The sequence below is a fragment of the Psammomys obesus genome, unplaced genomic scaffold (genome assembly GCF_907164565.1).
Source record: "Psammomys obesus unplaced genomic scaffold, mPsaObe1.curated_primary_1811, whole genome shotgun sequence".
Lineage (NCBI taxonomy): Eukaryota > Metazoa > Chordata > Mammalia > Rodentia > Muridae > Psammomys > Psammomys obesus.
Genome location: NW_026596109.1, coordinates 7,633,528 through 7,692,171, shown reverse-complemented (window position 1 = coordinate 7,692,171; position 58,644 = coordinate 7,633,528). Strand labels below are relative to the sequence as shown.

Here is a 58,644-nt window from a genome sequence, read left to right as displayed (position 1 = left end):
AGCCCCCAGGGCTATGTTTCTCCTGTGAGACTCAGGGGATGATCTGTTCTGGGCATTCTCAAGCTTCTGGAGGTGACTGCATTCCTTGGCTGGTGGTCCTTTCCTCCAGAAAACCTAACAACAACATAGTAACAAACATAAAATTTAAAAGAAAAAAGAAGTAGAAGAATAAAAAAAGTCAGGTTAACTTCTGGTGGTATCTGGTACACAAGCCATTGCTAGGTGCTGGAGGTACTGAGCCATGGATCTATGAGTACAAGGACTTAGAGTCTGACAGAGGTGACTCATGGACAATGGCAAGGGGTCCCCCGATGAGAAAGAATCCCCGGTGGGGGGGCAGGCATATTATAGTCTAGAAGTCAGGGAAGCCAGACAGACAGGCAAGCCTTGGAAAAGAGTGAAAGGTAGAAAAGCAACACAGCACAGGACCTTACAACACAGAAGCACAATGACTATGACGTCACAGAAGCCCATGGATGTCCCACCAGCCCTAGGGTGGCGTGTGTCCTTCTCAAGCTGCAGATAGTGTGAACCTCAGCTGTGGCCGTGGGCCTTTCTGGGAGTAGCAGGGGTTGTGTCTCTTCGCCTTTTCTGGCTACCTTTCTGGCGTTTCTGTGCTAATCATAAAGCTGTTCTCATAGCTTGCTCTCAGATCTAAAGCCCGTCTACCAAGTGTACCTACGTTGTTTTTCAGATACCCTTAAACCCATTGTTCCAGAAACCTGCTATGCCTGACATGATGGACAAAGCCCTCTGTAATAGTCTCCGGTCTGCTTCCGATCCCACCTCGTCTCTGCTCCCAGCTTCTCCCAGCATTCTTTGGGCATGGCTTAGATTCCTTTCCCAGAAAGCCAACCTAGCTCCTCCTGTGGCTCCACAGCTCATCAGCTGTATGTCCCTGCATGGCTGTCTTCCTACACATTCCATGCCCTGTAACTGTAGCCTGTCTGTCTGACCCATCCACTGACTTCTATGACAGGCAGGGACTTCTTATGTCCTCTCGGTTTTTAGAACTACAACAACTAGGTTATACCCCCTTCATTTTCCCCTGTCCTTTGTAGCAAAGGCCAAAAGTAATGTGGTCTTTGTGTTTGGTTGTTGAAACTTGTAAGAAAGAGCCTCAAAGCAAGATGCTGAGCAGGATTCCTGGATCCCATGACCTTCACAGAGCACTAGAGGACAACCAAGCCTATAGCAATCCCAGAGTCACAAACTATAGAGCAAGCTCACCCCTTTCCACCTTACTGAAAGAAAGTCTATCAAATCAAATTAAAAGTCCTTTATTCGTGGCCTTGGGATTTCCCCCTTCCCCTGCAGAGATAAAGAAAAATATGTCTGCTTCCTGTATTAACAGCTTAAAATGTGAGATAAATCCTCCCATCCTAACCTGTTTTTAACAAATAGACTTGGCTGTCAGGTGGCATGATACATGTCTGACAGATCTATTTATCCATTCTATTTCTTTAGAGATAATGCTGAGAAGTTTTATCTGTTATTTGTTCCCCTCCCCCACTCTCATTTTCCTAACCAAGCATGTGGAGGCAGCAGTTGATGGATGGATGGTGTCTGGGATGAAAGGGGCCAGCATCAGATCGCTTTCAGGCTGTGAACAAACTGGATTATTAACAAGGAGTCACTGGGCAGGAGCTGGTGGGGGAAGCTGAGTGGGTCCCAGACAATGGCCGGTGATGGATGGAGGGACACCTGGTGCTTCAAGGTGTGGACTGGAGATAACTGGTGGCTGTTGCCGGGGCGATAATGGGAGCGCCCGGGCTCTGTGCCTAGTCCTGCTTCGAGGCCAGCGTCAGGCCAGGCACTTGACTCCTGCAGAAAATCCTGCAGGAATTCCCCTCTGCACACACGACCCTGGGTCCCTCTCTCTTTTCTCTCTGTAAGACGGATCTCCATGCTCAAGGAAGCAGTTGGTAGGAGAGTAAAGAGAGGCAGAAAATGGGCAGGGAGCTTCTGTATGGCAACCCACGCACAGGACGTCAGTTTCATATTTGCCTTTTGCTAAGCACTGGTGGGTGATGCCTTTCCTTTGTATGCACGGTGTCATAAGATTATCGCCATCTGTGACTCATGCATGGAGGATACCAGGGAAGAAAGGATATGGAACTAGTTAAAGAAAAGGATGGTTTTCAGTCTCCCTGTTCTGTAAGCCACATAGACCCCCTAATCCTTTTGATTTGTGCACGGTAGGGATGGCAGGCCTCTCTCTGTGTGAGTGGGTATTGGCAACTTCCCTGAGACTAACCTGGGTCGGCTTTGCCTGGAGTGGAAGGGTGTACAGGACAGCCGCAGTACCCTTGGACTACACAGGCTGCTTTGGAGATGTGTGGTGTCAGGGAAGTCACTCAGTCTCTCCAAGGCATTCCTGTCACCTGTCACTGGCAGACAATAAATCCACCCCTTGCAGGCACTGAGAGGATTAGGCCTGGATTAGGTGTGTGAAGTTCTTTGTCACTGGAATGGTCTCTGCAAATATTAGTTATTATGCTGTTACATTTCCCTTAATAGCCCAGAGCTTGGGAGAGAAAAGCCCTCCATGTCCTTTATTAAGATATCCCTGAAAGCTAAGCAATTTCATGTCCTTTTATTCTCATACATTGTAGTGGGTTTTACATTGAGATGTCTCTAAAGCAGTTTTAAAGAAAACCAACAACCTGGTTCTCTTAGTGATGTTTGGAGAATCCCTGAAAATGATCACGGCAGTGATGTATCTAAGTAAAGAGTGCTTCCTGGACCAGAGATCCACACAATGCCTCCATTGCCCCAGAAGGAGACAGGTGTCGTGCCCTTCTTACCAGTGAGGAGATAGAGGCACCTACTATCCAGAGCTTGCTCAAGGCCATAGAGCAGTCACTGAGCCCAGCCTCGGATATTAGCACTGTTTGTGGCGTGCTCTGCTACACAGCCTCTCCTCAGCATCTCTAGTTCTCCCTGAGAGTATAACATCATGCCTCTCTGTCTCTATCAACAGACACTTAAGCATTTGAATGCCCCAGGGTAAGGATCTGGCTATCATTGAGGCTGGTTCATTCAAAGAGGAAAGGATTACACTCACTGATCAGGGTGTCTCAGAGGCCTGACTGAGCAGGGCTGTTCCAACATGCTGCTGTCGGGTTGTATGTGGGCAGTCCAGCTTTGAGAGACAACTAGGGGCTGTGGATATGGCTAAGTAAATAATGTGAATTTGGACTACAAGCACCCACATAAAAGCTGGGCATGGTGGGATACAGCTGTAATCCTGATGCCAGTTGGGGTCAGGAGGAGACAGAGACAGGAGGATTCTGGGGACTTGATGGCCAAAACTAGAGTTCCAGATCAAATGGCAAAGCCTATCTAATATATGTATATGAGTGATAGAGTTCAGAAAGCACCTGACACCCACATGCTGTGTATGGGTGCAGGCGAACACACATACACAGTACCACCAGCACCACAAATTAAAAAAAAAAAGAAAGGGTAATCTAGAGCAGAATCTGATAGAGCATACTAATAACCCCAGGTGGAGGCAAGAAAAGGAATTCAAGGAGTCATGTTCAGTCACACAGTAAGTCTAAAGGCAGCCTGGGTTACATGAGACCTGGCCTGTCCCAAAAAAGAAGGGAAGAAGGAAAGAAAGAAAGAAAGAAAGAAAGGATGGAGGGAGGAGGGTGGGAGGAAAAGAAGGAAGAAAGGAAGGAAGGAAGGAAAAAAGGAAGGAAGGAAGGAAGGAAGGAAGGAAGGAAGGAAGGAAGGAAAGAGAAAAGGAAAGGAAAAGAAAGGAAGGATGGACAGAAAGAAGAAAGGAAAAAGAAAATAAAGAAAATTTACTTAGAACAGGGCTCACATCAGAAGGGGTCATTGCTAAAGGTGGTGGAGGAAGCAGGACCTAGAAGGTGTCCATCCAGGTGGATGGCATCCTTCCAGGTTGTCTTTGGACATGAAATTTGAGCCCAAATATTGGAAGACAATTTACTCTAATTGCTCATCTCCTGCCTCCCCACCAATAGGGAGATGGGAGTTTACTACTTATGCCCCTTGCTGTCCTTCCTTATCAGGCTTTCAGATTTAGCCAGCACTGGGGTAAACTTGCCTTATCAACCCTCTCGACATCACTGCATCTTCTCCTCCCGTGCTTCACCGTACAGCTGCTTAACAGTGTGGTCCCTCCATTGATGCTTCACTGTCTCTCTTTGGGGTTTCTGAGCCTGATTTCTCGTCGTGTACCACCAAATCACTAAGGCTACTTACCAGTGTGGGGCAGCCCTCCCCTTGGCCCTGTTGATCCCTTTTCACTAGTCCATTAATTCACGTGATATTTATTATAGCGCCAGACACTACAATAACCAATGTCTTTGATCTACAAAAGAAAGTGCTGTGCTGAATGCTACTGTGGGGAAAGTGTAGAGTGACGTGGTAACAGAGAAAAACATCTATTCTCCATTGGTCAGCTTTCCATTACTATAACCAAACACCTGAGACTGTAAGCTTAAAAAAAAGAAAGGATTCTTTTGGATCCTTGTCATGGTTGGTTAGAGTAGGGTTCTACAACCCATTTGAGGGCTTATCCCCAGCGATCTAAAAACTCCCATCATGTTCTACCACTTAAGGTTTCCAATGCCTTCCAGTGTTTCTAAGTAGAGGACTGTAGCTTTATTACAGGCCTTCGTAATGGCCCTATGATGCATCTTATCTTCACAGGAACAAAAACGACAGAAGGAAGAAACAGCTGACACCTGGGGGATGTGTTGAATAGGATAAGCTCATGCTGCTGCTATGTGTAAGATCCTACAGGCAGGGGCAGGGTATTATCTCCATTGATGAAGTCATGTGGGTTCCTGAGGGTATTGCTAACGGCTTTCTGCACCAGGCACATTTTCTCCCAAAAGATTTTTTATAAATGCTTGAGAGTCACAGTGTTGTTGTTGATGTCATTCTCCTCCTCCTCCTTTTCTTCCTTCTTCTATGCTTTTTTGAGACAGAGTGTCTCTGTTGTAGCCCTGGCTGTCCTGGAACTCCTTCTGAAGACCACCCGGACTCAAACTTGGAGATATGCTTGCCTCTGCCTTCTGAGTACTGGGATTAAAGGGATGCACCACCACTGCCCAGCTTGAGTATCTTCTTAAACAAACAAACAAACAAACAAACAAAAAACCAACACAGATGGTCCTTTCTGCCTGTAGTCTGGCCAGCAGCAGCTCCCTCATGGCCCCATACCCCATCCTGCTTGCTACAGTTGGCCCATTTTTGGTAAGAAGCTGGATTTCACCTGAAACTTCCTCTGTCATCTGCTGGCATAAATTCTACTCCATCAAACTTAGGTAAAAATTAAACAAGATGATTCAGGTTAAAGACTTCATAAACTGGGAGACACTCTGTAATTAGCAGCTATTATTATTATTATTACTTTTGTTAAAGTAATTACAACAGTTATTATCCCCATAGAAGTTATGCTGTTAGCCCAAAGTCACTCGGGAAAGCCTGCTTCCCTGGCATTCAGTGTGCAGGGGAGCTAACGGCATTCTAAAGATCCTCCTCTTGGATACAGACACCCCTCGCGCACAGGTACCTGGGGCTGTACTCGTACTCACAGTTCAGGGCCACTGCTAAACCTCACTGCCCGCAGAATACGTTGGCTCAGCAGAGGTGCACAGGGTTAGTCACAGTTGCCAAGACTCCAAGAGCACAGTTTGCATTCATTTTGTTTAATTCTTACATTACGTTTCAATCTCCTCCTAAGCGCATTTGTTTGCAGAAAGAGCCACGTGGGGAAAGTTCAGCCCACAAATAAGAATATAATTATTACACAGTTTAGCAGTGCCTGGGCGTCACCCGGGTACTCAGTGGTGCTTCACAATTCAATTGTCTCTCCTTGAAGACCGCATTTAATAGGATAAACAATTTCTGCTAAATGCAATAAATGTGAACCTGGGCTGTCATCTCCATAATCAACTCAAGTTTCCCATTAGAAGTGCTGGCTGTGATTGAGATTCAGAATTTAATTTGGCGGTGCTTGCTTCCATGCGCTACTGTCAGCTTCCTGGTTGCCTCCCGTCAACCAAAGACAGAGCGGCTCTTCCCTGTCTCGGGGGAATCTTAAAAGAAGATAGATTATAACTCAAGAAAATTATACGGCCTCCGTATAATGAAAGAGATAAAACATTATTGCATTATCCTGTTGAAATAACAGCAGACAGCAAAGCAATAATATTAAGCTAAACAAGGGCCCAGACCCGTCAGTTCGATTGCAGGGGACGGGGAATGCAGACAGACCTGCTATGATGCCTGTCACTGCCCCAGGCACTGAATCCTCAGCTACTTTGCAGTTTCCTATTGACTCCACTGGAGAGAGCTGGCCAGGCCAGGCTGGAGGAAAGTTTGGGTACCGTGGATCTGTTTAACCCTCAGGGTCCGGTACCAAATCCAGCTGCTGCAGATGCAGAGCAGGTGACTTGGCTGAAAACAACTGATGGTGAATGAATCTGATGAACCAACATTTACCTTTACCAAACTGCTTTTCCCGATCCATTTTATTTCAAGAATCAACTTTCCTGGAGTTCCTCAATCAGGGAGACATGCCCACGGGCAAACAGAGCAATAAAAAGAGGGAATGTATAAGAAATATGGAACTTAACTATTTAGCATTAAAAGAAAATGATATTGAGAGCCTGGACATCGGTAGCTGTCCCATTAACCTCTTCAAGCTCTCATCCCCCTAAATAGGATTTGCACAAAAGCCCAGTGTGCAAAGTGGAATGTGCAGACAGTATCTCAGAGGAGGGATGGAGGGATGGCAGAGCACACCCCACAGTCAACAGCCCCTTGACCTATCTTCTAGCCACGGCGACCTTCTCTTTCCATTGTGAACCTTTTCTCTTGGAGTGATCAGTTTTCCTTGGCTCCCAGGCATGCTCTGTCATTGATCACCATCCAGGGCTGATCCATGATTTCTGTTGCCACACACTTCGCTGCCTCCACTCAGCATCAAAGAAACTAAGGGAGCCAAAGCCACTCTCCTGGCAAGGCAGCAGGCACAGACCGGTCAGTAACATAAAATGCACAAGAGCACACTCATACTCGTACACACACACACACACACACCTGCACAGTGCACATCCCCTCCCCCCCATAAGCACACACGGCTTTCTGCTGCGTTTTATTTCATGAACAGTTCTTTGCTAACAACATGCTTGCTCAGAAAAGGAGACAAACCTCATAGTTGAGAATTTACAATTCTGGAGCCTTGTTTGCAGCACGATTCTGCCATTGCCTAATTGTAATGACCTGGAAAAAGTCGTTACAGCCTCCCAAGCCTGTTTTTCTTACATTTGTCTTGTGAGGGTGTCATGGGAATGGGTTGGTGGCACACAGAAATCATTTCATAGAGACTGGCTGTCATTATTACTGAACAAGACTGTGTGCTTACCAAGGGTCGAACATCTTCTTATCAATTTACTGTTGTATTATTAAACACCTACTATCTGCCTTTGTCGCTATGTAGTGACCAAGATGGTTTCTGGCTCCTAGACCACGAGGGTAATAAGAGTACAGAGTGAGCAAAGGAAGTTTGTCATGCAAGGACTTAGGGTTTTGTTCAACCTACTGCTTATTCAAATAAACAGCCACTGAACAAAGTAAAATCTTTCACAGGCAGAGTGGCATTGCCTTTGTGTGTGTGTGTGGCAGCTCTGTGTGGGAGCTGGTTGTGGGAAGCCCGGCTGGGTCTGTGAGGTCCAGAGCGCCTGCTGGGTCAGGTCACCTGCTGGGTGTGCTCCCTTCTCTAACAGCTGAGCGTTTCCGAAGCAGGGCCTGAGCAGAGGCTGCCTCCTTTCTGAGGCGATGGATTGTCACACTGCCTTTGTCTTCTTTTGCGTCCTCCAGTGCATGAAGACCAGTTGGACCAGCAACTCCACTTTCCGTCAATGGGGATATCTATAAGAAAAAAGGACAATGAATGCGAATCGGCCCTTACGATGCTCTCTGGTCCTAGGAGGTGGGGTAGGAATGAGCCAACTGGGTTTTGGAATTTGAATCTCTGAAATCTCCCTTTCAAATGAGGCCATTGTTCTCTCGGCTCTAACCTATCACGGGTATATGCATATTCTGCAATTATTCCTTGCCCAGGGTACTTTTCCTTTTTCTATTGACATTATCAATCCTATTAGCCCTTCAGATCTCAGTAAACATGTATTTCTTCAGAGAAGCCCAGGATCCTTAACTCTTCATCCCTTCCCTGTGTTTTAAGCTCTCAGAGCATTTGAGGCAGCTGTTGTATAGAAATCTTTAAATGGGTTTGCAGAATAACGGCAAATAGCATTAGTCTTTCTTGCTACACCACAATCTTTGTGATGACAGGGGCTATACCTGGTTAGGTCATAATGAATCACAACATCTAGGCTGCCATACCGAAGGCCTTCCGCAAATAAGTAATAGATAGTAAGAGGATGAATAGGTGGGTGGGTGGGTGGGTAGGTGACTAGGTACAGAGATGTACATATGAGTGATGGGAGAATGGGTGGGTGGGTGGGTGGATGAATGAATGCATGGATATGTAAATAGATAGGTGAGTGGGTGGATGGATGGATGGATGGATGGATAAACATATTGGTGGATAGATGAGTTGGTAGATGGGTGGGTGGATGGACAGAGGTGCGGACAGATTGATGGGATGGGTAGATAAGAAGATGAGTGGGTGGGAGGGGGGATGGATGGAGGGGTGTCTTGCAGATTTAAGTACTTTAACATACTGGATGGTTTCTCGTGTGTGATAACTATGTTATCTGCTGTGAGTGTGGTATACTTTAAATGAGGCAAATATCACTGCTACTCCTTGATACGTGGTGTCTACATAAGGAGTGGCTTTGGGCATAGATGAGACTGGTAAGCAACCAGTTGCTTCCCTGTGATAAATATGTGCAAAATAAAAATGCTACAGTAGATGGTTTTGTAGGTCTCTTCCAAAAAGAAACACCATGGTCAAGTGATTCTACATTCTGAGGTCACTCCTTAAGACCTGGGTGAGCTGCAAGAGAAGAGAGCAAAGCCAACCATGAGGTAGAAGGACATGCTCAAATGCTGTTTAGACAGTCACACCACCTAACCTGGACCAGATTCCTGCTCTCACTGCGAATGGCAACCTGCTGATCTTCAGCTTCTTCATCTATATAATGGAGTTGTCATCAGTATTGACTTCATGGGGGAATTGCAAAGAATGAATTATTTTCTATGTCTAAAATATAAATTACAAATCCAAAATAAAGCAAGTAGTGCTTATTTTTCTTTTCCTGGATAGCAACCATCATTATAAAAGATTTAGATGCCTCATTATAAACTCAAGCCATCTCTGTGCAGTAGTAAATAGGATCATGTCCATTTCACAGATGCTGGGGATCAAGTGTCTTGTTAAAGTCAGAGTTATTAAGTGATGGTGATGAAATCTGAACTCAAACTTAGGTCAAGAACCTAGCCAAGTTGCCCAGAATACATTGAAGTATACAAGAATGTCCAATTCTTTATCAGATCCATTAGGTCCATTTTTAAGGACATAAGAAAGTTATGGGGAAGGATAATTCTCAGATGACAGAATGTACAAAGGATTTGAGAGTGGGAAGGGAAGTTTATTAGTCTTTCATTTGTGAGATATCTATCATCTGTCATTCATCTAACTATCATCTATCTATCTATCTATCTATCTATCTATCTATCTATCATCTATCTATAGATGAGGGACAACTGTGCCTGTGTCATGGAGGTACAGAAGGCAATGGGATGTGACATTACTTACAGAAGGAGGGAGAGGATATACAGTGTGAAAATCCTATGGGCATCTACAGCAGGAACGGATTAATTCCACGGAGGGGTGGGGCGTGTTACAGGAACGGCAGCCTCCTTGTCCACATCCCACCTTGCTCTTGTTCACTTCGGACATTTTCCCATAGTCTATTTACCCAAGCAACTCTAGAAGACTCATTACCTTCCCGATTGGTGACCTCACAGGCTATGCCTTGGAAGCCAGCAGGGCAGATGCAGTCACAGCGTGACCCTGAGGAAAACAGGCAGAGAGTGTGATCACACCCTGTAAAACCAGGACCCGGCAGCTCAATCCCAAGCAACTACATTTCTGTCAGGTAGACATGTGAACCAGACAGTGGGTGGGATGTTATGTTACATATAGGTGCAATGCCAAAGACCTGCTCTTTTCCTGAGGAGGAGGGGTCCTCAGGAAGGGGTGTACATTGCCATCATGAGGTGCTATTGAGAAAATTGCTCCATAGTTGACCTTTGACTCACATTTATATGCTTTCAGGGTCAGATGCTACATTAGCAGCTTCTGAGAGACAAGTCATCGTTCACCACAAGAGTCTAGTCTCTCCTTAAGTGCCTCTAGGAAGGTTCCCCACTCTTTGAGTGTTTCCCTACCTTTCTTTGTCAAGTTCTGGACCTTTGGAAGTGCTTCTCTATGTTGATCTGGAATATGCCCCTTGGGGTGCCTCTCATCTGATTGTGAAAACAGACTCTCTGAATGTCCTCACCTGACTTCGTATTACTCCGTGCCTCTATTCTACAAGCTGCTAGACATCAGCTGCTAGTTCTAAGCTTTTTGCAAGGCAAGAAAAACTATAGCAATCCTAGACCTAAACCCTGAGCTGCTGTGAAATGACCATCATGAAGTGGGCCTTATGCTGATGGAGGAAGCTGTAGGCCACACCCTGGACTCTGCCAGTTTGCTCCTAGCCATTCTGTCTGAGAAACCAGACACATATCTCTCAGTGCCACTCTTGGGCTGGAACCTGCATCCCCTCAAACATGTTTTCTCTTGCAAAACTCCTTCTGGGCTTGCTCTGTCTAAGAGGATCCTGCCTGACACCAGCTGGATCCCTGAGCTGAGGAGTAATCAGAGGCTCCTGCTATCCTGTTTAGGGTGCTGGAATGTCAGTCTTGACAGCCCATCATAACAAGCCTGAGACTGTAACCTCACCACTCCCAGTTTGCCCCACTCACTGTAAAGATTCTAGGCACGATCTTGTCAGTTACTCACCAAGTTCTGTTAGTCTGCCCGTGATGCCACCCTCAAACCTTCTTCTCACCTCATATTGGCAAGGACACTCACAAAGGATTTCTTTGGCTCAGCCCAGGCCCTCTTCTTTGTCTAGAGTTTGGCCAAATTCATCCTTGACCTAAAGGTAGACTACATGCTCACAGCTCCAAGCAGCTAAAGCTGCCCCGTGAGGCTGGAGTACAGGTGCTCTGACAGCCAAAGCACAATCCCCCTGCTGCCACCATTCTGACTTCTTGGGAAGTAAAAGTGGGCAAATTGTTGTCCCAGAGTCAGCCTCCTTGGATATGCCTTCCACAAAGGACCCCAGTGCTCTGAAAAATGGTACCTTTCAAGACAGGGATTCCATTGGCTTGGCAAGGAGCACAGTGGCAGGAGCTGACCTCCATCTGGAATTCTTCTAGTGCCTTCTTTATGTTCTGTTTCACAGTGCTGGAGTAGGCAAAGTCTGTGGCTGTCACAAGCTCATACAGGGGCTCGGCCTGGGAGGAAGAGACAACACACACATCAGCTAGAGGCCAAAGCAGAGCTACAGGGGAAGAACAGGGAAGCAGTGCACGGAGAGTTCAGGAGTGTCCCTGCAGAACAGGACAAAAGCTACAGCCTGTAGTTAGATGCCTGTCTTCTCTGCCTCTCCAACTTGAGAGATACAAGTTGATTTGTTCAAGTTTAAATCAATTAGCAAGAAGTACCTAGTAAGTGCTAGGCATAATCTGAAAGAACTGTAATGTGAGAATCTATTCCCAGGGGCTTCCAAAGACAGAGACAGACAATAGTGAACACTAGAGGCTTACAGTCTCTGACTTAAATTGGTTCAACTTGAGATCTCTCAACCTTAGGAAGGCAGGAAAGTCACTCCCTTTTAGTTAAAATGTCCTGTGAACTTCCCTGGCTAGTGACAGGCTCTGTCAGAGTACTGCACAGCAGCCAGTGTCAGGGGATCCAGCCCAGTTGGTGGTGAAAAGCCTAAAGCTTCTAGGCTACAGTGCTGCTAAGCTGTGCTCTGTAGTTTGGGTGTGCTGAATGCATTTCTGCCTCGCTATTTCCAGTTCGTGATAGGTTTACCCAGACACTACCCCACAGTGGGTCAAGGTGAATGGTTTCTGCACCACCTGGTTTCACAGGATAACAGCCAAACCAGCAGAGAGGAGCAGGGGAGGGGAGGGGAGGGGAGAGGAGGGGAGGGGAGGGGGAGGGGAGGGGGAGGGGAGGGGGAGGGGAGGGGAGGGGAGGAGCTCCTCTGTCTTGTAGCCTGGAAGGTGATGATTTGACAGCTATTTGGAATACTTTAGGATTGCTGTTTCCCGCATCATTGCCTTCTGGTTTTATGGGAACCACTAATGTTATCCAAAAGTTCACTCTAGGAAGGCCTCACTCTGTGGCTCACAGACCCTTCCATCAAAAGCCTCTGCACTACTCATTTGATGATATTCTGCTTTTCAAATGTTCCTTTATAATCCTTAGACTTTTTTTTATGAGAAGTATCTACTCTCTGATTTGACAGTAAGCTGTCTGGCAGGGAGAGAGAGCCTTGGAGCTGTTCACTCTGTCTTTGGGCATGGCCTCATATTAAGGGTAAAAAAGATGGATAGCCAAAGAGCGTCAGAGTGAGTCAGTGGCAGTGGGCAGTGGAGAGGGGGCAGAGGTTAGAAAACACAAGCAGAAAATTTAGAAGAGTGCTACCCCAAGACAAAGCTATACTCCTTCTGAGCATATGCCCAAAAGATGCTCTACCACACAACAAGGACATTTGCTCAACCATGTTCATAGCAGCTTTATTCATAATAGCCAGAATCTGGAAACAAGCTAGATGTCCCTCAACTGAAGAATGGATACAGAAATTGTGGTACATTTACATAATGGAATACTACCCAACTATTAGAAACAAGGAAATCATGAAATGTGCAGGCAAATGGATGGAACTAGAAAAGATCACCCTGAGTGAGGTAACCCAGAATGAGAAAGACGTGCATGGTATATACTCACTTCTAAATGGATATTAGCCATATAATACAGGATAACCATACTAAAATCCATAGAGTTAAAGAAGGTAACTAACAAGGAGGACCCTAGGGAGGATGCTTAATTCTCATTCAGAAGGGCAAATAGAATAGACATGAGAAGAGGTTGAAGAGAGGAGACAGGATGGGAGCCTACTATAGATGTCCTCTGAAAGACTTCATCCAGCAGGGGATGGAAGCAGATGCTAAGACTCACAGCCAAACTTTGGGCAGAGTGCAGGGAGTCTTATAAAAAAAAGGGGGAGATAGAAGGACCTGTGGAGGGGACAGGAACTCCTAAAGGAGACTAACAGAGCCAACAAATCTCTCTGCCCAAGGGGTGCTGCAGAGACTGATGCACTAATCAAGGTCCATGCATTAAGAGGACCTAGACCTCCTGCTCAGATGTAGCCTAAGGCATCTCATCCTCCACATGGGTTCCCTAGTAAGGGGAGCAGGGGGTATCTCTGATAGGGACTTGGTTGCCCACTCTTTGATCACTTCCCCCTGGTGGGGCAGCCTTGCCTGACCATGAAGAAAGAGGATCCAGGCAGTGCTGATGAGACTTGATAAGCTAGGGTCAGATGGCAGGGGAGGAGTACTCCCCTTTCTGTGGTCTAGGGGCAGGGGGATAGGGGGGAAGAGGGAGGAAAGGTGGGACTGGGAGGAGGCGAGGGAAGGGCTACAACCGGGGTATAAATTGAATAAAGTATAAAAAAAATAAATTAAAAAATAAAAAGCAACATTAAAAACAGAAAAGAAAAGAGAAGCATAAGCAGAAACCGCAGGGGCTGGTCACTCTGCACATGCGTATCCGTGGATATGACATAGTGGGCGAGAAGAACCAGAGTCAAACTGCCATTTTGCCGCGTTCTTTTCCTCTTGGTTAGGGATGCAGCTCCAGGGCCTGGTTCCTCTCCAGATTTTGTTTGTGATCCTGTCCTAATTCAGCCCGGAGAGTTTAGGGTCTGTCTAAATGCAGGCAATCATGCCTAATAGAAGCCTCCAGTGGGAAGAAAATTGCTTCCATTTCTTAATGCATCTGATGCTGACCTTCGCTCCAGTGGGCAAAGCAAGGCCCCTTGGAGGTCCCATTGTCTCACCGGTCTGTGGTCAATGAATTGATCGAGAGGCTGTTTTCAGAGAGACCAGCCTGTTGGTCCCCCATGGGGGAGGGCAAAGGGAGGGGAGCTTGCCTCACACCACTGACAAGGTTCTCTACAGTAGCTTTTGGCTTTTGCTCTAAGCTCCTTGAAAGGCCTACTTTAACCACCGTGGTGTTTTCCTACAAAGACACAGCGCCAGCCGGCAGCCAAACCTGGATAAACTTCCTGTATACATGCACCTCAGGAGCTGATAAGCTTCAGAGAAAGGCCTGTCTTCACAAGGTGGTGATGATCAGTGCAGTTGTCAGGTGAGGGGAAGCTCCAGGTAGTCACATGACTCATTTAACAACAAACAAACTAATAAGAATACCGAGATGATAATCCGGGTACTACCAAGGCTTGGAGGACAAAGCCTGGTTTCTCTACTAGCTTAGGATGGTTACTGAGATGAGTGGCTCTGGAGTTTCCATCACTAGCCTCACCCATGTGTTCTCCAAAGTTTATGGGGTTTTGGTAAAGCAGAAACCCCACAAGGCCTCAGGGCAGACCTTTACATTTAGGTAAATATGGCTGTGCCTATCATTTGCTTACTGTCTGTGTTTCTGTCCCTTCTCCTTCCTCCCTTCCTCCTCTTTCCCTTCATTGCCTCTCTGACCTCTCCCTTAGACACTCAGTCTTAAAGACAATGGTCAGTCGGCTCTTTAACATACTTGTCCTCGGGAAAATTTTATTTATCATATCATTTTGAGGCGGTGCTGAAGAATGTTAAGTTCCAGGCAAATTTGTGCAGTGCACCCTGTTCTTAATGGTGTCAAATAGTTGTCACCACAGCTAGCCACCACAAGGAGATGAACTCCATACCCGATACACAGCCTCTAATCTTCGCAGTACTGAGAATTGGGTAGTCCTCCATCTCTTCCTGCTACAGCTGAAAAAGCTGGGGCACAGGAAAGTAGAATAAGAAAGGCATCACCACCAGCAAGGGTGGGCTTTGATCATAAATATTGTGCTTTTTTTTTTTTTGTCTGTCAATCAGTATATATTTTTAGACCTGTGTACAGTTATATAATCATACCAAATTGGCACAAAAATGTGATTTTACTTCTCATCTTTTCACTTATCATGTGAGGCTCTCCCTGTATGACTCAGCCTGTGCTGACAAAATGGCTTCAGGGTACATGGATCAAGTGCTTCTTTAGTCAGCTGCTCTGTTTTTCAGTCTCTGGCTGATACATTTATCCTTTTAGCTTTTGCTACTACAAGTATCCAAGCCAGTTTGTCTTTATACAAATTTCTTTTCAAAAAATTAAAACCAGATCAGTAACTATCAACCTTCAGCATTTTTAATACTATAGAGCCAAATTATATCTACCTCACTAAAGGCCACTTTCAGCACTCACAACGATTTGAGTATTACAGACTTTAAGTCATTGTCAATTTGATAGGTAAAAATAATAATATATAATAATAATAAAAGAATACTATGTTATAATGCTGTAATAATGATGCTATTTTTATTGGTAGAGAGGTTGAATGTTTGGATATTTATTAGCCAATTTATGGGTGTCTGTTTCCTTAGCAATTATATTTTTGTTATGAATTGTGTCATTCTTCACATGATAAGAGTCTTATTTGTGGCAAATCATTATTATCATCATCATCATCATTGGTGAACCACCTGCCTATCTGCTATGTTGACATCTATCTACTGACTAAAATTTGTTTTTCTGGTGTGTGTGTGTATGTATGTGTGTATGTGTGTACGTGTGTGTTCATGTTGGTGTACATAGAGGCCAGGGGTCAACCTTGGATGATGTTCAGGAGCCATGCACCTATGTTGTTTTAAGACAGTCTCTCACTCTCCTGGAGTTTTCTGATTAGGCTAGGCTGGCTGGCCAGTGGGCCCCAGTGCTCTGCCTGTCTGCCTTCTCAGCACTGGGATTACAAATGCATCCCATCACACATGTTGGCGCTCTCTCTCTCTCTCTCTCTCTCTCTCTCTCTCTCTCTTTAATATAAGGGTTCTAGGGACTAAACTCAGGTCTCATGATTGTACAGTGAGAAATTTACGACCGAGCCATCTTCTGAGTTCCTCGCTGACATGGTTTTCCTGGAATAGTGCCAACACGCCACATTTTATAGCTTCTTTTACTTTGAGAAAATCTGAACACTTCAGCTCTCCTTCTGGACATGGCCTCTCAAAGGTAGGCTTACATGGGACAGGGCAGCAGATCTTCCAAAGCGGGGTTGCACATGGTAGGAGTCCAGCTCTGTAGATGAACACCTGGTAGAACTGGAGCTTCTCAATAATCAAGCTTGCACAGGGTAGGGAGACATCTCTTTAGAGGAAAGTTTGCAATAGTAGGGGCTACGGGTCCTCAGAGGTGGGATTTTGTATGTTAGGGCTACAGTCTTCAGATGTAGGCTTGTGCATGGTAGAGCTGCAGGTCCTCAGAAGAGGCTTTCAGTACGATTTGCTCTGACCCCTGACAGGTGAGCAGGAGCATGGAGTGAAGCAACTGAAGACTTCTGGCACTCTTCAGAGCCATTATCAGCAGCTGTCTGAACATTTGAGTGACCAGCGCTCTCTTCCCAATGTCTTGGACATGTGCGATTGGGAAATTGGCTCATATTGAACTAAGACAATGAGGTTTAGTTGATTCTCTGCAGTATAACCTGGGCTATTCTGACCTCTTGGTGAGTATCATTCATATTTTCTTCTTCTACCTTAGGCGATGCAATGTCTTCTTCATCTTCATCCTCTGTGGTCCAAGCCTACCACCTAGCTATACTGACACATACAGAAGCCTATGCAGGCAACAGACCAATGACTACGATTACCATTTAAATACAGGACACCCAGTTACAGCCAAATGTCAAATAAGGAGCAATTAAAGAATCAGTATGTTCTGTGCAATACACAGGAGGGAGATGTTTTATAACAAGAGAATAATCCTTTCCTAATCTGAAGTTCCATGCTGGATACTCTGTATTCTCATCTGCTAAATATGAAAATGCTTTTTGCTTTGTCTCAAAATGCCTTTGGAGTTTGCCCACTGAGGAGCATTTTGCCAGGTCTCAAGCTTTTTCCTTTAAAGACCTGGGGTTGCTGGTACACCGCATATTGGAATGACTTCAGCGTTTGATTTTTACTCCTGGGGAGTAAAATGTATCCTGGGGGATACATTTGTTCCTAAAAGGAAAACATGTCAGCAGGGTGTGTTGTAGTATTGTTTTGTTTTGTTTTCAGTCCTCCTGCTTAGGTTTCAAGGCCGCATTTCATCCTGGGTTGTCCGTGCGGGGCAGATTCTCCACTGTGTGCCTGATGAATGTATGCGCACATTTAATCTCGCTGCTTGCCCAGGAAGGAGTCTTTGTATCTTAGATTTGTACTTCTGTGCTCTATCCATCATATTTCTTTTCCATCGCTGTTTTAATCTCCTTGTCTTTTGTTTCTGTATTATAAGAGCATTTTTTTATAGTACCTTCCACATCACTGACTCAATTTTCTGCAGTGTCAATTCTGTTCTTTATAGTTTCCAATGTGGGTTTTAATTCTGCCATTGAGCTCTTGGTTCCCCACATCCAGCTACTTCCCTTTCATATGATTAGTGTCTAAACAGCTCAGCTTCTATTTTTATTTCATAAATTCCTCATTTTCTCCAATTTTATTGTTGTCACAAAGCAAATGCATTCTCAAATTTACTTCCATTTTTCCATTTTATAGACATGTGCTCATTTTCTGCAGCTTGAGCATAATTTCCATCTTTTGTGTTTTAAAAAAAATCTCTTTATTTATCCACTTCCATCTCTAACTCTTCTTTTAACAAGGTGCCACTTCTCCCTGTCTGTGTTTACCAGAAAATAACATGAGCGGGTTCTTGCTTCTATACCTCGCACCTGCAGAAATCTTATCTCGGGTCTTCTCAAAGGAGACATTATTATACGTAGGCAGTGGCACAGGAATTGTTTATCCAGTGGGCTTCTGCTGTCCTGAAAATCAGCCATCACTCCAGCCTCCTGGGAAGCTGCCTCTGTAGAGAGGCCTTATTCTGAGACAATGAGATGCAGCCCGCAGTTTCTGAGACCAGAGAGCGTGCATGTAGCTCTCTGAGATGGATGAACATGTGTTCGCAGTGCCGGTGACAGATGCATGGAGCTGCACAGAAGTCTTCTGCACTTCCACTTCCCTCCTGTTGTGCTCCTCAAAACACTCTCCTCTCTCGTGCACCACTTGATATCACCCGTTTGACCCCGACAGTCCCCAGACAAACAGGCACATTTGTCCCCACCTGTGGAACCACGTTATCCTCCCTAGGTCTCAGTGTTTCCAACTATGAGGAAACATGAGCTATCATAGTCCATATGATATTATCTATCATATATAATATTATATATTTAGTCCAGTGCTAATATTCAGATACCTATTTTCCTGTGAACTCCCTGTTCTCTCTCAACCCTGACTTGGCTGATGCCATTCAGTGTCACCATGGCATCAGCCAAGCTTGGATTTCTCTGGAGATGCCTGCAACCCATGGCTGGCTGAATCTCTCCTTTGACTGTCAGTGACTCTGAGTGTCACCAGTGACTAAATACAGAGGCAAGAATGGAATGGAAGCTCTCTCCTCCAGCCTGCCCAAAGGAAAGAAGGCTGAGGGAAAGAAGGTGGCCGCAGCCCCCACTGTCATGAAGAAACAGGAAGCCAAAAAGGTGGTCAATCCTCTGTTTGAGAAAAAGGCCCAAGAACTTCAGTATTGGGCAGGATATCCAGCCTGGAAGAGATCTCACACGCTTGGTCAAATGGCCCTGCTACATCAGGCTGCAGCAGCAAAGGGCCATCCTCTATAAGTGGCTCCAAGTACCTCTTGCCATTAACCAGTTCACCCAGGCCCTGTACCCACAAACAGCTACCCAGCTGCTTAAGCTTGCTTGCAAATACAGGCCAGAGACAAAGCAGGAGAGATAAAAGAGGCTACTGGCCCTTGCTGAGAAGAAAGCTGCTGGGAAAGGGGATGCCCCAACTAAGAGACCACTTGCCCTTCAAGCAGGGGTCAATACGGTCACCACCTTGGTGGAGAACAAGAAGGTGCAGTTGGTGGTGACTGCCCATGATGTAGACCCCATTGAGCTGGTGGTTTTCCCACGTGCCCTGGGTTGAAAGAAGGGGGTCCCTCTACTTTATCATCAAGGGAAAGCCCAGGCTGGGGCGGCTGGTCCACAGGAAGACTGGTACCACTGTTGCCTTCACACGGGTTAACTCGGAAGACAAAGGTGCTCTGGCCAAGCTGGTGGAGGCTATTAGGACCAATTAAAATGACAGATACCATGAGCTCTGCCGCCTCTGGGGAGGCAATGTCCTGGGTCCTAAATCTGTGGCTAGCATTGCCAAGTTGGAAAAGGCAAAGGCTAAAGAACTCTCACTAAACTGGGCTAAATGCACACTGCTAAGTTTTCTCTACATAAATATAATTACAAAAAGGAATGTTATCCTCATTGTTCTGTGGAGCTATGCATCTGGCACACAAATACAGGTCTTGCTGGGAAATCATGCAGAGCCTCTCATTAATGTCCAGTCTCCCATTTTTTTCCTCCTTAACTGCAAAGAGAACTCTCAGGGGGTGGACAATGGTCCATCAATGACAAAGAAGAGGATGATGTAAGACATGCTGCGGGTACAGCGCAGATGTCCCCACAGGCAAGGACCTACCACTGCTGATGTGTATGACAGGCCTGTTCTGACAAGCATCTGTTTAGTTTATTTGCAGTTTCAAGATCCTTCTTGCTAGGGAGTCAGGTGGTTAGAATCATTATTTCTCTATTCACCAAGCCCGCGTGGGGTGGAAAGAGGTCCGACTCTCTTGTCTGGACCTAAGAGATTCTCGAACAGCCACAGATGGCTATGAGTCTCCTGGTCCTTGACTTGTCACAGAAGAAGGCAAACACGTTTAACTTGCAGACTGCTGAAAGCATCAGCCTGGGTGACACTCCTAATACCCCAGCAGAGTATTGTGAACCCAGTAGGAGCTCCAAAAACCTTCTGTACTATAATCACACCTTGCACCATCCTAAGAGACAAGTGTGCATACTGCTGACTTACTGTCCTTCCTAGGTGCTTCTTTCATCTAGGCATGTCATTATTTCCCTCTGGTATCGTCTTACAGCATGGAAGATGGTCCCCTTAGGAACACGGGGACCAAGTGAGGAACTTGGGATCTTTAGATGGCAGGGAGTACTGTGTTCCAACCTATTCATCTCACATCTATTTTTCTATGATAATGCAAGCACCTCACTCTTGGGGCCTGTGCCCCATGATCTCCACATTCCATACACAGTTGACTGCAGACCCTCAGATTCCACGTTCTACACAGACGTAGAGAGGGTACGACGGCTGTGTGTACCTTGATCTTGATGATTGCTGGGTTGTACTGTACAGCGTCTCCCCATTCCTGCATCAGTTCAGCTGTTGGCAGTTCCCTGTACGCCAAGGAGGTGATGTATTCACTCGCCCCTCCTCGCACAAGAACTACCAAGTCTTCCACCATGGTGTTCCTCTTATTTCTGTCTGGAATGGGTAGAAAGAGTGGCATGGAATCAAGGAATCTAGTTTTATGCCTTGGAATGTAGTGGCATACATGAGAAGCCATGATTCTTAGTGAGCTAGTCTGGGAGACATGGGAGATGAAGACATGTTCCCGGTCGTAGGGAAGTGATGGTACCTGGGGCAACTGGGAACTTAGCCATTCATGCATAGCACAAATGAGGAGAACAAGGAAGGAAGATTCATCTTGAACATATACAAATGCCAGTTATTGAGTTATTATATGGGAGGTAGACAGAGAGAAGTAGATAGACAACGAGAATTGTACAAACATGGTAGATACACGAAAAGATGCTAGGGAAATAGACATCCAAATGATAAATAGATGACATATAGATATAAGACAGATAGATATAGGTTGGTAAATAGGTGGGCAGACAGGGAGAGAGGCATTGTATTAGTGGGGTTTTGTGGGTGCTGACAATGTCCTGTTCAGAGACCTAGATAGGGATTAAGGTACAAAGTTTCTTAAAAAGTACCTGTGTTCTATATCTCCAGCTTCACCACAATGAACAAATAATCAACAACATCAGCAACTCCGTCTCAAGTACAGATCTCTGCTCCAGGCTATGAGCTATTTCCTGTGTTTGTGCTTGACTGTATACTATGTCACTGTGGGATTCTTCCCACGGCTGGTAGAGCAGGACACAGACAACCGGGAGGAAGCAGAAGAGCGGGGCCCAGAGCGCTGCCATCCAGTCTCATTCCTACTCTCCATATACTAGACTTCCAATTCATACTACACATAGGCGTCTGCTCCCAGACCCTGACTCTACACGGAGGCTGGCTTTAACCCCCAACTCAAGTTTGGCTTTTCCTGCCATGAGGCCTGTGTCATGTGACTGGTGCTGTGCCAGATTTCCCAATCTCTTTGGATGCCTCATCTCAGGGAAGGCCCTAATCTCTGCCACCTTGCCTTGGCCCCCCAGCATTCTCTCTCCAGCCAGGCCAACTCTCAGCCCCTAGAGGAAAGTGATACTATTCACACCTACATGCTGTAGCACTCTAGTGGTAATTTGCAGCTCTGGAAACTCTGTCTTGAGGTGTTTAGCCTGGAGATTGGCCTTTTTGCCTTTTATCTACTACATACTTTCATTATGAAAACAGGAGTTCAACCTCATTCATTTCTGTGCATTCATGATACTAGTAGGAAGGAGCCAGATTTTATTAGATAGATCATTATATTCATTGAAATGCCTGGAACATCCCACGCTTAAAGAAAGCCTGAGACCGATGGTGCTAGGGAGAGAAAGGCTGTCAGGGCAGGAGTCATGGGACTCTGGCTCACCTTTGATTTCATTCAGAATGTCATTGCACTTCTTTTGCGACACATCCAACTTGAAGTTTACTGCAGAGATGGTAGCACCAAATTTGAATCGGTGTCCAGCACAGGCAGAAACATGGTCAAGAGTATAATCTGAAGGAAGAAGGAAAGATGCCCATGACCTACTAGGTAATTTGCTCTGTCCCTTTTCCCACCATTGACTCTAACACTAACCCTTCCTGGCATCCTATGGTCCTGGGTTCAAATAAGCATGTCATCAATCTGAAGATAAGAAGTATAGGGGACAGAGCACAGACCCCCACACACACCCATGGAGATCAGTCCCAAGTTTCTGTTCCAGCCTCCTCCTTGAAGTCTCTGAGGATATTCGCAGCTTTCAAAGTGGTCACATGCTCAGATCAGCTATCCTCTAAAAAACCAGACTCCCAATCGGGCACTCTGTTATTAGGGCTACTACTGATGTGATGGTCTTGGTCTATCATGACAAAAACAAACAGACAAACAAACAAACAAACAAAATTTGGAGAGGAAAGGGTTTATTCACCTTATGCTTCCACATCACACTTCATCATCAAAGGAAGTCAGGACTGAAACTCAGGAACCTGGAAGCCGGAACTGATGCAGAGGCCATGGAGGGGTGCTGCTTATTGGCTCGCTCCCATGGCTTGCTCAGCCTGCTTTTACATAGAACCCAGGATCATCAGCTGAGGACTGGATCCACCCACAATGGGCTGGGCCTTCCCTCACCAATCATTAATTAAGAAAATGCCTCACAGCTGGATCTTATGGAGGCATTTTGTTAAGGGACGTTTCCTCCTTTCAAGTAACTCAAGCTTGTGTGAAGTTGATCTAAGACTAGCTAGCACAAGTACCCAGTGACTGATCCAGTGGGTAGTTAGCGCCACTCCCTGCCTTTCCTGGTCCACATTTCTCTGATCTTCGATAAAGGAAGAAAAGGCCTGCATGAATTGGGTGAAGTAATGCGTGGTCTGAAAGTATCTGGTGGTATGTGTACAAGTTTCTCCTACTTATTTGAGGACTCCTTCTCATCGACTTCTACCTTGATTCTCCCCAAGGTATCTTCTTCCCTGGGGCTGGCTGCAATCTCATATAAGACCTTTCCGAATTGTTTTCCATCTGGCTTAGGAAAAAGAGGCTTGTTGACCACTAGGCTTCCTAGCATTATCAGTGTGGACCATACCTCCCCTCGAGAGCATTCCAAACCCTTGAAACATAAAGCTCATTGAGATAATAGGTGTTACAAGAAAAAGACCCTCCAGGGCCATGCAAATTCATTAGCTGTGCATGAGATGTGGCAGGTTTTTCATCCTCTCCGACCCCTGGCAGTCCTCCGGAGACACTCTGAAGGTGGCATCAATTTTATATTTCCCTGAATTGTGTGATTCTCTAGGCCAGTTATAGGGGAGCAATTTTGGAAACTACGGAAAGAACCTTTGGGACAACTCTTTTGGAGGAAGGCACCTTTGATCTTGGTAGACTCAAGTCTTGAACACATGCATTTACATTGTACATATGCCTACAAGTACACTGGAATTACAACTAAGCCCTGGGTCCGCTGAGGGGCCATGTGATCTAGAACAGTTCACATAACCAGACCAGGGCCCAGCCCTGAGACAGAATACTGGATTGGAAAGTGATATTCATACCCTAGACTGGGAGTTGAAGACAGCTGGAAAGATCAGGAATGCCTGTAGGCAAGATGAGAGGAGAAGGACATGGTCAGAGGGACTGGTCATTAGTCTGGGAACTACAGTCATATGAATCCTCAGTAGTGAAACTGTCACCTGTGGACCAGTACCTTTAGCATCATCTCCAAGGTTGTTGGAAAGATGGAACTTTGGACTTCACCTTGATCCTACGGGATCAGCTCAATCACTTCAAAGATTTGTCTCTAATTCACATTCACAGGAGTGAATGAAGCATTGGTCGTAGGATGAACCCGTGGTACTAACTGTCAAAATCAATGTAAGGAATAGGGAGATGGCTCAGAGGCAAATTTACAAAATGAGGAGCAGAATTCAAATACCCAGAAACACATTGTGAGGGCCAGGTAAGCACGGTGGCCTGTCTGTAATTGCAGCCCACGAAGGTAGAGAGACAGAGGATCCCGAACAGCAAGCTGGTTAAAATATCAAAAAGCTCTGGATTGACCGATTAATATGGTGGAAGAACATAAAAGATGATTACTGGCATCAGCCTCAGGCCTCCACATACATGTACAGTTATGTACACATGAACCCACACATGTATGCACCCACACACATGAAAAATAAAGCAAACACACCATCACACACACACACACACACACACACACACACACACACACACAAATGAACAAGAAAAATGGAAAATAAAATTTGGAGATAGATATGAGGAAACTTGCTGGTGAATAGAAAGGAAAGAAAAGTAATTGGGGTCGATGCCTAAGCTTTTGGCTTAGCCTCTGGCTGGGAACCATCTCTGAGATGTGGAAACGATAGGGGCGAGCAGATGCAGTGACCCAGCGGTCCGGGTTGCAAATGTGACTCAGTGCGCAAGCTTGGCTCTAATCGGATACAGTTCGTTGTGGAAAGGAGGGCCACTCAAAGAGGGAGCTGGGCTGCGAGGACCAACCCAGCTAAGCCAGGGAGAGGAAGATAAAGACTCAGCAAAGGCCTCTGTGGAGGGGCAGCCAGGTCAGTGGGAGGGAAATGGGAGCCCAATCTAAGTCTCTTCCCCAAGCGTTAGTGTAAGACTCTCCCATCATTCATCCCTCCTGTGTTGGCCAGGAAAGGCATGTCCCTCTGCCAGCGCACCTCCTTGCTCCATGGCATCTTTGTTCATGATAAGCGTGTACTCATAGATGCCCCCAAGCACGGCCTCAGTGATGAAGTGGGTCCCAAAGTCACGAAGGAGATCTCGGTATTCCCCATAGCTGTACTCCAGGGGCAGGCTCTTGACCCTCTGGAGGAATTCGTAATGGAGCATAAGGTTTCTGGGCTTCAGCTTGTAATGTGCCACCTCAAGGACAGAGCGCGCTTGCAGGAACTTGCTTTTCTAGAGGAAATGCCAACATGGAGAAAACAGACCTTCACAACCGGGAATAGCAAAGGGGAGGATGAACTTTACAAATACCGCTCCAGGTAATCACGCTTATGATCCCTTTAGGACATCTGAGGGAAGGTGGTCTCTTTGGGAAGATTTCAATCCTCCTGAATATTCTAGCATCCTTTTCAGCTTGGATGATCACTGAGCTCCTTACAGGAGGAAACAAGGACAGTGAATCAGAGACTTCCACTGCACGTGAATGTGGCCACTTGAGATCGCTCAGACAGGGGCAGAATTTGCTAACTTGCAAGCCTCAACCATTTCCCTTTGTCTTTTGAAAATGAAACCCCAAACTGTTCAAGTCCCAAAGTGCTTTGGGAAGGTGACAGTGGCGGGCGTTAGCAAACCATGGTCAACAGAACGTATCTGCTGACTGTTTCACAAACACGACCATTCCCATTCATTGATATGCTGTCTATAGTCTCTGTCACACTGCGGTGGCAGAGTTGTGTAGTAGCAATAGAGACCCTTCCCTCAGTATTGTGGTAAGCGTCAATTATTGGCTCTGGTTCTTTTTAGGCAAAGTCTGGTGTCCCCTGGAGCTATGGCATAGAGTGAATGCTGGTGTTGCAGTGAATAGGAAAACACCTTTACAAATGCTACTCAGGGTCACCAAGCTTACGGTTCCTTTGGATAGCTGAGGGAAGATGGTCTCTTTGAGAGCTATATATCACAACATGTGAGATGAGGGATCCTTGTATGGAAGGAAGCAGAAATGGTAGAAATGAGGGGTACAGTCTATTCCAACTGAGCCCTTCAGCTGAAGAGCTACGCAGTCTCGATTGTGCTGTCACTAAAAACCCCCACTTTCCATCCTGGCTTGCTGTCATCCCATTCTAGTCCTGCAAGTAGTCACTGGGCACTTGGCTCACACCTTTTCCAAATCTCCTAGGTTCTGTCTCCTCCCTGCAGCTTTATGAAAGTTGTCAGAATCAAAATGGAGTTGAATATGTCAGCCCTAACAAAAGGTAAGTAAGTAAAAGTACATCAGGCCTAGAAGTTATGAAGGAAGAGTATTTCATTCTTGATCGTCTAATAATAGGAGCTGTCATGGAAGACAGCCACAGCAACAGTAGAAAAACCACACCACTTTAGGGGTTTTTGTCCAGAAATTCCCTGGCTTCAGAGTGGTGTCATCCATGTTGTTAGTACCTTGTGGCCAAGGACTTTTGTTTGCAATCTCCCCCACTTTTGCTTTTAGAAACTTTCCTCAATTTAATCCTCTTGAGAACATTTATAGCATTGCTCACTCCCATTGCAATGTTCTGCAGTTTCCAAATACACACAAGCATTCACCGAGTCTTTCTCTGATTGTTAGTTAAGTTGACATATTATAAAACTTCCCGTGTGCTCTCCCTTCCCCTACTAACTTGTTTTCAGGGCCCTAGTCAGAGGAAAAGTCCTAAGCCTCTGATAACATTATGATAATACTCCTTCAGGCAAAAGCAAAGTAAACAAACATGAGTGCATGAGCTTGGTGTTGCCTTCAGTTGTAATCTACTCTCTTGCTTTGGAGACAGACCCTTCACGTTGCATCTACCAGCACTCTGATTGGTGTCAGCTGCCCTGACATCGAAGCGTTTCTCTCCATCCATGCCTGTCCATTTTCCATCAGCCACACTGCGTACTGACCCTAATCCAACTCCGTACTGATCCCTAAACCTGCATGATGTGACTGTGTACAGACTAGTCTTTCTGCTTCTAAGTTCTTCCCTTTCTTTTGGACATGAGTTTATTTATTTTTCAAATCCCCGTTTAGCTCTTGCTTATTTAATACGATCCCTGAAAGTCCCAGACCTGCGCTTCTTTTTAAAGCTTGTGTAGCACATTACTCATATTTCCTTTAGAGCATACATTATGCTATATTGCAGCCAATATAAATGATTAACAGTGATTTATTGCTTACAGGCATACCTCTCCCTCTGGACTGAGAATATTAAGGCAAGAACGATTTGTTATGTATTTTATAAAGAGCTTCAAGAGACAAGTTTGAAGGTGCCCACCACAAAAACTTACAGGTGTTCAAGGAGACAGAAATGCTAATTACTCTGATATGGACATTATATATTGCATGCATGAAACAAATAATTACACGGTAACCCATAAAGACACCCGATTTTTCAGAAAATACTTTTAACTGAACAAAAAGAACCTTGTAGAATTTGTCTTAGGACCCAAGGCTCCTGTCTGGAGACACACATGCTAGCTTTGTGGAACCGGCTATTTGAACTGGGGAGGCTACAGAAGGATGGGGCAGGAGGAGAAGGGGGCCAGTACATGATGGTACCCACTGTTTTCCCTTATAATAAAGCAAATCCCAGTAACTGGGCCTGTCCTTCATTCCTACAGCTCAGTGCTGAGTGCCTACTATGCACCATCCTGTCTAGAGAAGAAGGAAACAGATCTGTCCCCATAGGACCCCAGCCCATAAGATGAGTCAGCAGATGGGAAAAAGTCTAGACTATTCAATGCTGACCGCCTGTTTCCTGACGGTAAATATACCTGTAGCAGGGGCCTGTTAGCTTCCTCCCCCCCCCCCCCCCCCCCGATTTATTTTGTTTTCACATAAATCACTGCAAACTGAAGGTCTTGGCCTCTTTTATTTCATATTTCCTTAGATTAATTTCTTATCCCATCATTCCTGAGTTGAAAATTCTCAGTAACTAGTCAAAAATATGCACCTTCTCTACCACAGAACTCAGAGTCTCAAAGCTGCCTATCACCTGTTTCCTTAACACATCAGCCCAGTCACTTTCCATTCCCTTGCTTTGTGCTTACCGTGTGGTCATCAAGAAATATACAATATTGGATTAGTATCGGGGAACATCTTTAGGGCAGCACATGCTTGTGAAGGGCAAGGTGGGAGTCAGTCACACTGTGTGTCAGAGCAGCACAAGGCAAAGTGGCCTGGGCTAGTAACCCTGAGGGAAACTGACAAAAGGTAGAAAGAAAGCAGGAGAAAGGGGGGATGGGAGCGATGGTAAACAAAACCCCACCAGATGGCTAAGAGGTCCCAGAAGAGTTGGGTCACATTCCTGACGTTGATCTCAAACAAAAGTCATGTTGCAGTGAGTTGAAACCCCCCCCCCCCCCGCCCATAGGTTTCATTCAGGCAAGTCTGCACATTAGGCTTATCGAAAACCAAAGGAAAGGGCTTATCAGAACCGGAAAATAACGCTACCCGGGGAAGTCAGCATGAGACTAAGACATGATCTATGAGAGAATTTTCAGGACAATAGAGACTTTTGTGTTTACTTGGACCAGGGATAATGTGGAATACAGATACAACCATGAGCATAAAAGAATAACAGCCATTTTAAAGCAATAAACTGAGGTTTTTTTTTTTTTTTTTGTCTGTTTTTTTTCAAGAGCAAGAGAGAACTTTAAGTTGGGTGGGTAGGGGTTTGTAACGAAGGATCTGGGAAGAGTCAAGGAAAGGGAATGAATATAATCAAAATATATTTATGAAACTCTCAAAAAGTAAATGAAAACATTATTTAAAAATAAATAAATAAAAGGACTAGCTAGGTACTTACAGTGTGGGAAAATCTTTTGATTCTGCTAATGTACTGTTTGTCTTCGTTGCTGTCTTCCTTAAATCCAAACTCAATGACCGAATCTATTTTGAAACCAGTCTTGGAACTAGACTTGCTGGTTGCTTTCTCTGTCACATTGTGTTCAAAATCTGAATATGATTCATATTCTGTAAATGCAAATTCATATTTGCCTTGGGTCTATGGAAAGAAAAAAGGTATGTTTAATATGCTTTGGTTCAAACCATCATCATCATCATCATCATCATCATCATCATCATCATCATCATCAGATATTCACTGTGCTCTTACTATATAGTAGAACTGAGCTAGAGACTATGGAAATGCAAAAATACCAGGGACAGCTTGCAGGCCAAGGACCCCTGCTCTAGCAACAGAGGCAGACATATTCAGTGCAGTGTTTCATGCACAGAGGTGGGAATTTGGCTTGGGTTTTAGTTGGCAGGAATGCAGGAGGTGGGGGTATCCAGGGCTGGGGATTGATCTGGAGCAGAGGTATGAAGCAAAATGGGAGGCTCCTAGCAAGGGCCTGGATGATGGTGTATGGGAATCAGAAGACGCAAGAGTGAGGAAACAGGCAGATGTTGTGAGAGAACATTATGGCATCGGCATACGGAGGCTTTTGGGTTTCTTGTTCTTCTCTAGGTATACTGCAAACATAAGCCAAGGGAAGAAGGAGTGGGGTGGGCATTCTGGGACGGCATGGCGGTGGGAATGGGAGGAACAAATCAGAATGTGGAGTCACAAGCCCAGAAGGTGGTGCTATGTGCAGTGTCGTGCATTGAGGATGTGGGCTGAGGTGGCAGGGTGGGAGAGAAGCTGGAAGGAGACTGCTTGGTTAGCTTGTCTTGGAGTACTTAGCTGAGCAATATGCTAAGTCATTAGTGCTCACCGTCCTTGATGGGCTTGGGGTGAGCAGTCATCACCACGTCCACTTCCATGGGCATCTGGATACTTGTAATTTCTCTAAAACCCTCTAGCACAGGCTAGGAGCAGCAGTGATGTAGGCGTGGCCTAAAGTGAGGCTTCTGGGACAGTGGCCCTGCTTCCTTCTGGGTGGATGACTTGGGACAGCTGATTGCTCTAGGCCTCAGTTTCCCCATGTATAAAATGACAGTTGTTCCTCTCGCTAGACCTTTCCTGAGGACCAGGTTCACCCAAGAGCCTGTCAGAGCCTTCAGAGAATGCTAGCTTAAGGAGACAAGAAGCCGGAAGCTGCAGGTGACTTCTGGGCTGGGATCCGGCTCCTGGAAGGCTGGGATCCGGCTCCTTGGAAAGCAGAGGTTGACAGCTTGGACTGGACACCTTGATGGAAGGTGTGCTTAGTCCTAGGCTGTTTTTCCCCTTGATGGCCAGTGAGTGTTGCGGAAAGGACCAGAAAAGGGGGATGAGGAGAAAGGCAGTTATCCAACCTTCAGAACTATGCGCCTTTGGTTATAGAAGCCACCATCTAGATGAATTTCTTGGTCAAAACCCCTTGCTTTACAGATGAGGAACCTGAAGAAAGAGTGGGAAAGAACCTTGGCCTAAAGTTAAAATGTCTTTTCATTTTATGGCAAAGGTTTTGGTAGTGGACTTAAAAGGTGTATTCTATGCCCTACTCTGTGTGTCTGGGAGTATGTATGAGTCACAGTGCAGACTTATATGGATGCAACATTTTATTTAATTATTATAAACATTTACTTGTGTGCATGTGTGTGTGTGTGTGTGTGTGTGTGTGTGTGTGAGTTTGTGTGTCTGTATCTTTGTATATATTTGTGCGCCTAAGTATGTATGTATATGTGCCTATAAATGAAAGTGGCCACAGAAGCCAGAAGAGGATGTCAGATCCCTTGGAAATGGAATGAGAGATGTTTGTGAACCACCTGACATGGACGCTGGGAACTGAACCTAGGCCATCAGGAAGAGCAGCGACTGCTCTTAATCACTCAGCCATCTCTCCAGCCCCAGGGGTGCATCATTTCATAACTTTGAACAACTGATAGGCAAGGACATGGTAATGATCAGAATGAGAATTAACTTGAGCCGAGGACTCCCTAGGACAGCAGATGCGATGATGTCCACTTAGACACACCATCTTACCGATTGCCTCACTTCAGGGAGGAAGCCTACGGCTTACAATATAAAGATAGGAAAATAGAGGCTCCAGGCATTTAGGGCGGCATGGGAAATGGATGGACAAGCCAGCACACCAACGTGACACCAAATGGTAAGCTCTGTGTTTAGCCCAGCTCTTGATATTATCTTAGCGGCATCACTGCTATTACAGCTGCCCTTGCTGCACACAGCATGCTTGTCAGCACAAGGTCTTGTGTTAGGGGCCACCCGCTCGATGCCAGAAGACACTGGGATTCCGAGAGAAAGAGCTCTGTGGAAGCTGCACAGCTAGCAGGCTGCAGCGTGCTCAGCCGGCGATCCCTCACTGCCAGCGGCAGTCCCTTACCTGTGGGGTGTAGCTTTCCACGTTGTACGGCTTCCTAAACTTGGTGTTCAGGATGTAGTGGGGGGAGCACCCACCAGCGTAATACCGGTGATCGAGGACGGGGCCCTCGAAAGTGTTTGTGAACAGATTTATCCTGAAAGGAAGGCACAGACAGGGTGGGCAGCTCAGGATTTGGGGTTGTGTCACCTCTGTTGGAAGTTAGCACATCCCACGGAGTGAAACTCAGAACTCTTGCTTCTACATTCAAGGCCATGGGAAACTGGTTCATACCAACTCTATACTCTCCTTTTAAACTTTGTGTTATTATTTTATGTGTATGGGTGTTTTACTTTCATGTATGCCTTGTGTACCATGTCCATGCCTGGTACAGAGCATAGAGGCCAGACGAGGGTATCGAATTCCATCACACCGTTTTGAACCACCTTATGAGTGCTGAAAATTAATCCCAGGTCCTTTAGAAGAGCAGCCCGAGCTCTTGACCATTGATCCATTTCTCCAGCCCCACCACCTCAGCACTTTCATCTCAGACCACTCCCAACACACCCGCACACGCTCTGTCTCCAGCCCTGTGTTCTTCTGTCAGTGTGCTCTGCTCCTTCAAGGGCAAGTACCTCTCCTCCAGGCTTAGTGGATCTCCATTACTGACTTTGAATGCCTTCCCTCCTTTCTAGCTGTGTAGCCCCTGGAGCTCACTTAACTGTTGAGGGCCTCATTTTTTTCTATCCTGGAAGTAGGTACAAGTGGCTACTAACAAGGCCTTGAGAGGAGCTCCCAACCAAGGGAAGAGTCTCCCTCTGATGACTGCCTTTAAGAGTCAAGACTGGAAATCATCGAGGGAGGAGGCAGATTCTATTCACACTCCCTGCCTTCCTTTCCAGGGGCTTCTATTACAGTGATTCTTGTTATGTAGAAAGAGACCGTCTCACTCGTCCATCTGCAGGCTGAGATGCTACAGGATGTGGCATAGAAGTGGGATGGATGCTGGGCCTGCTTGGCCCTTTCTGGCCTTGCTCCTTTGACCTTATGGAAGAGTGGACCAGTGTTTGTTTCTGAAAGCTCAGACACACAGACGAAAGACCTATGTTGGAAACCCATTGCTTTCCAAAGTGCTTAGAAGTCCCTTCTCAGCATGGTGGATTCTGAGGACTAGCGACATAGAACCAGACAGAATATAAGTTGCCTATAGGATTCAAGAGCCATGCTTAGAATGTCCCTGACGCAGCAGACTGTGAGAGTTAAGCAGCCCTTGAACAGACTTATGTTCATAGGTCAACTTTCCCTTGGCCCATGTCTGTTCATGGTATGTGCTTCTGGAACAACATGGAATACCCTACTTACACTACAGCTTTTCTATTCCAGAAAGGAGAGCTAGCAACGGTCCCTTTCCACCCCTCGTCCATCCTTCAGAATTCCATTTAACATTGTGGCTTCCCATCATCCCAGCAAGGCCTCAGCAACTCACCCGCTGGCCAGATTGCCAATTGCCCAGTACTGCTCCATTTCCTGTTGACATTTTTTATAAATCCTCCTACAGTTTGCTTCGTCGGATTGGTCTCCACAGTCATTGTCCCCATTGCAGAGGAGTCTGCGATTCACACACCTCCCTGGGGTGGAGAGAGGGGACCACACTCACACAGTTGTGATGAGAGGGCACACACTGCTGGTGCCAGGCATGTGGCCTTTAGTGCCTGTTCTGATCAGTCTTCATGTATCAGGCCTGACTGAGAATGATACCAACAGCTCACCTCCATTTTGTCACCCTCCCCACCCCTGACAGAGTTCAGTGCCACAGTTTTGAAAGCACTGAGGAGAGATTGTCCGGAACCATCTGTGAGGGCAAAGGCAGGGGGAGGCAATGTGTCTGAGAAGCAGGGAAAGGTGGCCCACTAGGATGGTAGTCTGTAACAACCCCTCCTCCCATCACTAAGGGTAGGGAGAGGTGGTGGCTGGCTTCTCTGAGTAACACCAGTGAAGCCATCTTGCATATGTGACCCAACCTCCTGGCCTCAGCTTCCTCATCTGTAACGTGCAGAGGTCATCACAGCTCTCCTGCCGTGACAGAGGTGTTTTGAGTGAGTGACTGAAAAGTAGAGTGCACTCATGGAAAGTACTGCAAAAGCCTACCATGTGCTGGGTTTAGTGTCTTGGAGAGCTGGGCACATGTTGAAAGTATTTGTGGCACAGCTGGAAGCTCTACCTGCCTCATCGTGCCTCCTTTCCCTAACCCACATCGCCTTCATTGCCATCATCCATATCACTTCTGTTTCCTCTACAATTTATTTCTCACTGGCTTCGCTTTCTTCCTTATTTGTACTTTCTTGGGGACATAAAGCTCACAAGACAGGTGGTTCTGCTTCCTTAGACCTATTGGGTCATTTTTAACCAATGTCCTTTGGTTATAAAAGGCAGAAAAATAACAACCTGGTCTTCAAATGTTTCTTACAAGGCATTTAAACTAAAGCCTGCATGAATAGCCGTTATAGCTCTGGGTGAAACCATGGAACATGGGCTATAATGAGTCTTTAGGTATATTGTAAAAGAGTCTCTCAGATTTATTGGTTGGAATTTTACAGTTGCAGTAAGCCCTAGAAATCACTGTGATAATCCCTGTCTATCTTTTGGAAGCTCTGAACCACAATCCACATGGGTTCAGTGAATGGAACACCCCTCCAGCTACTTTAGGGCAAAGTATCCCTGTTTTTGTCAGAGACTTGAAGAAATGGAGACACACGGATTTACCAGGATGATCTGAGTAAGCTGGGAAAACACATTTTTACTGGGTTCTGCAGTAAATCATCATTCATTTGTGCACTGTAGCCTTCCTTCTGCCCATCCTCCCATCCATCTTCCATATTCACTTTCCTTCTTTGTGAAAAGTCAACACTTTTACTGACTACATCACACATTTGGACTTATGGTTAACTCATAGATGCAGAAATGCAAATGACAGGACCCATGCCTCCAAAGCCTTGTGCTGGTAAGTGAGGGCTGTTACACTTCTCAACTGCTGCAGGTTTGGGCACATGTTCCTTTACCCCAGGGCTCTGAGAGTAGCATCAGAGCCTATACGAGACAGAGAGCTTTTACCTCCATTTGCTGCATGACGTTTAGGACAACCTCATAAGGTATTTATACCACCCTTGTGGTTTGAATGGGGAATGTCCCCTTAATCTCATATGCTTCAAGAATTAGGCTCTAGTTGGTGGACATGTTTGGGAAAGATTAGGAGGTGGGGCCTTGTTGGAGGAGATATGTCACTGGGGGTGGGCTTTGAGGTTTCCTGACATCTTGAGTTAGCTCTGTCCATCTCTCACTTTCAGATCAAGATGTGAGCTCTCAGTTGTTTCTACTGTCATGCTTTTGCTCTGCCATCATAGACTCCAACCCTTTGAAACCGTAAGAAGGGTACCTAATCCAACACTCAAGTTCTAGTGATGTAATTCAAATCCAAAAAGGATAAATGAGATACTCTAGATGACACAGCCAGAGTTAGACCTGACCTAGGACTTCTGACTTCAGCACACCTAATTTACCTCACTGAATGTAGCTGAGCTTCCTGATTCTCACTGCAGCTTCTCCCCTGACTTGCTGGATAATTTGTAGCAAGAAACCTCTTCAAGCATCAGTTTCTTAGGATGCAAGATAAGGATAACAATGATCCTGTCTTACCATAGGCATTCTTTCATGGGATAGCACATAGGGTTGTGGTAAGGAGCCCCCTGACCTGTCCTGCAACCCTGGTCTTCATGAGCCCTATATGTCTGTCCTTCCATGTCTGTCCCTCCATCATCGCATGGTACTCTCTGTGCTTCAAGCTTCTCTTCCCATTGCCACACTCATTCATACCTGTCTGTGCACACACGAAGCCTTCACATCTCACTTGGCTTCTGCAGGGTCGGTTGGTGACACAGTCTTCAACTTCCTTGTCGGAGAAGTCACATAATTCCCCATTGAATTGAGAGGGCCGGAGCAAGTAAGCATGTCTATACTGAAGCAGACAGAGACAAAGGGAGGCAGTGATGGGACCTCAGGGACCACAGGAGCTAAGGATACTGTATACCAACCAAGCTGGGGGTGCTGGGAAAAGGTACAGTTGGCTGATTGCTACTTGCCTAAATCTTGTGCTTCCTTCACCACATATGCTGAGGTTCTGGTAATTTTCTGTTTTTCTAATTGTGCTGCATACTCCCTGAGGTTGGGGGATTTGTCTTGAATCTTTGTCTCTGCTGTGGTCTGCCAAGATTTGTTGAGTGTGAAAAAGGCATGGGTATTGGTATCAAAAACTAATAAAGGGCTCATATTGTTAGTTCAACAATAAACTCATTCTTGGCAATATTATTCAAATATGTGATTCATATACTGACCCATATTGCTTAAGGCATCACTGTGAAAAAGTGTGTGCTCTGAAGTTCCAACTGACACTGACTTCCTAGTTGTATGATGTTGGGCAGGTAGCTTAGTCTTTGGAATCCAAATTTACTCATCTACAAACCAGAGGCAATGAATTACCTAAATCTGCAGTCTGGAATATGTTACAGGTTTGTTAACATTATATATCATAAATTATGTATTAATTTATATCATATATAATTATATGTTACCTCAAGTTCACATTTTCTGGCACAAAGTAGGTACCCAGTTTCTTGTCATTGTTTTCTTCTTTATTATTTACTATTTTAGGAATCAATATTGCTGTCTCTCTCCTTGTTCATTTATTCTGAAAATATTGATTAATCTATCTCATATTTTAAAGGGTATTTTTTTGCTGGCTTGCCTGCTGGTTGTTTTTTAAAAAATATTTATTTATTTGTACACATGAGCACATGCCTGTGTGACAGAAGAAGGCATCAGATCACATGATAGATGGTTGTGAGCCACCCATGTGGGTACTGGGAATTGAACTCAGCACCCCTGGAAGAGTAGACAGTCCTGTTTTGATTTTTTTTTAATCATCACTAAGTGTCCCGGCCTGCCTTCAAAAGGAAAGGGTCACTGTTGATGGCAGGGGGCACCAGACAGTGACAACACGGTACAGTGGCTGCATGGCAGGCCATGTGCGAAGTACTCTTTAAGCTCATGATGAGATCCCCACTGCAAAAGGAAGAGATGGCAAATGGCTTCTAGTAAGGACATCAGGGCTGAGACCTGACTGTTGAGGACAATTATCAGGCAGATGCAGAGAGCAGGAAAAGGGTAGCCAAGAACATCCTGGGTAGAGGAAGGTTTTGGGTCAAACAGAGAGACTAAAGGATGTATCATCTTCTTCCAGAAACCAGAGATGAATTCATCATGGATGGAGAGGAGTAGAAAAAGGAGAATGAAGAAAGCTGGAGGGAGACAGAGTGGGGCAGGCAGCCAGGGATCCCAGGCTGGGAAAGATGGGATAACAGAAGGAAGTGATTGTATCTGGGTGGTTTTCTGATGTTAGCAGTCAAGGTTTGGGTACACAAAGTGTGGCAAATAAGTACAGTAGTCCCCATCAGAGAGACTCTTTATCTGTTCTGTGGCTCTGACAACACAGGAAGAAATAGAAGCAGCCATCACCTGTGCCCCCTTGTCCTTGGAGACTCATTCTTCCCTGAAGGTAGACATAGGCCTGAAAATAAGACTTCAAGCAACAAAAAACAAAACAAAAACAACAACAACAACAACAACAAAAAAAAACAGGAAACCATCAACAAATTAAGTACAGAAGAAACATACCTCTACACAATACAAGAGTAACCGACAAATGTCATGTTAAATGGGGAAAAGTTGAAGGTATATCTGAAAATCTGGGACAAAATAGTATGCCTATTCAACATAGGACTAGAAGCATTAGGGAGAGCAATCAGAAGGAAGAAACAAAAGGCAGATAAATTGGAAGGAGGGAGGTAAAAGGATTCTGTTTGTCAATAGCATGATCTGATCGTGTATGTAAAATCTCTGAAGACTCCATCAAAATACTGCTGCAGTTGATGAATACAGTAAAGTTGCAGGATAGAAAGTTAACATACAAAACCCAACAGTGTTTTGAACAAACAGGCTGAAAAAGAGCTTTATAACCATTGTGGTGATTTGAATCTGAATGGTCCCCATAGACTCAGGTGTTTGAATGCGTTGTCTATAAGAAATGGTACTATTAGGAGGTGTGGCTTTGTTGGAGAAAGTGTGCCACTGTGGAGGTGGGTTTTGGAGTCATATATGCTCAAGCTATGCCCAGTGTGGTACATAGTCCCCGTCTGCTGCCTGTGGATCAAGATGTAGAACTCTTGGCAGCTCCTCCACCACGTCTGCCTGTAGGCGTCTCTGCTTTCCATCATGATGTTAATGGACTAAACCTCTGAAGCTTTAAGGCAGCCCCAATTAAATGTTTTCCTTTATAAGAGTTGCTATGGTTATGATGTCTCTTCATAGCAATGAAACCCCAACTAAGACAATCATTTTATTTACAACATCCTTAAATGGGACAGGTAAAAATAAATTTAATGTAGCAGGTAATAGACATCATAATGAAAAATTTAGAAGGCAGGAGATATTTTGTTTTCATAGGTCAGAAGGAGTAATGATAAAATGCCCACACTACCCAAGGTAATTAGAGATTTGATGCAATCCCTATCAAAGCCCAGTTAAGTGTTTACAGCCCAGTTAAGTGTTTACAGAGGTAATGGGAAAAAACCCACAAAATTCATATAGAATCACAAAACAAAAAGAATAGTGAAAACAATCCTGAACAACAACAACAAAATAATAATAAATCAAAGGGCATCACAACCCAAGACTTCAAGACATACTACAAATCTAGGGTGATCTCCAATGCATGGGTCAGACATGGGAACATGCCTGCAGACTAGTGGGACAGAGAGAAAACCGAGGAGTGAATCCACATACTTAAGGCCAGCAGAGTTTCCTAAGACACCAAGAACTTCTCTAGAAAAGACCGTCCCTTAGAACGAAGTGGTGCTGGGGACTGGGTATACAAGGAGGATCACCCAGTAGGTAACGTGTTTACCTTGGGAACATGAGGGCCTGAGCTCAATCTATGAAAACCACTTTCAAAAAGCCTGGTGTGATGGTGTGAGAGTGTAGTACCAAGGGCAGGGAGGTAGAGACAGGATAATGCTGGCACTCCCTGGCCAGGCAGTCTAGCCCACTTGACCATTTCAGCTAAGTGGGAGACCCTATCTTAAAAGGTAGACGGAGTCTGATGAATGGCCTCATGGGTGTACGCACACGCAAGTACATATGACTATGCACGAGAGCACACACACATACAGAAAGAGGGAGGGAGAAAGGGAAAAAGAGAGAAACACAAATGAATGAATATTGTACATACATCTGTAGAAGGCTGAAACTAGGTAGGCCCTTATATAAAAAAACCAACTCGCCAGGTGGAGTGGCTTATGCCTTTAATCCCAACACTTGGGAGGCAGAGGCAAGTAGATCTCTGAGTTGGAGGCCAGCCTGGTCTACAGAGTGAGTTTCGGGATAGCCACGGCTATACAGAGAAACCCTGTCTTGAGAAAACAGAAAACAAAAAAGAAACAATGGAAACCAATCAGCCAACCAAAGAAACCAAAGCTAAAACCAATCTCCCCAAATAAACAAACAAACAATAAAAAATTTATTCAATCAAGCAAACAAATAAAACTAAAACCAAAGCCAAAACCAAAAGAAACAGAAAACTTAAAATGGGCCAAAGACCTAATATAAGATCCTAAATTATGTAACTATTGGAAGAAACCAAAGGGGAAACACTTCAAGACTTAAGTAAAGGAAAAAAAAAAAAAGATAGTATAGGCAACAAAAGCAAAGCTAGACAAATGGGATTAGATCATACTAGGGAGTTTCTGTATATCCAAGGAAATGATCAACAATATTAAGAGACCAACTGAAGAATGAAGATAGTATCTGCAAGAAGCATATATAAGGAATTCAAGGAGCAGAAAATTTTCTAATAATCTGAGTTTAAAATGGGCAAATGTTCTCTACAAATATGTTTAAATGATAATATACAAATGGTAGAAATGCTGAAAAGTGTTTTATACTCTGTTGATAGGTGTATAAGTTAATATAACCATTACGGATTATGGAAAGCAGGATTGGAGCTCTACAAAAGGAGGAGAAGAAGGAGGAAGAAGAAGATGAAAAAAAAGGAGGAAGTGGGGGAGAAAATCTTTAAAAATTTAAAATGCTGAAAATAGATTTATTACATAAGTCAACAGTATAAATACTGAATATATATATATAAAGGAAATCATGACATTTTATAAAAGATAGACCTGAACTAACATATTCATTACAAGATTCACCATAGCCAAAAAAGAAATCGACAAAGATGTTCGTCAAAAAATAAATGGATTAAAATGGTATAATTAACAATGGAGTACTAGTCATCCATAAAAGTATGATCCAGTCATTTGTGGCAACATGAACAGAGTCTGAGGACATAATGTTAAGGGAAATAAGCTAGGCAGAGAAAGCCAATCACAGGTTCTCACTCATTTGTAGAAGCAAAAAATAGTATAGCATAGAAGCAGAGAAGAGTCTAGAGGTTGCCAGGGGCTTGGAAGGATGAAAGAGAGAATGAGAGAGACAGATTCAGACAGGCAGAGACAGAGAGAGACATATATATATAGAGAGAGAAAGAGGGAGACAGAGAATTGCTTATCAAAACACTATGTGTGGGGTGTTCTTATACTTTATAATACAGAAGATAAGTCCACAATAATTGTACAGTTCAAATTAACCAGGGGGCTGATGTTGATATTTCTCTACATGCCAGCATAAGATAACAATTATGTTTGAGTGATAGAAAGGCTAATGACCCTGGCTAAATCATTACACAGTACACATAGGTATGAAGTTATAAAACTATATTCTACAAATAAGCACAAAAATAAAGCCACACATTTACAAGGACACTCCAAGAAGACTGACCCCAGGCTCTCAAGGCAAAGTGGGTTTGAGGAAGCTGGAAAGATTAGAAGAAATATAACTGGTCATGGCTGAGGTGTTTCACTGAGCCCCAGGCATGGAACCTGCAGACAGGGCTGAGACTAGCTGAGTAAGTACACGGCAAGTTACAGGGAGCATCTCTGACTGGCTGGCTCATGCTCAGTCCTTCTGGTTTATGGTGCAGATGAGGCAATTATCCAGATAATTGGATCAATGTTGACAAGTTCAGCAAGAAAGCCTACTCTGGGAAGACAATGATAGTGCTCGGCTCTCCCCATTGATCCAATTAACTGTGTAATTGTCCTGGGCTAACTTCCTCAGCCTCTTCAGAGTCTTTGCCATGATAGGTCTGGGTTCCCAAGGAGCCAAGGGAATGGCAACCATTCCCTCTCTCTTTCTTTTATCTGGCATGTCTGCTTTGTTCAGAGCTGGGGTCTTGGGTCAGCTCTCCCATTATAAGGGAGTTGAAGCGAAGGGAGCTGGAGACTAGTTCTACAGGCAGAAAAGTCAGTAAGGACCCATGGCCTGAGCTGAGGCTTGTATCTGCTGCTAGAGGCTCCAAGAAGCCACTTTACCCACTCTAAGTCTCCATTCACCTGTCTACAGAGAATGTGGCAGCCACCTTCTTTCCCTTGCAAAGACATCAGAAAGCAGAATGAGCTCAAATAGAAGAGAATTATGAAGCTCCTGTTACATGCATGCACACTTACGACAGAACTAAAAGTTTTACAAGTTTTCTGTTTAGGGCAGTAAATGACAAAAATCACAGTATGACATATGCTAGGATACAGGGGAGGAGGGTCCTAGAGAAGCATGTAAAAGTTGCTTTTTCTACATGGAGCTGGGGCTGATGTGCAGTCAGGGAAGGCTTCACAGAAGAGGTTGCCTTGAGCAGAGTTTCCAGTTCTGAGACATGTCAGTAAGTGAAGGCAGTGGGGAAGGTCATTGCTGGCCGAGAAAACAACATGACGAGAGACAGAGAGGGAGTGACACTGCTGGAAAAATGAGAGAGCTGATAGGTCACAGAGACAAGGCCAGGTTAGGTGACACAGAAGTCTGGCCTTGATCCTCAGGGTTCTTTTGGGGAAAGAGTGGGCAGCTTTGTGGTCGTGTCCCTGGCTGCCCTGTGAATGATGGCTAGAAAGAGCAGGTTAGAGGCAGGAAGCTGTTAAGACAGCTGTGTGGAAAACATTGGCATACGAAAGGGAGCACCTGTTGGCTGTTGAAAGCACAGGGAAAGGAGAGTCACCTCAACAGCTACCATCTTAAAGGCAAACCACGGCCACGGACCACCATCAGTGCCTCTGCCTGCCTTGTTCACAACTAGTCTCCTTCTCTACCTTACACATCTGCCCAGAAATTTAGTTTTCACCCAAGGCCTGGGATCTTACCCTTTTCTTCTGACAGGGGTCACACGCAGTCCAGGAGGACCAGCTGGATAGCTCACAGTCCACAGGTGCTGGGGTGACCTCTACGCTCCGCACTGGTCTGCTCTTGACAAGGCTCCCGTTGACTGCATTTGTCTCCAAGAAATCGGGCTTCTCACCCCTAAAAATCATCGTAAGAGAAGAACTGAGCATCGTAAGGAAACGGCATTTCCCATCACCCATCAATTATTCACCCAATAAATGTAGGTCGGATCACGAGCACAAGGTAGGTAGTTTATCATTTCAGTACTAGTTAAGCCATCTAACAAACATGGATTGAGCCTCCTAATGTCAGACGAGTCCTGACATTAGGACTAGTCTGGTAAAGAGTACTGAACTCTGCTTAGAAGACGGTGTCTCAGCAGCTTGTGGACTCTGATGTTCAATCTGAGTGAGCTTCCCTTTTCTCCTCCAAACAGTGGCTGAGATGTATTCTCTAATGTGGCTGTTTCTGGATTATAAATGATGGTCAATAGGTGAGCTCTTAACAAAGCCTTATGGGCTGTGGGTACATGAGAAATCCCATCATAGCAACTCATTGCCTAACTCTGAGCCTCTTTTTTATCCTCTGGAGATGGAAAGGTTTGTCCTAGATGATGCCTTTCCGCATTAAAAGTCCGTGAAATATTTGCTTAGAACAACTGATACTGAAGATCTTAGGTTTCAGGGGATATAGCATGAGGACAGCTTTGAAAAGAAATGTGTCTTGCACCTTAGCTCTAGGGAATTTTGCCCGGGAGGCAATAGTTTAATCTATGCAGGCCCCATGGCCAGAGCTGGGTTTGAGGATGTGGGGAGGTCAGTTGTGCATTAACTGAGTCTGGAGGCTGGGGAGACAGTGAGAGGCTGGTCCAGGAATCCCAGTACATGATGTGAACCTGAACTACAGCAAGGCCAGGGTAGAGGAATCGGCAAGTTCTCAGGTGGAAATGTTAGAGTGGTCAGGAAGTGCATGGGCAGGAGGGGTAAGAGAGGAAGGAAAGCGTTCAGGCTGATGCTCATATCCTTGGATGCCTAGGCGGTGGGGACTCAGGAGGACACAGGTGTTGGGGAAGATGGCGGGCTAAGCTCTAGGTGCCTGTGGGATAGCCACATAAAATCATGCAGGACACAGTTCTTTCTGGGTCTGAAATCAGAAAGGGATGCCTGTGCTAGCGATACAGAGCTGATCATGGGAAACTAAAGAGGGAAATGGCTGGACTCTTTTGATAGAAGCAGGGCAAGCATATTAGTTAGTTTCCTACTTTTCCATTGTGATAAAATACCATGGCTAAGGCAACTTACAGAACGGTTCATTTGCCTCACATTTCCAAGGGAGTAAGATACCATTATGATGGGGAGCAAGGAGCAGACACAGCAGCTAGAGTAGAAGCTGAGGGCTTGAAGCATAGTGAGAAGCAGAAGGCGGCAAACTGAAAATGGCACAAGGCTTTAAAACCTCAATCCTGGGCCCCAGTGATGTACATATTCCATCAATACACACCTCCTGAGACTACCCAAACATCACCACCAACGGGGGGCCAAGTAGTCAAACATCTGAGCCTATAGGCCATTTTCTCATTCAAACCACCACACCGAGGACAAGTGCTTTGGGGAGCATCAGTGATTCAGAAGAGGAGGGGAGCCGGTGTCAAGTTGAGCAAGATGGGGCATGAAGCATCTGTGGAGATGAGTTGCAGCATAAAATGGGCAGAGGGCAGAGGAATCACACCTTCAGCACAGACAAGCAACATGGGAACTGAAATATGTCTGCAATGTAAGCGAGGCTGTCTGTTGAGTCCCTGGCCCACAGCTGAGCCCAGTGAATGAATGAACTCATCCCATCCACATGAGCCTCAGTTTTCCTACTTAGAACATGGTAGTTGTACTATGATTCTTTTTTCTCTCTTCCCATGAATGTATATAAGATCCCTTGTAACTTGTACTTTTTTTTTTTTTTTTTTAAGCTAAACAGGAGCTGAGAGGAAGAAAGGGATGGAGATTTGTTGAGGGCCTAGGATGTCAGACCTAAGCAAGGTGTGAGGTGTTTTCTTATGCTTTCCTCCCATCCCGCAAGATGCACTAGAAGGTGACCATGGAACGCCATCACCTGGACAGATGCTGAAGTGGCTCAGAGAGACACAACATGCCTGCTGCAGTGAAACTGGTATACAGTTGTGCCAGGATCGAAGTATTGTTACGTCTGTCTGATCCTGAGCATGCGTGCACTCTGTCCCTCGCCCCACGGTGTCTGGAAGCCAATCCAATCTGCAGCCACTCCAGCCACCTGCCACCACCATCTCTACAAATGTCCGCAAGACTTGGTTCATCCCTGTCTCTAAGATTAAGTCATTAGGGGAAACATCACAAAGCCTCCACTGTCAAGCACACAGGATGTCACCCCAAACAAGGTCATTAACAACACATTCTCACTTGGCAGAAGTCCTAAAAGGAGGATGATATTAACTACTGTGAGCTCCATTTCTATGACTGCCCCAGAGACTGGCAAAAATCAATTGCCTAGTCAAGTTGGATCTTTAACAAAAGGTCAAAGACTCTACTGGAAACCACAGGCGGGTACCTGAAAGTGGTTACTGAGACAGGATGCCGCACACCAGCAGGGACCCTCCGATGGACTCCTCTCTACTAATTTGCTCCGGTTTGACAAAACAATACTGCCTGTGATTTGGCTTCTCCTAAGTATGTATTTGACAGCTCTGCGGGGTACCCTCTTCCTATTCCAACTACAAAGCATTTACACTGTTTTATTCCAAGTATCAATCCAATCTGGGGCCACAGTGGAGACGGAGTGGAAAAGTAATGTGCACAGTCACTATTAAGAGTCACAGTTATTTTCCTCTCTGAGATTTCAGAGCCTATTAATGGGCAGCATGATGGCCTACAGAGGAACTTGTGAGAAGGAGTTGTAAGTATCCGATCTCTCATTTTTACACCCAGTTTCCATTACAGAGGTGGCAATATAATGGGCTAATCAGCCGAATAAATAGTCTGTTTGTAAATTACATTGGATAAGGGTGGTATGTTAGCGCTACAAAATGCAAATCTAAAAAGGCTGGCTAGTGTTGAGACACATACTGAATCTGAGAACGGCCACGGAGCTGCACAGACGACAGGTCCAATCGAGACCTCGACATGCCTCTGTGTGCACCTTCCACCCCGAGGAATCCCTAGAGAAACAAACACGCTGGCTCAGCTCTGCCGAGACGCCGCCGTATGGGGAGAGCAGATAAGAAAGAGTAATAGAGGCAGTGCATCCGGTCATGGTATATTATGAACATGTATGGAACTGCCATAATGAAAGCCCGACACGCAATCAACAGACACAAATGCAAAGCCCCACTCCTCTGTAACACAAACTGCCCCGAGAGTGGAAATGAATAATAACTCAGTCCCCCCCACCACCAACACCCACATTGAACCCTCTGTCAATCCTTTGGCACACTTGCATGGTCTTTAACTAAAAGGTATTTCCAGGAGGCAGGCATCTGAGTTTTATATCAGCCTTGGTCTCATCCTTGTTTACCATCCCCTTCAGAAGCAACAACTGTCACAGACATGCTGTGTGCCATTCCAGCGTCTTGAAAATGCTCTTGCACACGTGCGCAGCAGCGTGCAGCTTCACCTCCCCGTGCTTTGCCGAGCCCTTGGGCATGGCTCCGCACCTGGCTCCCGACCGTCCACGTCGGCCAGATCCACATTGATTCCCAAAGGGACCTCGTTCCCTTCTCTCCTCTGGATGGTCCACCCTAGAACATCTCCTGCATTTCACTGATTCTTCTGAGATATATTCGTGTTCTAACAACACATTTTGCAATTAAAAAAAAAAGTGTTAGTATAAGCAGCCTTTTACCCTGCCCTGGAAATATGCCCCTTCTGAGAAAATGCTGGCACAGACAATCCTTTCTTTGGGGTGCACAGAACATTGTTGCCAGCCTTAGGACACATCATTCTGGGTCCAGGTCTCCTACCCTCTTTTCTCTGATCAAAATAAAGATGGATCCATCAGGCTCAGCAGGATTAGGTCAGCAGTAAATTTCCAGGCCTCAGCTTATACGGATGGGTCACATCAATATATTTTGGCTTTCTGTGGAAATGCCCTGACACCACAACTTTCTTGTCACACACTATTTGTTCAGCAGCTACATCCCTGTGCAAACAGCATCTTCTGTTTCGCTGGGGGGAGGAGGTTGCTGGGGGAAAAGGTTTCCCATTTCTCTCTGTCACTTGCTGTTGCAATTTAAAGCAACATCTCGAAGTAGCAAATGTTTCCAGTGAAACATCCTAGGTATCCAGCAAGTCAGGTGGAAGGGACAGTGTGCTAATAAGAGGCAAAAAGCAGAGAGGATGTTTGAGTTCTGACACCCCCCACCCCCACAAATGGACTGAGTAGCCTGGAGAATCACACAGTCTTCAGGCCTCAGTTTCCTTTTCTCTACAACTGTAAGAAATAGAAAGACTGTGAGGATGAGAGCGCAACAAAGTGACAATCAATAATGATCAATAGGCCATATGACAATGTGACCTGAGCAAATGAAATGACACACTTTACCCGATGAAGGAGGTTGCAGGCCTTTCTGCCCCTGCACAGACTATTTTTCTTTTGCTTTTTGCATCTGATACCCAAAAGGCATGTTGCATTCAGCACTGGCGTGTAAAAGTCACGGGTGAAGAGCAGAATATTCAACCAGGATTCAGGGAAGGGCTGAAGGCTCACTGAGTGTGAGCCATTCTCTTCTCCCCTCTGGGGATCAGTTAGTCCTTCCACAGAGTGAGAACAAGGGGCCACCTCCTTCCTCACATGACACAGCCGTGAGTTTCCCAGCCTGCACTTTTGAAACCTGGTGAAACTCCAGCCTCCACTTCAAAGGGAACATGCCAATACAGACACCCCATTACGCTACTCCTTCTCTTTAAACCTTGTGCCTGAAGGATACGGTTCGATTCCCCAACTTTTTATTCCTCCTCCTCTTCACATTTCCCGACTTGGTGTCTACCCAGTAAGATCAAAATATACCCGGAACCTTGGGAACAAGACAGGCTCCCTCACAACTCCATGCCTTTGCAAATGCTGTTATCTCTGCCTGGCACACCCTTCGCCCCTTGCCAGAGCCCCTGCTCAGGAGGACCTGTCACTCTCCTCCTTGATTGCTATTTGTCCCAGTACCAACTCTTACAAATCTTGGTACTTGCTCTCACATTGCCAGGTTCCCTGAGAACATGAGTTTGGGTCTTATTCAGCTCTGTATCATCCAGGGCAATCAAGGGGCTATGTACAGGGACATGCTGCTTCTGGAAGGGTTGTATGAGCCCTCTCCCCCAGGCACATTTCACTGGGTACAGCTGAGCTCTCTGTGCCCAGAAGTAAATGTATGGAAAGTCTCGGCTGCAGAGTTGGTCCCTTCACCAAGTTGCAGGTCACACTAATTCTGAATATTGAGTACTGGAGTATAGTAGTAGGATGCCATTATGTTGCTTGTAGTTTTGCTTCCTGTCCCTTAGCTCCTGGAATAACAGCTCATGAAACTCATTAAATATATAAAAATACCTAGGCCATGTAGTAGGATCTTGTCTGACTAGCTCATAACTTAAATTAACCCACTATACTAATCTAAGTTATGCCATGTGGCTGGTTACCTGAGCTTAGGCACCATGCATTCACCTTCCTTACATCTAGACAGCTGAATATCACCACCTGGCTCTATCCCAGAATCCCTTCTGCCTGCCAGAAGTCCCACCTATTTCCTTCGTCAGCCATAGGCCATAGGTTTTTCTTAATTGACAGGTTGTTGCATCCATACAATACAGAAAAGATTCCTTCTACACTGGAGTGTCTGGTGGGTGAAGACTCAAAATTCTGGTCCCTGGGAAGATGCTTAATAGAGTCTGAATAGCTAATGCAGATCTCAGAACAGAGAGCACAGGGAACAGGTAGTGCTAATGTAATGAGAGGTTACTACCAGTGAGCAGTTTGGGGGTAAAAAAGGTCTTTACCTCTCTCTTCCCGTAGTAGTGCTCATGAGCATTCAGGTACCTGAGCACTTCCACATCTTGTGGTGGGAACTGCTCAGGCACAACTGCTCATGAGGGTCTTCAGCCAGCTCTGGCACACGTTTCTCTGGAGCTCGAGTTTGAGCCCTGACTAAGATCATTTCCTTTACCTGTTTCATATCCTATGAATGGAAGCTTTGATAAAATAAATCAGTTCTTTTGGTCCTGGGAACAAACATCTGTGAGAGAGGGAGAAGGGAACATAGAGGAAGAGGGAAAGCGAGAGTTTGAGAAACCCGCACACCCTAGGTATACTGGGCTGCTGAGCAGATAGACCGAGACACTGCCATTTATTAAGATCATTCCATGTGAACTGGCTCATTTTTCATTATATAATAAACCCTTCCTTGCATAAAGAGCCAGACCAAAGCTTCATTCAGGATATAGAATGTATCCTATTCTCAGCGTGACAGAATGCATTTAAACATGTCAGCTCTTTAACAGGCGCTTTTGTTGAGGCCAGTCACTTGGGTCCATAATAATTCGGAAGGAATTGTTGATCTTATTTTATCAGGCCCATGAAAATTGCTTTAAGAGCTGTTCTCTGCCCACAGGAATGTGGCGGAATTGGTCAGCGTTATTTGGCTTTCTGCCACATGATTGATCAGAGACTCATTTGTACCCATCACTTACCTGGAACCAAGGAAATGGAGACATACCAGGGCAGCCCAGAGAAGCCATGATTCTGCTGGTGTCCTCCAAGCCTGAGCCCTTGTTTTCATGTTGTCTGTGCCACAGGAGCTCCAGGGAGGCTCCCGGACACATGAAAAACCTATTCACGATTGCTACTTTCAGTTCTGTTCCCACAGAGCAAACAACTCAGCAAAGCAAACAGGAGCCAGTGCCTGGAACCCCAGTCGACTTTGCACAATAGGAGTGTACTCAGTCGCCGTGCTGCAAACCAGCGGCAGTGAGGAAAACCGTGATGATGCCATGCTAGTTACCTTACCTGTACCTACCTCAGGTAGCCACATACCATCGCCTCCCCAACACGGTGAGGGTTAGGTAAGTTAATACAGGGAAAGTAGTGAGCGCGGGCACATATTGGCTGCTCAGACACATCTTCTGTTCTCAGTAAATGGACTACAGGGTCTGAAGCTAAATGGCCCTGGGTCTGAGCCCCAGGTTTGTAGTGACAATAGCAGGGCTCCAGAGCCCAGACTTTGAATTTCCTCTATCTGATTTCCATCTGAGTTCAAATGCTTTCTATATGATTCTCAGCTGTGTTACCCAGAACACAAACTGCCCTGTCCATAAAAGAGATAACCACAGTGCTAACCATCTCCCAGGGCTGTGCTGATGGGGTCAGTGGGAAGGTGATAGGAGATACATTAAAATATGCATGAAAATGTCACAGTGAAGCCCACAGCTATGATGATTAGTATATACTAATAGAATATTAAAAAAAAACAAACAAACCATAAGTACATTTAAATCTTCAGAACATGGTGAGCCCTGCCAGGCAGGTACCATGTACTCTCCATACACAGCTGACATTCTCTGTTTCCTCTTGATCAAATGCTGGAAGAATTTGATCAGAGCTGGAAGAATTAGATGAGACATTAAATGTGAAGAGGTATTGCAAAAATTATAATTTTAAGAAAATACCCAAATACGTATTGGGGCATTGACACAGCTTCTGTAGTGTCTCGTTAATGAGGAATCAGGCCCTGACCTCGCTGGGGAGTAAAGTTCAGCGGGCATTGGTTGAGGAAAATTCAACATTTGTCTCTAATATGTGCTGGAGACCGTTAAGAGCCACGGGCAATATACCTGGGTGGGTACCAGACTCTTCACCTACCACTTTCCTCACTTTCCAGATTATAGAAACCCTGATTCCTTCTCTAGGGCCGAACACAGTCAAGGCAGGTATCACTCACAACCCTAAGTCTATTATTTGTGCCCAAGAGGCTGGCCATCCCCATTCACAGCTTTCTGTTGCTCAGGGTGGCCAGGTACACCTGCCACCCCTCCCTGTTCAGGCAACTTAAAGGAAAGACCAGACATAAGCACTCTAGAATAGCACAATCCCACTTACCTTAAAACCTCTAGGAATGCTTCTCGGAGTCTAGGGAGATGGCTCGGGATGTAAGGGCACGTGTGCCAGTGGAAGACTAAGCTCTGATCTTCAGTAGCCATGTTTAAAAACAACCCCAAACCCAAAAGTCCACTCGGTATGGTCACAAGCACCCATAGCGAGTACAATCTCCAGAACCCAGGAGACCCTGTCCTGAAGGAAGATAGAGAATGGTAAAGGAGGACACCCAGTGCCCTCCTCTGACTTCTGCACACAGATGGTTGTACACACAACACACATAGGGGAAAAAGGAAGAAGGGAGGAAGAAAGGAAGGAAGGAAAAGAAGCTCCAGCCAGATAGTCTATGACCATACATAAATGGGTATTTACACATTTCAGTCCTTCTTAGACTCTGGTCCTGATTCCAACCTGGAGACAGCAGCAAGTTGGGAACTTGGTGAGGACACTTGGGAGAGGTGGTCATGTAACACATGAGTATAGGATAGAAAAGGCATTTGGTATTATTTGCTGCTACAAAAGGCATTTGGTATTATTTGTTGCTACGTATTGTTCCCAATCTGTCTTCTCTGTAAAGCAGAGACCATTCATTGGCATCCATCCCTTAGGTTGTCTAGAATATGAGACCCTTAATGTATTTCTGAATACAAGTCGGGGTGCTTTCCCAGCCCACCACCCCTCTGTGTCTGTGGCAGTAGCTGGGCTTGGGTTGAGCATGCAGAGAAGGGGTGGAGGGACATTTTGGGAACATAGTGGTCCCCTCATATTCACTGTGCCCACAGAACAGAGCAGAGGCACAACAGTACACCAAGCTGTTCACATTATAGTTACCATTAACTCAAACACAAGCCACTGTCCCACCAACATCCCCAAAGGATGCAGCTGACCTGAACTTTGACACAATTGATTGCTGCAGTTAATCATTGGTAAACAGGCAGAAAATTGAGTTTCAAGAGCTACCCCTGTTTGTATTAGTTTGCTCTCTATTGCCGTGATAAAGAAACCACTAGCAAAAGCAACTGGGGCGGGGGGTGGTGGTGGTGGTGGTGGTTGGCAGGACAGATTTATTTGGCTTAATCAACCTGATCACAGTGCATCAGGAAGGGAAGTCAAAGAAGGAACTCAACACAGGCACCTGGAGGCAGGGACAGAAACAGAGACGGTGGAGGCATGCTGCTTCCTGGCTCATCTCCAAATGCTCATCTTGTTTTTCCACACAACCCAAGCCCTCCTGCACAGTATTGGCTCCACACACAGTGGGCTGGGCCCTCCAACATCTATCATTAATTGAGAAAATGTCCCACAGATTTGCCCACAGGCCAGTCTGATGGAGACATTTTTCTTGACAAACAAACTAATGACTGTGCATGAAAGAGGAATCAAGTCCTTAGACAGGAAGGGTCTCCTTTGGACCTCCTCACTGCCGGTCAGAAGGAACCTAAAAGTCAAAGTTACATGAACGAATAATGGGTTCTCACCTCTATGCTTGCTCACAATAGGTGCCACAGGGGGTTAAATACTGCTCATTTTTTTTTTTTATACCAATGTCATTTGGATAAGTAGGCCTTCCCAGCAGACCTGTCTCTACCTCTCAAAGTCCTTTGGGCCCTAACAGATCTCCTGAAATTTTAACCTCATAGCACCCTCTGGGATTCTCCACACTCTTCATCTGAGGTCATTTGTGTTGGTAGCCTGCAATTGAGGAGATAATGACAAACATTTCCATGACTAGGTTTTCGGCAGTGTCACAGTCTGCCCATTCATCATCCTGTTTGCAGTCAACAGTAAACCAACAAACCAGAGATTGCTCCCATACCTGTAGGTTGGGACTCCACAGCTGCTTCCACAGCTGCTTCCACAGCTGCTTCCACAGCTGCTTCCACAGCTGCTTCCACAGCTGCTTCCACAGCTGCTTCCACAGCTGCTTCCACAGCTGGGTGGTGGCAAAGCCACTGATAGATAGAAGGTTATTTTCTGACCCCCAGACTCTGTCTTCTCAGGTTTGGAGGCTCTCCCCTGCTTTTAGAGAATGCCAACATTGCTTCAGGTCTAGTGAAAAAAAACAAAAAAAACAAAAACAAAAACAAAAAAAAAACACATCAGTCCTCGGGTCTAGCTGCTGTACCTCTTATTGCTGATCACAAGGGAGCTTTAAAATGGGTATGTATTCCTAAGTGTTTAAACTGTAGAAATCCATCACTGTCTGAACCCATTTGCCAACCCCTGCTGATAATTTTTTGCAGCCTATACCCAGATCCAGATCCACAGCCAGCTCCAAGTTTCATGGGTTTGCCACAAAAGCACTGCACTCCCGAAACATACTTCATACGTGTTACCTTTTAATGCACAGGAATGGATGCTGTAGCTTAAAACAGAACCATCTGTCAGCTCTTGATTCTGGGGTTGCTTACTAAGTCTGGGCAAGCTGGCAACTCTTGCTTCAATCAGCTGCTGAATATGTGTCTTGGTTGTTTTCTATTGCTGTGATAAAGACCATCATCAGAAGGAACTTGGAAGGAAAGGTCTTATTTGTCCATGTGCCCAAAATAACTGACAGAAATAATTAATAGGAGGAAGAGTTAGTTTGCCTCGTGGTTTCTAAATGTTTTATGGTCCCACATACTTGGACATAACATCATGATGGCAGAAATATGTGGAAAAGGTTTTTAACTTCTTGAAAGTCAAGAAATGATCAAAGAGCATTTAGGAGGAGGTCACAAAAGATAAAGCCTCCCTGGAGAAAGACCCCTAAGACCTACTTTTTCCAACAAAACTCCAAGCCCACCTTTCACCACCTGCTCCTAATGCCATCCTGTGATTGAACCCAACAATCCAGTATTATCTTCATTCCATGAATGATCCACCATCTGATCATCTGAAGATATGCCCCTCAATCTAGCCATCTCTAGAGATGACCCCCAAACTATCCCTAAAGATGCCCCCTACAATCTAACTCTCTAGAGATGACACTCCAATTTAATAATCTCTAGAGATGTGTCCTGCCATCTTGCCATCTCTAGAGATGAACCCTACAATCTAACATCTCTAGAGATGACATCCCAGTCTAACCCTCTCTCTCTCTCAAGAGCTCCCCTCACAACACAGGGATGGGGATAACTAAATTCCCAGGCACTCCTTAATCCAGTCAAGGTTAAGGTTAATCACAGCATCTTTTTTTTTTTTTATAGTTTATATCCTGAACAAATCTCCTAAGGCCTCTGAACAATACTCACCTTAATTGCAGGCTTCTTGAAATAGCCCTGCAGTGGTCATTTATTGAGCACCTAATAGACAACAGGTACAGTGCTAAGTCACCAGGTCTCAAAATGCAATAGTCCTTCCCCCCTGAGAGCTGTCAGCCTCCTATGGAAGCTGCACTGTGACAGAGGTCTGCTCAGAGTAGTCTGGGCACATGACAAGGACATGCACCTGTACGTGTTTGTGAGGGAATCTAGTCTCAGAGAGTAGTTAAGAGTTAAGTTAAGTAGTAACTTAAGGGTTAAGGAGAAGTAAGAGAAGCAAAGGGAGAGCATGTAGCCCTGCAGGGACAGAGGGTATCAGGGTGGAGACACAAAAGGGATTCAGACCACAGAGGGGATTCAGCATGACTATCAGTAGAAAGGGACGAAAACGGGGAGGTTGGCTGAGATCACATTACCAGGGCCTCATGGGTAGTGCTGCTGCCATGGACTTTATCCTAAGCGCAGAGAGAGCATCTGAACATCAGGGGCTGAGGGGGGGGGGTGGCTCGCTTTGTGATAGTCTTTCTGCTGCAGTGCAGAGAATGGATTAGGGAAAAGTACTGGAGCAAGGAGCCCTGAGGCGCTGCAGAGATAGGAGCAGAGCATACGCATTGAGCCAATCTCTGAGAGGCCAATGCCATGCTGTCCTACTGCACAGCTCTGCACAAAGGCAGGAGTGCTATGACAGAGATAGTGGCTCTGTTAAGGAAGGCATAGTAACTCCCAGGGGCTGAGAGTGGCAGCTAGTCAGAGCAGCATTGTTCTGGGCAGTATGTGTTTGCTCTTTTACCACACACACACACACACACACACACACACACACACACACACACACACACACACATCTGTGAACAGCCACATAGTTACCTGCAAGGAGGCCCCTTGCCTTTCAGGGCCGTTTTTCTGGGTCCTTCTTGTTGCTTCAGAGTCTCAGCCAGTGCCTGGAACCCCCTGACTTCTGTAAGATTGACTGAAGGATTTTCCTTGAGGTCCAGGGTACCTGCTTCAAAAGAGCCCTCGGCAGATGGCTGGCTGTGCTAACTACATCCCGGGAGGTGGCTGTACATCTTGCAACTCCTTATGCATGGAAAGCATATTATTATCATCATCGTGGCTTAAAACTGTTCCTGGAAGAAATGTGGTGAGCTGAGTGGGCAGCAAGCTCACTGGAGGACACTCCGGGGAGAAATAAGATCCAAATGAGAAAGAAGAAAAAAAAAATAAAAGGAAAATAATCATGTCCCTGGTATTATGGGAGAGTCTCATCCTTTGTGGCCCAGAGAATAGCTGTTGATGGAGGCCATCTCCCCTTGCTGTCAGGCTCAGTTTCCGTTACTGTTCATTATGTGTGGCCTTGGATCTAAAGCCTATTCAGTGAAATAAAGGGACAAGTGGTATAGGCCGCTTCATCTACTTTCCTTATTATCATTTTAAAAATTATTATTTGAGAATTTCGTATTTGTGTACCATGTTCCCAGACACTCTTGACCTACCTCATCTGTCTATTCTCTCTTTCTCTTTCTCTTTCTCTTCACTGTGTCCAATTAGTGCTGCCTGTATGTCCACTGAAGCATGGACAACCTACTGGTGGCCATATCCCCCAATAAATAATAAATTTTCCCAAGTTTTTCCCCATATAGAAATTAATCTCAAGCCAACAGGGACACCCAAGACAGAGCGCCCGTGTTTACTAGCTTTCACAGTGCCAGAAGGTGCTAAGAAGATGCTTTTGAGCAAAGACTGCAGTGGTCCTCTAACTTGCCCTGGACCCTGCAGCTACAATTCTGACCTGTCAGGCAAGTTGTTCAACAGTGATGCCATTTTAAGAGACGTACATAGGACACACATGAACCCATAGACTCTCTTCTCTCCTTCTTCCAGTTGATGTAGATGGCTGGCAGGAACTTGGAAGCTGATGTGGCAGCTGGAAGCCAGGATCTCATCGCAACTGCATGGAGCAGAGTCTTTCCCATCCTCTCTGTTGAGCAGATGATCTTGAGTCAAGAAAGGGATTGCCATTGTTCTGAGCCACGGAGATGCCAGGGATTTTCTGCTTTATTGGCTGGCATTACCTAAACTAATAGTCCATCCTTCCCCTAATTCTCATTCTCCACTTCACAGAGTGGCACACGTCCATTGGAGAATTCTTAGTTGAGAAACAGTCACCTCACTGTCCTGATAGCTCCAGAGGGGCACAGAGGTGTCTGTTCAGTGAGAGAGGTTCACTGCCACCCCAGGGCTTTCTTTGTCCTGTGTTGATGGAGAAGGGGGTTATGTGTCCTCTCTTTGTAGATCTCCTCATGTAGAGACTGGGAAGTTGGCTCAATGTGGGTATCACAGGCTTCTTCTAGTGTGTGTGTCAGGTCCACAAAGTACAAATGGGCTGTTATCCCTGAACATGGGTAGCAAGTTTAGGTGTGGCTTTAGTGTGTGTCCCTCCCCACCCCCAAAGGTATGTGAGTTGGAATTCTACTCACCGGCATGCCAGTGGTGGTGGGGTAGAATCTTTAGGAGGTAGGAACAAGAGGAGGTCATGGTGATAGTTGAACTGTTCTTGGAAGGCACTAATGTAGCTCTCAAAGACTTGATTACATTTTTATTTATTTTTGATTTTTTGAGAATGGGTTATAAAGTTAGGCAACCTCATACTCTTTGCCTCTTCTATATGCCTTACCTCTTTGACCCCCTCCTGCCAACAACAGGTATCACAACTGTAAATCAAATAAACCTTTTTGTTTTTATAAAGTACTGAGCCTATGGCATTTTGTTACAGCAATACAAAGGAAAGTGAGAAATAGAGACTGATGATACTGAGTGTAAGCCATATAGCTGAAAAACAAAAAACAAAAAACCAAAAACCCAGGAAGTACCCCAAGAACATGAGATTAGCTGCCACTGCTTCTGAGTACTGTCACAGCCCGCAAGGGACCAACAGTGAGTTACAAGATGGGGAATTGGCATGGCTTTGCAGCTTTGACCCCAGCATTCAGGGCATGCTTGCCAAATACAATGGAGTGAGACAAGTTCTCGAATTAGATTTGGTTTAACACCAAGAGTTGGCATGATGCTTGGTGGGCCATTTGGGTGACCAAAAAAAAAAAAAAAAAAAAGGACAATGCACTCTTGGAGTCCCCAACAACTAAACAAATGTCAATCTTAGCCACACAGCAGGACTGTCTCCATGATTCCTATGTGATGACTCCACACACTGGATGGTTCAGAGGCCGCCATGTAGTTTAGTTCTTCGTATTTCCTTAAAACTAAGTGGCAGATGCTGGAGGTAGAAGACACCACGTCTTTTACCAAACACTTTTTTTATGGTTCCTTCAAACTTAAACTTTATTAAGACCATCCATGACGATCATTGGCGTTATCATCAGCATAAGACACTGAAATTTTTAAATACACAACATGTATATTTAAAAATATGTGTGAGGACGGGGCTAGTGAGATGGCTTGGAGGGCAAAGCCTTTGCAGGGCCAGCCTGGCTACCTGAGTTCAATATTTGGAAATCACGTCAAAGTGCAAGCTCAGAACTGATTCCACAAAGTTGTTTTCTGGCCTCTGACATATATGTCCACACACATGCACACTCATATCACAGTGCACACGCACATGCTAACAATAAGTCAAAGTAAAACACACAAGTGCAGGCAGCCAAATTTAAAAACAATAAAAGCATTTAGAGTCCTCATTTTCTACTTCAAATATTTCCAGGAATGTTCCAATGTGTGAGGAGGGAAAATGGGGGTAGCAGCTGGCAATGTGCCACAGAACTAATTACCTGGGGGACTTGAAACAACTGGATGGATTATGCATTTGCATTGATTTTGTGGATTAGCTGCAGCAAATGGTGAAATTTAATCCACTTTGTTCATCTGCTCATTCACTCATAACAGGACCAAGTTCAAACTCCTTAGCCCAGCAAATGAACAATTTTTCAGTCTCCATGTTTCCAACGCTCTCAACTTCATACGAATCTAAACTTTCCATCGGTTCGTTTATGCACTCAAAAATAACTATTTTTCAGTGTTCACTGGACCAGGCTCTTCACTGAAGTAGAGGATGCATCAACAACTATCTCGCCTGGCTCATTGTACCTATAGAGCCTTCAGTTTTTGGAGAGAAAATAAATTCAGATGGTAGCACATCTCTATAATGATGAATTAGTAGCTGTAAATTGATTGCTGGGTTGGAGGCTAGGGTAGGGAAATATGAAGAGCTTCTGTCCTTGTGAAACCTTGAGCTAAGGAACCAAGAGGTTGAAGGATCTCTTTTTTTTTTTTTCCAGCCACGGATGTGCAGGGCTTCTGCTGTATCACGTTGTCAGAAGAAATCACTCTAAAACAGGCTTAAAAATCAACTTTAGAGCTATTCCCACAGTCCAGTAGGTGTGGTGGCTGGCATGGTAGAACATCACAAATGGTTCTCTACTCCCGGGGCTCTTGACTTGGTTTCCCTGCTTGATGGTTAAGGGCTGGCTATGACCGTTTAAACGGAACTTGGGTTGTCCGAAGGGCTTTTCCTTGACTAGGAGGCATACTACCGCACAGGCAACAGTATGTTCTTTGCTCACCAGGGAAGCTGGGCATTTTACACAGAAGCCCAAGGCTCCCAAGAGCTTAAAAGCAGATGCAGTTGTGTCTTAATGTACTCCAGCTGATTTTTTTTTTAATCTATCACATTCCATTTGTGAAAAATGGGTCACAATGTAATCCCAGACACTGTCTGTAAGAGGGAAACACTGGGGTGAACTCAGACATGTGTGGTTAACTGGGAGCCATCTTTGAAGATCAGGTACCAACCCAGGACATTACACTGTTATGTGGGGAAGTGTTTTTTTCTTCTTTTTTTTTTTATCTCTTTTACATGAGAGCCAAGGGGCTAGAGAGGTGTCCCATGGGGAAAAGGCTTACTGCACAAACATAAAGGCCCGAATTTCGATTCTAACCTCCGATGCAAAAGCTGAGCATGGCAGTGCATGCCTGTAACCTCAGAGCTGTGGGGTGGAGGCACAAGCCAGGCAGGTCTGTGGGCCTCGCTGGCCATACTGCCTAACTGAATGGTTAGCTTTGGGTTCAGGGGAACAACCCCGCCTCAAAAAAAATAAGGTAGAGAGTAAGACAGGAAGACATTCCAACATGGATCTGTCTTCTACATGTGTATGCTTGAACATGCATGCGCGCGCGCACACACACACACACACACACACACACACACACACAAAGTTCAAAAATCAATGTACACCAACTGCTATGATTTGAATACAAAAATTTCCCCCAAAGGCTATTGATACTCCCTAGGGAGGATCAGGAGACCCTGGCCTGGTTTTCCAGATGTTGTTCCCTATTACATCCTCTAGACCATCTGTAGGCAGTGGGAGGTAGGTTGCCATGAGAACTCCATGGCTCAGCTTCCCTGAGGCAGCCATCTGCATTGCTGTGGAACTTTGTGCTGATTTGTAATCATCCATATTTTAGTTAGTAGCCCCTTCCCATGCTCCCTACACAAACTCACTGGCCACACCAAGTTGGACTTTGGTCAGCTGTTGAAATCACACTTTGACCTGTTTTGGCTGCCTACCTGGGGTTGAAATTTGTGTCTCTTTAAGGAAAAGTTAATGTAACAGTTACATTCTGGTGAAGAATATGTGCACATTTTATCTACCTTGAGACTTTGAGCATGAATTTAAAATGAATACATTAATTTGGTGTAGAAAGCTTCAAGACAGCATAGCATTCAGACTGTGGCATGTTTTCTTTTAGAAGGGTGTGTGTGTGTGTGTGTGTGTGTGTGTGTGTGTGTGTGTGTGTGTG

At 45.3% G+C, this 58,644-nt stretch overlaps 1 protein-coding gene and 1 pseudogene across 1 annotated transcript; one reads left to right on the top strand and one right to left on the bottom strand.

The window, feature by feature from the left end:
* Positions 1-7,131: 7,131 nt before the first annotated feature.
* On the bottom strand, positions 7,132-48,352 carry C8b (complement C8 beta chain). The gene is made up of 12 exons (XM_055629027.1): positions 48,184-48,352; positions 41,467-41,623; positions 34,985-35,126; positions 32,601-32,742; positions 31,139-31,271; positions 28,678-28,875; positions 24,850-25,090; positions 22,037-22,165; positions 20,549-20,712; positions 11,373-11,526; positions 9,962-10,030; positions 7,132-7,920 (listed from the first exon to the last, which is right to left on the bottom strand). Exons 1-12 carry the CDS (start codon positions 48,270-48,272, stop codon positions 7,769-7,771), a joined length of 1,770 nt encoding a protein of 589 aa, XP_055485002.1. The 5' UTR covers positions 48,273-48,352; the 3' UTR covers positions 7,132-7,768.
* On the top strand, positions 18,710-19,810 carry LOC129692379 (60S ribosomal protein L7a-like; annotated as a pseudogene).
* Positions 48,353-58,644: the final 10,292 nt, after the last annotated feature.

What these genes read in the sequence shown, in the direction of transcription:
- C8b (XM_055629027.1), bottom strand. Translation starts at nt 48,272, where the DNA reads ATGAAAACAAGGGCTCAGGCTTGGAGGACACCAGCAGAATCATGGCTT. An exon ending in CTCCATTTCCTTGGTTCCAG is followed by an intron (nt 41,624 to 48,183) that starts GTAAGTGATGGG and finishes GATGATTTTTAG; the next exon opens with GGGTGAGAAGCCCGATTTCT. An exon ending in CATTCTGAATGAAATCAAAG is followed by an intron (nt 20,713 to 22,036) that starts GTGAGCCAGAGT and finishes TACCCATTCCAG; the next exon opens with ACAGAAATAAGAGGAACACC.